A 60948-nucleotide genomic window follows, 5' to 3' on the forward strand; every position below is an offset into this window, starting at 1 on the left:
ACCAACCAAAACCCAGACTCTTTAGAGGACCAACTGGTGGTTACCAGAGGGGAGGTGGGTAGGGAGATGGGTGAAATAGGTGATGAGCTTGAGAGCACCCTTACCGCGATGAGCCTGGAGTAATGTATGGAATTGTTGAGTCACTATCTTGTACACCTGAAACTGATGTAACACCGTGTGTTACCTACATTGACATTGAAGAAAAGACTAATAAAAATGCTAAAAGAGTAAAAAAGAAGTGGCGCTTTAGGGCTGGGAGCGTGGGCTGCAAGACCTGGCCCTCATCCAGTGGCATAGTACAGGTGGGTATCTCTTCAAGTCTTGGGACGTGCAGCTGGAGCCGTGAGGGGACCCACGTCCTTTCCATGGTGTGCAGGGAACACCACCAGGGCCTTAACTCCTCAAGCAGCTCCCCGGCTGCTGTCTTGGGAGCAGCCCCACGGGTGTCCACAGATGGTCAGCCATGGTTAGCCTGCCCCAGCTCCGGATGGTCTCCCTCTTCTCTTCACCTTCCCAGCGGTGTCTCCACAGCCCTGGCCTGAGGGCCGCAGAGACCATGCCACGTGCATTCTTCTCTCGCCTCCACATCCACCATAAGGGAGGCACTACATGCGGAAAAAGATCTTTGCGCTTTGGCAGAGTTTAGGAAATCCTTTACGCTTCTCACGGGTGGAAAGAGGGTGCATGTGCTTTTTTTTTTTTTTTTTTTTGTGCATGTGCTTTTGTATCAATTTCTAAAGTATTTGATTTTTCAAAATATTTGGCTCAAAATTCTTCCATCCTCCTTGATTGAATTGTCTCGTGATTTTGATTCTTGGACTCAAGGAGCACCACCGGGAAAATGGAAACATTGTCCACTATTGTCCCCAGGCCTCCCAAACAACAGAGGCCTAGCTAACCTGGCTTTAGTGACCTTTACCTTCTCCCACTCCTGTTTTGGAGGTGGTGTTGATGTGGGGGAAAAGAAAAAAAGATCAAAATGAAGATATCCGTGAGACCAAAGAAAGGCAGCTGGGAACTTTGGGCTGGGTTGTCACCCCGAGGACCGGAGCAGCACAGGCTGCAGAAACGCCTTGCCTAATGTGACGGGGTCATACAGAAAGGACGTGATGCTTTCCAACCAGTTTTGTGGTTTAGCAATTGTCAAAAACCTCTGACATGACTGAGATAACATCTCTCATGTTTTAAAATAAAAACTGCAAGGAAAAGTCCCTATTATATAGATATTAGAGGTGAGCCTTCTATGCCAGTATCTTTTGGGGGATGGGGCAGCCTTGAGCTCCGGCGACTACCAGAAGCTGCCCAGAGCAGCTCTCCAAACCCAATTTCTGCTTGTCCTTCAGGCCAGAAGCAGAGCAGTGAGAAGCCAGGCCCCAGCTGTACCATTCGCTTTGCAGCATCAGAAGATGGAAACGTTGCTTGCGCCCCGGTGATTCCGCGGTACGCAATGCCAACCATCTGATATTTGTGCTAAGTGGGATTGCTGAGCGAAACATCCGGGGGGCAGCTTACCAACATGACAGGTGGCGGGAAGGGCTCTGGGCTCCAGCAAGTGGGCATCTGGACTCCCTAATATCCATCCAGGGAGGGAGATGCGAGCCCACATTCCTCCGAAGCCCGGGATTGCAGCCTTGGTTGCCGCCTCGCTCAACATCTGGTCAAGGCTGTGGGGCGGGCAGGCCACGTTGGTTGGTGGTGGTGACAGCTGTCGTTGACAGCCAATAACGAATCACCTTATTTGGAGAAGAGTATTTGCCTGCCCCCCCATCCCCCCACCCACATTACCTGGGTCTGAAAGGCTAGAATGTTCTCAGAGAAGGAACTTTTCTTGGCAAATGTTGGCTTCATAAAGGATGAAGTCATGACGAAAGAGAAGACCTTGCAAGGGCACGAGTCTCATTGTTTGCAGGGACAGCGCTGCTTCTCGAACCTTAAAATGCTCATTGGTTTCAAGCCGCAATTGTGCTTCTGCAGTGGGGCCTCTGATTCAGAATTTCCATCCCGCGTTCATAGGGTGGTGCTGGCCCCATGGACCCCTGTCCGAGGACTAAAGGCTTGTGTCCATGAGTCTTATGGGGACGCATAGATAAGAACCACCCGGAGGGAATTCTTCCCCTCTCTCCCCCACGAGGACTGCCATAGGGGGTGATGAGGGGCAGTGCATATTTTTAAAAAGGATTTTTGAGACCTAAGTCATATGCCATAAAATCCACCCATTTTGAGCGTACGTACAGTTCAATGGTTGTTAGTATTCATTGTGCAGCCTTCACCACAATCTGAGATTAAATCATGTTCCTCACCCTCTCCTCGTTCCTCTTCCATCATTCCCCACGCTCATCCCCCAGCTCTCGGCAACCACGAATCTATTCCCTATTTGTATAGATTTGCCTTTTCCAGGCCTTTCATGTGGGCAGAATCACCAATATGTGGTCTTTTGTGTCTGGCTTCTTTCACTTAGTGTAATATTTTTGAGATTCATTCATGTTGTAGCCTATGTGCCAGGACTTTGTTCCTTTTTATGGGCACATGTGCTTGTGAAAAGCTCAGTGTGATTTCGTGGCTTCCTGGTGGAGGACCACCCCATAGAAACTATCAGCTTGGAAAGCATCATCTTTTTTTTAATTTTCAAAATGAGGAAGCAGAGAGGCCGAATAATTCCTTTGTGCAATTAGTAATTGGACCCAGTGTCTTTTGACTTCAAACCCCAGGTCCTTTCCTTGATGCAATGTCCATGAACCCAGCAGATAACACATCTGAGGTCACCTCAGGCTGTAGTGTTCTCCCAGAGCTTGCTCGCCGGAAGGCAACCGGGATGCCTTTGCAACAGTCTTGGCAAAGGACAACATTCAGGGGAACATTTCCAGCTTCAAGAAGGTCTTGTAGAGCCTTTTGAGTTTTTATTGAAATCATTGGAGGAGACACATTACACGTCATGATACATAGCAAAATCATCCTTTTTGAGTGTCACATCCCCACATTGCACAGTACAGCAGCTGTCCCCTCCTGGGGTATCCCTCTTTCTTTGTGTTCTCTCTCTCTGTCTCTCTTTCGGGCTATTGGCTGGGTTTTTTTCTGCTTCCTCCACCAGGAAGGAGTTATTTTCTTTGTTGCTTAGTCCTTGCGCTTTAAAGCAGTCATTCTGGGCTGTTCTCTCCTTCTCTGTTTATACCTTTATCCGTTTCTCAGAATGGTGCTCTAAGGACTGGTGAGGTTGGAGAAGGCTATGGCAAGGTTGGAAATATATTTTTTTTAAGATTTATTTCCTTTTTTAAGAGAGAGAGAGGGAGCAAGTGTGCGTGAGCACACACAAACTGGGGGAGGGGCAGAGCGAGTGACTCCTGTGGACTCCGCTGAGTGTAGAGCCCCACACAGGGCTTGATCCCACAACCCACGAGACCATGACCTGAGCTGACACCAAGACACCAAGAGTCAGATGCTTAACTGAGCCCCCCCACCCCCAGGTGCCCCAGTTTGGAGTATTTTCTGTGCTGTGCTACAGGTGTTGGAGGTGGGTCATGTTCTGGGCTACCACGGCCTATCTTTGGAGGAGGCGTCCAAGGGCCCAGGCATCAGCCGCCTGGCTGATGTCCAGTCCAAAGAGGGATGAGAAGCCATCCTTCTTCTTAACCTCAGCTTCAGGCCAGAGTCTTCTTGGTAAAGGCCTCATGAAAAACAGCTTCCTCAAGAACTTTGACCCTTTTATCAGTCACTGGTCTTCCTCCCCCCCAGCCTCCTGGTTCCCCTCTAGCTCTGGACAAGCTGAATTGTGTTCAGAGCCTCTTGTAATTGAGGCCGTTACATGCTGGGCTCAGAGCAGAGCAACTTGGCAACTCAACAGCTTTAGCGTCCCTGCTCTCGACGTCGCCCGTGCCCCGGTGCCTCTCCCTGCCTTGAGCTGCCTTTGCTCATTGAAAAAGGAAGACCTGCCTGCTTGGGACCTCAGCATCTCGGACAGGCCTGCAAGGGCCCTCCGAGTTTATCTTCTCCAACACGCCCAATTGTCAGGTGGGGAAACTGAGAGCGTCAGGAGCCAAGTGTCTTGCAATCGTCAGGATGTTAGCTCCGAGTGTGTGTGTGTGGCCGTGTGAGAGTCAGAACAGAAGCAGCAGAAGACAGCAGATTCTATAGAAAGCAGAGAGCAGAAAAATATATCGCAAACTGGGAAAACAAGAGCATTTGAGTTGGAGGTAAATTCCCGAACCGTCTCTGTTGCCTCATCGTCTGGGGCAGAGGAGTGATGGGAATATTAATGTGCCATGCCGGCCTTTAGTTGCAGAGTGCGTGAGTTCTAAGGGGGAAAAAGATCCTGGAGAGCTTCTGGAAACCACGTGTCCAACACAGTTCTGGCACACAGCAGGCGCTCAATAAATATTTGTTGATTGATTCAAAGTAGAACAAGTAGGCATGTTCCACATGTAGCGGCAACCCTGCCAAGTATGTGCTGCTTTTTAAAATATATATATAATTTAATTTATTTTTTCTTCTCTCCCTACCCCCCGCCCCCGGTAAGTATGTGCTTTGTTTAACAGGCTGCAATTTCTGCATTTGGCTTGCAGGTGTCTGTGGGTACCAGCCCCGGGCATGAATGTCACCCTTTCTTCCCGTGTCCCTTGTACGGGTCTTTGAAGCTGCCCAGTAGTGAAGGGACCGTGTCCCTTCACCTGCAGCACATCCAGTTGAATTCGACTTCACAATCAAGACATTCTGAGTGCTCCCTCCTCATTCATCTTTCCTGCAGAGTGGGACTCAAAGGGGATAGAAGGGAGGGGCAGGGAACATTATGTCTTGTAGGTCCGATGTCTGACTTTTGTTTAATCACAACGTCTAGAGGTAACAGTGCGTAAAGCTTGCAGGACAGTATCTCATCCATTTTCTCACTTGGTTCCTTCGATAGCCCGGTCAGGGGCTCCTGGGAACGAAGGTCAGGCTGCCCACCCCAGGTCAGTGCCCGGCTTCCTGTCTGCTCTGAGGTCTTTCAGGCCCCGCCACCCAGTGCGGTTTCCCCGGCACCCTGATCGGTTCACCCCAGCACCTCTGACGGGGCCTTCCCAGGGTGCTTTTGGAGCAGGGCTCCCTTGGGCAGAGCTCCCCTTAGGGCTCGGGGCCCTGCAGCCATGGCTTCCCTCGGGAGATGTTCTGTGCTCAGAGACCGTGACTCACAAGCTACAGGAAGTTCTTGGCAAGCTCCCTGCACGCTGCAATAAAATTAATGGCTCAGAAGGTGTGTTTGGTGAAGAAGAAGGACACAAGCAATGACTGTACAGTTCCTGGCTGGAAAGCACCTGCTGGGACCTGGGGAGGTCGGGCCCTGGTTTGGCAGGACGGCTGCGGCCTCCATGGCATCAGGGGCCAAGCGGTCTGTGTGAGGGTCCCCGGGAGGCCTCCATTCCCTTGAGCTTGCCCCGCTCGATCTGGGTCAGGTTCTCTGGACCTTGACACATCTGTTGGGATTCTTGCTTCACCCCGCCCTCCTCAAAAGGCCACCCTCCTCATCAAGCCATCCTCGTTCCTCTGGCGCCTCGTCTCAGCTAGCACCGAGGAGGAAGGTAGCCGCCGATGCCAAGCCGCGCGTAGCCTGACGAAGGCCGTTCTATGAGGAGGCGATTGCCCCTTGTGCATGCAGGGGTCCAGTCATTTTTTTTCCAAACAGTGAATATTTATTAAGGTCCCACCATGTGCTAGATTCCTGGGATACGATGGCAAGCAGATAACACCTGCTCTTCACACGGATAGGGCTCCTCAGAGGGCCTGGTTCTAGGGCAGGACAGTTACATCGGCAGCAACAAGACGGCATGAAAGGGGAAGGACGGGGGCCTCAGAGCATGTGGCAGGACCCTCCAGTCGCTTACGGGTGCGGAGTCAGGGCTTCTTAATTCAGAAGGGAACTCTGATGGTGGAATGCCAGGCAGTGCGACAGACTCCCATGGGAGAGGCCAGTGCCACGGGCTCTGGGTCCCAGGCCCCGCCTCGGGCCTAACCAACCACATGGCTTCCGCAAGTCAGCTCACTTCTCGGCCTTGTTCTCCTTCTCAGCACAATCAGGACCCTGGTCTTGAGGGTATCTAAGGTCCCCTTGAATGCTGAAACATCCGGTGAGCCCCGGCTGCATCCGGTGTTTGTTTGGCACATCGATTCTTTTAAAATTTAATGTTCTACTGTATGTTAGTAAATTGAACACCAATAAAAAATAAATTAAAAAAATTTAATGTTCTAATTGAGTAATCGACAAATATAACCATATATTTAAAGTGTGTAACGTGGTGATTTTTACCCAGAGACGCTGTGGTTTGATTACTAGGTCAAGATGATTGACGACACATGCATCACCTTGCAAGTTAACCGCCCCCCCTTTCCTGTGGCGAGAATGCTCACGGTCTACTCTCAGCGACTACAAGGTACACAATCCCGTGGTATGAACTATAGTCCCCAAGCATCCGTCAGGTCCTCAGAACTTAGCCTTCTTAGGACTGGAAGTCTGTACCCCTTGGCCTCTGTCACACCATTTCCCTCTCTCTCCAGCTCCTGGCAACTGCCATTCTATTCTCTGTTTTAACGAAATTGGATTGTTTGTCTGTTTAAGGTTCCACATGTAGGTCACATCACGCATTATTGATTTCTCTGTCTGGCTTAGTTCACCGAGCCTCATGTCCTCCAAGGTCATCCGTGTTGTAGCAAATGACAGGAGTTCCTTCTTTTGTATGGCTGAATAATATTCCTCTGTCTGTGTGTGTGTGTGTGTGTGTGTATCACATTTTCTTTTTCTAGTCATCCATCGAAGGACATTTGGGTTGTTTCTATATCTTGGTGATTGTGAATAATGCTGCAGTGAATACAGGCATGAGGAGGCTGATTCTTTTTTTTTTTTTTTAAAGATTTTATTTATTTATGATAGTCACACAGAGAGAGAGAGAGGCAGAGACACAGGCAGAGGGAGAAGCAGGCTCCATGCAGGGAGCCCGATGTGGGATTCGATCCCGGGTCTCCAGGATCGCGCCCTGGGCCAAAGGCAGGCGCCAAACCGCGGCGCCACCCAGGGATCCCGAGGAGGCTGATTCTTAATCTTTTTGGATGACCAGATCCCCCAGAAAACTGTCGAGTTTCTCCCAATGCCACCCAACATTTTGCATATAAATTCAGGGGACTCCCATGGCGTTTGGCAACCCCTGGTGAATTTCCGATGGCTTGACGCCAGGGCAGTGGAAGGCAACGCATTTGACCGTGTTTGCGGAACACCGACACCTCCCTTAAAGCAGAGAGAGGGCTTTTCACTTTCAGAAAGTGACCCCCTGGAAAGTGTCTAATAGACTCCCTTCTGCTTCTGTGTTTGGGGAGCTGCTTTGCCTTCCAAGGCTCTTCTAATTCTCTGAGGAGTGGCGTAGAGGAGCTGTGCGAGCGTGGGCTTTGGTGTTACGCCATGGGGTGCAAAGCCTGCCTCTGCCACAAACTGGCTGAATCATTTGGGCAAAGTACTCAACTTCTCTGTGCTTCAGTATCCCCATTTGTAAGCTATTGAGGGTAATAGCACCACTTACTGATCTCACGGGGTTGTTGGGAGAATTAAGTAAGATGAAATCTGTGGCCTGGCCAATAATCAAAGCTCAATATACAAGAGCTCCATAACAAGAGTGGACATCAACATTAAAGCAACCGTGTGCGTTGCTTTTCTGTCTCCCAGACTGGGGGAAAGCTTCCGGAGGTTGGAGACCTGGAGAATGAATTTAAAACTGCTGCCTCATACCGACTATCAGCTGCAAGTATCGAAAGACCTAATAAAAAGCTGCCTCTGTGGTAAGGACATCTGGTATCTCACACAGGACGTCTGGAGTTGGTGACTTCAGGGCTGGTTCATGGAGCGCTTGAGGGGTTATCCATGAGCTGGTCCCTTCCATCTTCTCAAGGGTCCTTGGCCATTGGCTCATTCATGAAGTTGTCTCTTTTGAGTCAGAATATGGCTGCTGCTGCCTTAGGCATCACGTGTGGAGGGTCTCCTGCATGAAGAAGGGGCATTTCTTCCCATGGATCTCTTTTTTGGGAGAGGAAGCACCCTCCCCTGAAGCCCCCGACCCCTGCTTCCCCCAGCAGTCTTCTCCTCAGGACCCCTGGCCAGGACTGGGCCACGCGTCCGTGCTTTCTCTCCAAGGAAGGCCGTGTTGGTAGCTCCGGCGTGGCATGGCTGTGGGGTGGCCCATCTGTGCCACCTGCCTTACCAACGTTGGGGTGGCCTTGGCCCAGACTTCTCACATCAGCATACCAACCTCAGCCCTCCGTGTCTCTTCCATGACAAGCCCATGCTTCTTCTTGGACTAAAATATATTCCATCAATACCGCCCATTGAAATCGATGCTTTGGGAAGGTATCCAGCGTAGACTATGGCTTCCATGACAGTAGGTCCGTGTGGACCCCGGTGTGAAAAATCCAGGGAGAATAGGTTTTTGCGGCATTCACTGAAAGCTTTTTGAAAAATGGAGGGATTCCGACAGAAAACTGGGGACCCCCAGATTCTAGGTTCCGAGCTCCTTGGCTGGAGTGGTTGGTGGAAGGTGTGGAGCGGCGGCAGGGGCAGGACTTTACTGGGATGGAGAGAGCGATGGGCATGGCCAGTCCTTGGCTGGAACGTGATTTCCGGTGAACCCCCAGCCCCGGGCCTGCTCCTTGCCCCAGGTGAGGAGCGGAGGGAATTCCCTGCACAGCGTCTCTGGGAAAGGGCACTGTGTGCCCAGGGAGGCCTACCTGGCAGCCGTCCGGCAACGGAGTCGGCTGAGGGAGATTCCCAGGTCCCTGCCTGCTGTTGAGCCCTTATCTCGTCCCAGGCTGCGTCCCGAGCACTGAGCGCTCGTCGCGCACTTGGGCTTCACAGCAGCCGGTGACATGCTGGTGACGCTCCTTCCCCGCTGCAGGTGGGGAGCGTCTGAAGCAGCCCGGCCCGGGTCACTCAGCTGGTAAGGGGTGGCGCTAGGGCCGGGGACCCTGCGGCTGACTTGGGGGCCCTCTGACCCGCGGCGAGGGGTGTCCGTGTGAAGTGGGCCCCACGCCCTTCTCTCGCGGCCTCCTACCCTTTCCTCAGCTTCCCGCAGTGGCTCTGCGGCCTCCCCGGGGATGGTCAGCACGTGGCCCCTCCCGGTTCGCTCGTAGTTTGCTCGTGTGCACCCTTGTCCACACACACGCACACGCACACACGCGTGGGACTCTGGCTTCCCAGGGGAGCAGAGAGGCCCCGTCTGAGGCGTGGGGGCAGCGGGAGAGGCGTCGCGCCCGTCCCCGGCCCCGCGGCTTGGGTTGCGGCCCTGGGGCTGCAGGGGGGGGAGGAGGGCGCACAGGCCGGGCCCCTGCCCTTCCTTGTCGCCGCACCCGTTGCCGTTGGCTCTCAGTACTTGGCCTTGTAGGAGGACGGGGGTCGTCCGGGTGGGTGACAGGTGGACGGCTGTGGGACTCTGGCCGCGAGGTGCGCCCGGGACCTGCTGCGGCCCGAGGGCGGCCCGGGTGGCCACGGCTGGGAAGGCCCGTTTGTTCTCTGCTGACGGGGGCCGCGGCGCTGTGGACTCAGCCAGCTGTCGGGGGGTTACTGAATCCCGCGGGGCAGAGGACCCCCAAGTCAGACGCAGGGTCCCCCGAGGAGGACTCCGGCTCGCCAGCTCGTAGCCGGGCCACAGGTACGTGTGTCCCCCCCAGGGCCTGGCGTTCAGTCAGACGGGTTTGTTTTTCATTCCAGAGATTGCCTGGAAGTTGGCTTTTCAGGGGATAACATTTTTTTTTTTTTGACTTTGAATCAACTGATTTTTTTTTTTTTTTAATCAACTGATTCTTTTCAGACAATTCCTTCCTGTAGCCAGGACTTCAGGACGGGCCTCTCCTGAAAGTGCTGGACAGGAGTCGCGGAGAGGGCCAGGCCCGGGCGGGAGCCGGAGGGGGCGTGGGGTGCTGGGCCCGGCTGGCGGGTCTCGGGTGACAGGCCAGGCGCCCCGGCTCTGTCTTGGGTTTTTCCCCCCAGATGCACTTGGTTCGTGTGGTGGAGAGGGGCCACAGTGCCCCAGAATGTGCTATTTCTCCGTTTCCTTGGGCTGGAAAACCTTCCTGGCAGTGTTTCTGGGAGTGTGTAGAGGCATAATGTGGGGGGATGCTGAGGGGTCGCCCTCTGTCACCGAATAATCCTGTTGGGAAGACAAGACGGACACTTCCACAGCGACATGACGTGACTTAAGCAACAGAGTGAGGGTCACTTCCGGGGGGCGCCTGGGTGGTTGGGCGGCTGGGCCGGCCTTGGGCTCAGGGCGTGACCCCGGGGTCCTGGGATCCAGCCTGCTTCCCCCGCTGCCTGGGTCTCTGCCTCTCTCTGTGTCTCATGAACAAATGAATAAATTTTTTTTTTTTTAAAGGTCCTCTCGCTTGGTACCCAGGGACCGGAGGAGAAGCTGGTGACTGAGGGGCAGAGCAAGGGAGGGACGCGGCCAAGGAGACCGGGAGGGCGCACGCCCAAAGGGCCCCCAGCAGGCTGGGCTTTAAAGACCCGTGGAATTGGGCCCCGGGGACATCGGTGACGGTGACAGTGTGGGCCCCGGTGAGCTCTGCGGAGCACCGCGCTGCAGCCTAACAGGCAGGTGCTAACTTGACCTATGACCGCTCCATGGTGAATGCAGCTCTCTGTGTTTTATAGACGAGAAAACTGGTTTGGAGAAATCCAGAAACAGGGGCAACGTCGCCCCACCAGTAAGAGGGGTCCAGGGGCTTGAACCCCGTTGCGCCGGGCTGCGGAGCCTCTCCCTGTGGGCTACCGGGGCCTTGGCAGACACCTGTCGGCGGCTCCGCGCTTCTGGGGCCCACGTTCCAGCCACGTGCGCACAGCCGTGATGCTCCCCCTGGAACAAGGGGGGAGGGAAGGTCCGGGTCCCTAAGCGTTGGGTCCCCGTCCCGTCTGGGAGCCTCCCCGGGGCGTGTCCGCAGTGGCCGGCCTGCGGGAGATGGGGTGCAGGGACCGCCCCCGCCCCGCCCCCCACCTCCCCCCCCCCAGCTGCTGGCTGCGCGCTGAGCAGCTGCTCTTGTTTCAGGCCCCCCCCGCCCAGCTCCCCTGGGGGCCTCACGCCCTTCCTCCCTGGCCCTCCCGGGGGAGGCATCGGGGCGTCGGGAGGGTCAGTGCACAGGGGGGGCTCGCGCGTCCCGGGGGTGCTGGCTCCCCGCCGGCTTTGCAGGTGGCCCGAACCGCAGCTGGGGATGCGCGGCCGCGACCCGCCCCCCGACTCGGCGGGGGTTCACAGGCCCAGGCAGGTGTTCTAGGGCCCCGCGGGGACGGGACGGGGACGAGGGGGCGCGGCTCACCCGGGAGTGGGGTGACCACCTCCTCCGCCCTCCTTCCTGGTCGCTGGGCGCCTTCCCTGGCGTCCCTAACCCTGCGGGGCGCGTGCCTCCTGGCCCGGGGCTGCAGGTGCGCTGGGAACGGGGGGCGTGGCCAGGGGCGTGGCCGGGGCGTGGTCTGCGCTGGCCCCGCCCCCTGGCGCTCCGGGCGGACTGCGAGGCCTGAGCATCACTTCAGGAAATGCATGGAGAAAGGAAAGAACCAGTAACTAATTAATTAACTAACTAACTAATTAATTAATTTCAAGCTAAGGGGCTTCATTTATTTATTTACTACCCTTTTTTTCTCTTTCTCTTTTTTCCCCCATACATATAACTCTATTGGAGCTCGATTTGCCGACATAGAGCATAACACCCAGCGTTCATCCCATCCAGTGAGCCAGTAATTAGGTAAAAAAAAAAAATTATTAATCCTAATTAGGTTTTCAATTTTTTAAAATTTATTTTTAATTTTTTAATTTTTTAAAATTTTTTTAGGTTTTTTTTTTTTAATATTTTATTTATTTATTTAGGATAGTCACAGAGAGAGAGAGGCAGAGACACAGGCAGAGGGAGAAGCAGGCTCCATGCACCGGGAGCCCGACGTGGGATTCAATCCCGGGTCTCCAGGATCGCGCCCTGGGCCAAAGGCAGGCGCCAAACTGCTGCGCCACCCAGGGATCCCTTTTTTTAGGTTTTAAGCTGCTTTTGTCTTTAGAGGCTTTTGAAAAGAAAACTGATTTAGGTCCACTTCAATATCCACCTGTAAGAAAGGAAAATTTTGTTGTTGTTTAACTTGTCTTTTCTGTTATCCAAATGAAGACTATTTTTTTTTAATGTGTAGTTCTGTTTGTGTTATTTCAAATATCAAAAGAAAGATTCTTCCACTAAATTGGCTTTGTAATATGAAAATGTATTAGTACGAACGAATAAGATATGTACTATATATATAAAAAAACAAGAAATGAATGAAAAAAAAATGAACTGAGTATCAGTGCGTTTCGGTACCACCCGAGGGGTCTACACCAGGTGTATGATTAGAGTCCCGGGAAGGGGGTGGAGGGGCAGGAAAACAGGTGAAGAAACGGCTGCCTTGGATTTCATCGTCCTAATGGCCCATAACTCGTGGGATCGAGCCTTCGGGTTGGACATTGGGGTGATTTCCAGTTTTACACCCCCGGGAATAACAGTGTAAGGATGCTCCTGCGTGCAAGTCCTTGCACGTCCTTCTCTTGTTTTTAAATCTTTTTTTTTTTTTTTTAATTCATGAGAGACCCAGAGAGAGAGAGAGTGTGAGTGAGCCAGAGACACAGGCAGAGGGGGAAGCAGGCTCCATGCAGGGAGCCCGACGCGGGACTCTATCCTGGGACCCCCGGGTCATGGCCTGGGCCCAAGGCAGGCGCTAAATCGCTGAGCCACCCAGGGATCCCCATCCTTCTCTTGCTTTGGGGTAAACGCCCGCAAGCATGTATGTGGGGCCAACGGTCATGAGCACTCGAGGCTCCAAGACTTACCCTGGCCCTCCCCTTGGGCAGCCTGCAGTGTGCCCGGCGCCTCGTGCCCACATGCCTTGGCTGGTGTGGGCCCGTCCGACAGACTCTCCGTTGTTTTCATTATTGCAGAATTTCATTTCTTTGGTGAAAACTGACATCGGATATTACGTCTCGTTCTCATGTTCAGAGCTGTCTGTCCATGTCCGCACTCACTTCAGTGCTGTGTTGTTACCCACTTCTTTTTTTCCCCTCCCTGGTTATATGATCTTTCTTCCTATGTTGACATCCATCTGGCCTCTATTAGCAGGCATTTCTTCCACTTTCTCATACTTGTATTTGGCATTTTATACATCAGTGTCCATCGTGGTTTGTTGCTAATCACCTTCTGGACTGGTGGCACCAAAACATATGATGACCTTTTGCAGCCCACAGTTGGGGTGTCCGTCGCTACGTGCCATTCCTGGTGTTAAGAGTAACAAGGACTACGAATAATAAGCCCTCTGTTCGATAATGAGTTGGCCGTGCAGGATGTGTGCACGGCCGCTGTGCAGAGTCGTGCAAGTCGTGTCGTGCAAGTCGTGCAAGTCGTCCTAGGGTGCCAGGAGGCCCTCTTCCTCTCCTGGTGGGGGCCAGTCACACCTTTGGATACCTACTTTTAATTCTCAGGAAGACACTATGTTCTTCAGGGTTCTTCAAAGAAACAGATCCAGTAGAAGATAGATAGAGATGGTGCCCAGGTTACGATGGGTTACTTACAACTTTCAGACTTTGCAGGGGTGTGAAAGAGATATGCGTCCAGTAGAAGCCATACGTCACGCTTTAAATCTTGACCTTTTCCCCTGGCTGGTGATATGCCATGCGATACTCTCATGATGCTGGGTCGCAGCAGCGAGCCTCGTCTCCCAGTGAGACACAGGCAATCCTGCAGGTAAACAGCCAACACACTGATAGTCATTCTGGACCCATCTGCCCACTGTGTTTTTCACCCTCCGTAGGGTGAGATGACGTTTTCAATGACGTCTAGGAGATATTCAACACTTTATTATAAAACAGGCTTTGCGTGAGATGACTTTGCCCAACTGCAGGCTAATGTGAGTGTTCTGAGTGTGTTCAAGGTCCGCCAGGCTAAACTCTGATGTTCTGTAAGTTAAGTGTTTTATTTTTTTTAAATATTCTATTTATTTATTTATTCAGGTGGGGAGGCAGAGGGAGAGGGAGCAGCAGACTCCCTCCGTAGTGAAGAGTCTGATGGGGGCCTCGATCCCAGGACCCCGAGATCATGACCTGAGCTGAAGGCAGGTGCCTAACAAACTGAGCCACCCAGGCCCCCCAAGTTAAGTGTTTTTTTTTTCAAGTTAAGTATTTTAAATGCATTTTTGACTTACAACAATATTTTCAACTTGCAATGAGTTTATTGGAACATAACCCCCACTGTAAGTTGAGGAAGACATATATAAGATTTTTTTTTTAAAAAAAGATAAATTGGCTCATGCAACTACAGAGGCTAACAAGTCCAGCCTGCAAGGTGGGCCAACAGGCTGAATGTTGGACCCAAGGAATGTCCAACATTCTAGCTTGGAGATTGTCAGGCAGGAACAGCCAATGTTGCAGATGAAGTTAGATGAAGTCAGAAGGCAGTCAGCTGGAACATTATTACTCAGGGGAGGGTCGGGCTTTTGTTCTATTCAGGCCTTAGCCTGATTAGATGAGGCCCGTTCATATTATAGAGGGCAATCTGCTTTACTCTGCTGATTCACATGGGAATCTAATCAACTGTTAACGAGAATAAAATATGAATGTTAATCTCATCCAACAACACCTCTGAAGAAACACTCAGAATAATGTTTGACTAAATGTCTGGGTTCCCCATGGCCCAGTCACATTGATATATATAATGAACCATCACAGACATCCAGGGACCAGCAGTCCCTGATGATGCAAGAGGGTAAATTTGAGCCTTGACCTCTGAGTAAAGAACTTAATCCTGAAAATACTGATCTTTGAGAGCCTGGAAATGAAGTAATTTGGAGAAAGTTGTGCTAGAATGCGACACAGATTTGTTTGAGATGAAGTCTCAGCTGTTACAATGAAATAGCCTAAGCGAGGGGAGGAATATGATACAAATATTAAAACAAAGTAGAGTAGGGAAGCATTTTGCTCTCATCTTTACTTCAAAGTGATATGGCTGTTAACATACGGGTTTGTATCCACACTTTCCTCAGTAACTTGGATTGAGTGACTTTGAGTTTCTTCTCAAAGCTTGTTAAGGTTTCTTCTTACATTTCATCCTTACAATGGTCCTGTAGGGAAGACAGACAGACACTAGGATTCTTTACACCTGTTTGTCTCTCAAACTCCAGTTACCTGCTTTCCACCTTCAAGACTGTTGCCTCGGTGTAGTGGAGACTATACCTGTGCCATTACTTACTTTATTGTGATTATTGCCACTTTTTATTTAAATCCTTTTGATATATTTTAAAGCAGAACTTTGTATTACTTATTTGTTTTATTTTAAAAATATTTTATTTATTTATTTGACAGAGAAAGAGAGAGCGCTGGGCAGGGTGGACGGAGAAGCGGACTCCCCCTAGGAGCAGGGAGCCCCATGCGGGACTTGATCCCAGGACCTGAGATCGTGACCTGAGCCCAACTGAGCCACCCAGGTGCCCCTGTATTACTTATTTGTAAATGGAAAGCCAGTATGACCTGTCTTAGACAATAGGTACCCATGACAGTAAAGATAGTGAAGAATAGAACATTGAAAAGGTTTAGCTATTGTTATCTGCAGAAATCTCTGAGCTGGAGGCCTGCTCTTTATTAGTATTTGTTAAAAAAGGGAAATTAGCAAATAGTAGAGGCTTGTTTAAGGCTACGGCCAAAGGGGAACTTTCTCCTTGATAGAATCCGAAGGCTTGAAAGGGATCTGGAAAGAGATTTCCTCCTTCTCCCTCCGATTGAGTGTCATTTAATCATCGGAGTTTGAAGTGTAAGAGATGTTTTGTACCATTTGCCTTCCACATATTGGAGAATGCCGCCATCTGCGTAGCTCTGCTATCTGTATCTGTATAATCTAGAAAGAACTGTTTTTACTCATTTCTGTATTTCTGGGACTCAGTATGGTCAGCGAGCAACAGATAATGAGGGAAGGTAGGAAGGGAAGGAGGGAGGGAGAGAGGGAAGGAGGGAGGGAGAGAGGGAAGGAGGGAGGGAGAGAGGGAAGGAGGGAGGGAGAGAGGGAAGGAGGGAGATTCCCTGAGGATGCTCCGGGTGCCTGAATTAGGATCAGGATGTACATCAAGCCCCCGTGCGCTCTCCTGGATCCGTCAAACACTCGAGTTTACAGAGGCAGTCGTGAGGGTTGGTCCTGCTGGGCGTCTCTCCAGCTGTAGGTCTGGTTCTTTCCTCAACTGGCTCCTGGCACCAGCCAGGTTGTGCATCCACTGGCCGAGGACCGCCGACAGAGCCAGGGAGGATGAGCCCTCAAACAATCGCTTCTTTAAAAACCTCAGAATAATTAACAATGGAGAGGCTACTGCTGGGTTTCCTTGGGGGGGAAGGACAACAATCCTCCAAGGCTGTGCTTCTACTTGCCCGTCCTTGAAGGCCCACGTCCTTGTGCCAGAAGAATATTGCCGAGACTTGGGACCCAAATCAAGGTAATTAAAATAAAATCTCGGAATCTTCCTAGGGAACAAATGAAACTTTTCATAAGGGACTAATTGTGAGGCCATCTGTAGATACTTTGCAGAGCTGAGTAGCTGGTTCATATTAGCCGGGGCTATTTTCCCTTATTGCTTCCCTTGCGACAGACTGACTGTTTTCACTTAGGTGCCGCTCTGCCTGCTGCATTTTTCTTCTCTCCAGAAGCTACTGCTGATTCAGTTCATTAAGATCTTACGGGGAATGACTGCTAGGCCCTCTGCAGGGACATGAAATGTAACGTGACAGCCTTGCCCTCCGTGCCATGAGGGTAATAGCAGGTAGCCTGTGGGGTTCCAGGCCACGTGCTGAGCATCCGACACGCGTTATTTCAATTTCCTTCTCACAATGACCCCGGGAAGCAGTCGTCTTACTGGGGCCCCGTCACCCACGCGGAACCTGAGAACGGAGCTTGCCGTCGCTGGCCTGGGTCACACAGCCAGGACTCACACCTACATTTTTCTGGCCTCAGAGCTTGAGGTTTCAGCCACTGCCCTGTCCAGTGGACCCTTGAACAACACAGGTTTGAGTTCTGCGGGTCCACCTACACGCAGATTTTTTTGGATACAGTACAATATTGTAAAAGTATTTTCTGATGACTTTCCTTCTTCTTCTTCTAATTTTTTTTTAAAGATTTATTTATTTATTCAGAGAAAGAGAGAGAGGCAGAGACACAGGAAGAGGGAGAAGCACGCTCCATGCAGGGAGCCCAATGCAGGACTCGATCCCGGGTCTCCAGGATCACACCCCGGGCTGTAGGCGGCGCTAAACCACTGTACCACCTGGGCTGCCCTCCTTTTTAAAAAAAAAAAAAAAAAAAGATTTATTTATTCATTTGTGGGGGTGGAGGGGGAGAGGGAGAGGGAGAGAAAATCTCAAGTAGACTCCCTGCTGAGCGTGGAGCCCAGTGCAGGGCTCTATCTCACAACCTTGAGATCATGACCTGGGCTGAAATTGAGAGTTGGACGCTTAACCAACTGAGCCACCCAGGCGCCGCCACCTCCCCCGCCCTCACCTTATGACTTTCTTTATAACATTTTCTTTTCTCTAGCTCACTTTATTGTAAGATTACAGTATACAATACATATAACATAGAAAATCTGTGTTGACAACTTACGTTATCGGTAAGGCTTCGTGTCAATAGTAGGCTAGTAGTCGTTACCTCTTTGAGAAATTCAAAGTTATACTTGGATTTTCTGGGAAACCTGGGTGGTTCAGTCGATTCAGTGTCCAACTCTTGGTTTTGGCTCAGGTCATGGTCTTGGGGTTGTGGGACTGGGCCCCAAGATGCTTGGGTTGTCTTCAGCACAGAGTCTGCTTATCCCTCTCTCTCTCTGCTCCTCTCTCTCTCTCTTATAAATAAATACAATCTTAAAAAAAGTTATACTTGGATTTTTGACTATGCAGGGCCAGCTCCCCTCCCCGCCCCCAACTCCTGCATTGTTTAAGATCAACTGTATACTGTTTAGGGAGCTTAGGGATGCACATTTGGTGATAAAATGATCAGCAGCCAAGGAAATGATCATGTATCATCACAGGGAGGGTCGAGGTGGAGATGGTGAAAATGGGGGAGTTTCTGGGGTGGATGGCGAAGTCCTGTTTGTTGGGCCGAGTGATAATCAAATGAATGTGCTCATGGTAATTCATTAAGCTATACCGTGGTTTTGTGGGTTTTCTGTATCTTTCTTTTATAGTAAGCATGGGCCACTAGTAAGAGGTGTTTATGATATCATGATTCATGTAAATATAATTTCCTGTAGGACACTGACGTGCAACTGGAAAGAAACGTAGTCCTCCGTCACAAAAACCGAGTTTCACAAAGTAGACTGTTCCGAACACCAACATCATGTGGATGGTCTTTTCACTTTCAAGGTGACGCAAGATCGTGCTGCATTTCAGTTAGCTTCGTGTGTGGGTTGTGACTTTCTTACTTTTGTGCTCCCCCCCCACCCCCACCCTAGAATTTCCGTTTGTCTTTTTTCTCCTGTGGACAAAAGAAGCATATGCCTCCACATCGTCACCAAGACCCTCCGGCTGCCTCATCAGAATACTAACTTGCATTCGTGCCTTCTTGGAGGCTTATTCTCAGAGTTCTCTGATTTCTTATTTTAATTGGAACTGATTATTGCTGCACAACTGACAACTGTTATCCTGGGCCTTTTTTTTTCTTTCGTTTTTTTTTCTCTTTTTATTTTTTTTAATGGGTGCCTTATTTACTGGATCCCATGTTTTCCTTTTCTCTTGGATTCCTTTTTGCTGTTGTTGTTGTTGATTTGCTGGTTACTTTGAAGAGAATTTATTTTCCAAAAAGTTGGCATAAGAGGTCTTTTTTTTTTGAGTTCTTGAATGGGAAACAATGTCATTGTTTTTAACCTCATGTTTCACTGAGAGTTCGGCTACATATGGACTAGTAGGTTGAAAATAATATTTTCCTTAGAAATATTTGAGAACGACTTTCCAGCATCTATTGTTGCTGATGCACATGACACCAGTCTGGTTCTCATTCTTTTATAGTTAGCCTTCATTTTTTTTTTTTTTTTTTTTTTTTTTTGTCTCAGCTCAGGACAAAAGGATTGTCTCTTTGTCCTCAGGGTTCACAGTGATGTGCCCTTGTGTGGCCTTTTTTTTTTTTTTTTTTTTTGTCTTCTGTACTTGCTGAGCCATTGTAGTCTGACACCATATATCTTTCTTCAGCCCTGAGAAATTTTCTTCTGTTATTTATTTCCTCTTTTGCTCTCCTGTATTTGCACTATTTTCTCTTTCTGAGACTCATGTTGGGGATAATTCCTGCAGAGGTCCTCTATGTGATGCTTACCATTCTGCTTGTATTTTCCATTTCTTTGACTTAGGCTCTACATTCCAGGAGAGCTCTGTGACTTTTTCTTTGTAGCCTTTCTAGTAACTTAAAAATATTTAGTTATTTTTTATTGTTCCTTTTTTACAGAAGTCTGCTCGAAGGGTTTGTTTTTTTTTTTTTTAGATTTATTTATTTGAGAGACAGAGAAAGAGAGAGTGCATACGTGCAAGTGGCGAGGGGGAGAGGGAGAGAGAGAATCTCAAGCAGACTCTACGCTGAGTGTGGAGCCATCACAGCGCTCAATCTCACGACCCTGAGATCACAACCTGCTCCAAAACCAAGACGCTTAAGCAAACCAGATGCCCCTGCTCTAGGTTTTCTAGGCATAGTTGTCTTCAGTCGCTCTGTGTATACTGGTGAAAATTCGTTTTAGGTTGTCTTTTTGTCACTTCATTAGCTGTTTCTTTTGGGGTCAGGTATTGGATCATCTAGGGAGGTCCTCCTATTTTGTCTGTTGGCTTTTCTCTATTGTGTATGCCTGCCACTCCTTTGAATGGAAGGTGTCATTGGCAGCCTGGAACGAGTGTGTGTGGCCTGGAAACCTTGCTTACAGGGTAGGTGGGCAAGGAGACAAATGCTAACTGAGAAGGGCTTGACTCTGGGCTTATATTAGTCATGGTTCTTTGGATGCGAGGGAAACTTACAGGACAGATATGGAGTTATGAAGCCTAGGGTAACTGGAAAGAACTAGGATCAGGGGCAGGATAGGAGCCGGCACCCACAGGAACCAGAACGTTTCCAGAGATTTACCTCTAAGCAAAAACCAAGGTTTAGGACAGCTTTTTCTTCAGGGTAACAGAAAGAACTTGAACCATATGTAGTCTTTGAGTCACTCTATTAGAGAGATGACCTGATTGGCCTCATTTGGATCAGGTGTCCACCCTTGACCAAGAGAAGAAGGCACTTTGGTCCACGGTTTCCTGACTGACCGGACTACAGGCAATGCAAGATGCATGGTTCCCCAAAGCAACACCTGGGTTCTACAAGAAAGAGGAATAAACGCAGGACAGGCAACGGTTGGTGCCCATTGCAGGTTCTAGCATGTGCACCGGTAAGCTTGTTCCTCCCTAGAGAAACATTCACTCTCTTTATTAAGTGTGTCTTTTTTTTTTTCCAAGAAATAATTTCTCCGCTGACCGTTGTTGTCCAGATGTCAAGGTGGGAATGCGCCTTAGTCTGCAGGTGTTCCAGGGACAGACCTTCAGTGCAGCAGCCTGATCTACTTCCCACTCCTCCTTGAGCAGGTCTCGAACTCAGAGCCCCCGCCCCACCCTGCACGGCTCTGATCTTAGCTACGGCGTTCTCTGCTTTATATTCCTCTCTGCTTTCTCTGCCGGTACAACTTCATGGATTTTTCTCAGAAATCTATCAGATTTCTGACCTTCTACAGGCTTCCTTTAGGTGATCTATTCCCTTTTCTTCTTCTTTGTCACATCAGTGTGGTTGTAGGAAGAGGCGGCAAAGGCCTGTTCCGCCTGCCATCTTGTATCAGGAGTTTTGGTGGCTAGATTAATCCTTTGAATATTTCCGTGGAGGGTTGATTTTAAGGGCTCCCTTATTCTTGGCAAATAACCCACATCTGTTGGCCATCAGATGAGAAGCCCCTAGCTTTTTCTTTGCTCAAGAGGGAAAGAAGATTTACTATTTATGTAATGCTACGTTCAGATTTTATCAGCCGGCGCTCTGTTGATCCAGGTCCGGGGGCCCTGGCGTCCAGCTGTCCTCTACCGGCCGTGCTGACTTCATTGCCGACAAACGTCTTCCACGTTCATCCTCTCCCGTGACTTTTATGTTTGCTCGGATGCTGAATTTTAAGGAGAACTTCCTTCTCTCATCTCCCAAAAGACACAAAGGAGCATCTGTTAAACTCTCAAAGGCTGAGGTTCCCTCTCTTCTGAGTGGCATTTTCGTTTTAGGAAAGGGAGGGAACTCAGAATACATGTATTCTCAACATAGGAATGAGGCGACCTGAAATTGTAGCCCCGGCCTTGTCCCTTCCCCGTGTGTGACCTCCGGGAGTCTTCGAGCCTGAACGGCAACATCTGAAAAACGGGGCTAGGAGCACTGACAGTATTTGAAAAGCACTTCGTGAACTATCACATAAATGAAAGCTATTATTCGGGAGGCTCAGCACTGTGGAAGCAACACTTAAAATTGCCTTAAGCCCATGGCCTCTAGAAAAGCTGATTCTGGAACCCAAGGCAGATTTTAATGATTAGATCCACTCCGTGCTACAGGGAGTGTTGGCTCTAAGGTGCATTTATTTGTTCAATGAATATTCACTAAGCACCTTCGCTGGGTCCTTATAGGCATTCCAAGAGGAAGATCAGCTAAGTAACCTGTTTACATCTTTTTTTTGGAGCGAGCAACTGAGCGTGGAGGTGGTGGGGGGTGGGCAGAGGGAGAGGGAGGGAGAGAATCTGAAGCAGACCCCAGGCCCAGCGCAGAGCCCGACCTCACGACCCTGAGGTCAAGACCTGACCTGAAGTCAAGAGTCGGACGCTTAACCTACTGAACCACCCACGGGCCCCGACACGCTTGTATCTCATAGGTAGGTTTGTAGATCCTGCCTTCATCAGACAAAATGTGTAAAAATCTGGCTCCCCAAGGCGTTAGGTGATGCTTACTTACTTCACAAAATGTTTCCCTTTGTAACTGATTCCCCACAGTGAGTTCTCCTAGTGTTTTTATTTTATTTTATTTTATTTTATTTTATTTTATTTATTTTATTTTATTTTATTTTATTTATTTTATTTTATTTTTATTTTTATTTATTTATTTTCTCCTAGTGTATTTAAAACACGATTCTGTTTATGACAATCGTAAACACGATTCCAGGGGCCTCTTACGGGAAGAAGCGAGGTGCGTTTAGATCACGTAGGGCATTACGATTTCTTCTTCTCAGGGGACTGTTGCCTTGTTCTGCCTCCCAGACAACACTTGGAAAGGGCAGGAGATAACTACCGAAAACCGAAAACCGTGCCCCCTGGGCAGAAAGATTGTCAGGATACTGGTTCGGTTGCTGTCGCAGAGGCCAGAGCACCAGTGGCTTGGGGGAGACTGAAGTTTCTCTCGTAGACAGAGTAGTGGCCTCCCCCAGATATCTAGGTCCTAACCTCTGGCACATGTGAACGTTACCTTGCACGGAAAAAGGAATCTTGCAGCTGCGATTAAGGTTACAGACCTTGAGAGACCTGGGAGGTCATCCTAGAAGATCCAGGTGGGCTCTCCCAGGCAGACAAGCGCGATCAGAGGGAGGAAAAGAGCGGTGGTGAAAGAGGGTCAGAGAGGCGGCCCCAGAGAGTCTCAGCCGGCGCCGTTGCTGGCCTCGAAAATCGAGGAGGGGGCCACAGGCCAGGGCCAAGGGCCGGGGCGGCCTCGGCAGCTGTGAACGTCCAGGGGGAGCCAGGCCGGGCCGCACCGTGGCTTTAGCCCCGTGAGGCCCCTGCCCCGCTTCTGGGCCGTAGAACCTGGAAGTAATGGCCCGTACGTGCTGCCTGAAGCCACGTGCTCCGCGTCGACCGTTACAGCAGCAGGAGGGGACGAACTCGTGAGGATTGCGGCGCCTTGGAAACGGGGAGGTCGCTTCGGAGTTGAGCAGGGGCAGAGGCGGGAGCATCCGCAGGGCTTGACTGCCCTCGACGGACCGAGGGTAGGACTTGGGGTGTCCAAGTGTCCGCTGCCGGGGGCTCAGCAGAATCATCCAGAGAACTCCTGCGGCTTGTGAACAGGCTGCTAACAGGAATCGGACGCTCAGGGCCCCTCGGGCGAGGGCCCAGGAGACGCAGGCCGCGCTCTCGAAGCCCCACGAGCGTGGGCCCTGGGCCCGGGGCAGAGGCTGGGCCGCCGAGGCCCGCGATCCCGTGGGCAGCCGAGCTCGTGGAGGAGGAGCGTGGCTCTCCCGCCGAGGAGGTCGTCGTGCCGCGCCTGGAGCTGGGCCCACGTTCCTCCTGCAGAGTTTAGCCAAGTGCAAGGGGACGGGAGCTCCGTTGTTTGGAGAGAGCTCCCGGGGACAAGCTGAGGGTGTGGCTCCGGGACCTCTGGCTGCCACCTCGGACAGGCGCGAGGCTCAGGGTGTCGCCTGTCGCACAGAAGGCCGCTGAAGGGGACGGGCCTCGGCACCCGGGCGGGAGGCCGCAGACCTGGGACTGGGCAGCCCAGCCTGCGGCCCAGCGTCATGCCCAGGAGGAGTCCCTGTGGCCTGCACCGGAGACTCCCAGCGTTCTTGATCATTCTGTGCCCGTCGGCGCACCGTGGGCTCGGGCCGGAAGGGACAGAATGGAATGACACAAAGCTGTTGGGCCCCCGAATTCCAGAGCTGGGGAGCAGGCCCTAGAGCTCCCCGGGTGCCAGGGCGCCCGTCAGGCCTGCGAGAGCAGGTCAGGATGTGGGGCTCGTGAGGTGGAGCCCGGCGCGGGGCTCCGAGCTGGGCGTGGGGGCTGCCCGGGGTTCCCCCTCCTTGTCCCTCGGCCCTTCCCTCTCTCACTCTCTACAACGAAACAAGACTATGCAGCGGCCAACACGGGCCGAGGCGGGCACATCGTCGGGGAAGGGAGGGCACGGTCCGCGAGCCCCTTTCCTCCGCAGAGCTCGGGCGTGACGCGGGGCGGGCTGCAGGCACACCTGCTTCTTCAGGTAACGTGTTGCGGTCCCTTGTGCTTCCAGATGGCGTGCAACGGGGCGTCGGTTGTATTTACAGGCTGCTCAGGCAATCGTATGGACAACGGTCCGCGTTGTTTTGAAGGAACCAGAAGCTGGTATGGAGAACCAGCACGTTTTTTTCAAGGAGATGTCAAAGTGAGCCTCATCCAAGCTTAGTTATTTGAAGGACACACTTTTTTAAAAAAAATATTTTATTTATTTATTCATGAGAGACAGAGAGAGAGATAGGGGCAGAAACACAGGCAGAGGGGAAGCAGGCTCCATGCAAGGAGCCTGATGTGGGACTCGATCCTGGGTCCCCAGGATCACGCCCTGGGCTGAAGGCGGCACTAAGCTGCTGGGCCACTGGGGCTGCCCAGGACACACGTTTTTATGCCAATGGAAGTAGAAAGAAGGGAAATATATAACGGCATAAGAACAGAGTTAGCTTTTTTTTTTTTTTAATTCTATTTATTTATCCATGAGAGACACAGAGAGAGGCAGAGACACAAGCAGAGGGAGAAGCAGGCTCCATGCAGGGAGCCCGACACGGGACTCGATCCCGGGACCCCGGGGTCACGCCCTGGGCCGAAGGCAGATGCTCTACCACTGAGCCCCCCGGGTGCCCCTAGCTTTTTCATTCTACAAGAGTTACCTGGGAACTCTTTATTTAGGTCTGTGGTAGCTCCACTCGTTGAGTTTCTTACATTCACATATTTATAATATGTCTTTTTGTCCTGCGGTCCAGATGGTCCGGATAGCATGTGCTACTCTTAGATTTTGTTAACAAGAACTGATTCCATTTTGGATCCTAAGGGAAATCACATTGGGAATGTGTTGGGCTCCTTGGCAGAAGATGTTTTATACCAAATGGGGAGGGAGGGAACTGTGGCAAGGAAGGACTATCCAAACTGGATTTGGGTTCATTGCTAGGAACAGGCCTGTAGCTCTTGGATAAGTCCCCTCTCCTGACTTCTGAGCTGGAGCATTCTAGAATCCTTCCTCGGGGCTGGAGCGCGAGAGTAATTCTGGCCTCCTGATGGAAAGAGCGTAGGAAGCTGGATCTTGCTCTTGGGCTCCACAACCATTTTTTAAAAAAATATTTATGTATTTATTCATGAGAGACACAGAGAGAGGCAGAGACACAGGCAGAGGGAGAAGCAGGCTCCGTGCAGGGAGCCCGACGCGGGACTTGATCCCGGGACCCCGGGATCACGCCCCACCCGGGCTGCCCTCCACGACCATTTAAAATAGCATTTTACATTTCCGGGATGCAGCCGAGCCCCCGAAGGGAATCTGAATCTTGTGTGACACGAAGGAGCGATTGCTCTGCTGTGCTTGTCAAGGGGATGAACTCACCACCCCCTCGGCGAGTTCCCCGGGCAGGAGGCCTCATCGGGCGGCCTGCGAGTTTGTCTCCAGTCGTGGGCGAGGGGCCATCCCTTGGGAATCCTTTCTTCGCTATAGGGACCGCTCACCCGTGACTGGGTGCCTTAGGCCATAAAGGAGCCGGAGGCTGCGCTTGTATCTAGGAGATCAAAATATTTAGCATCTTTTGTGTAACATCATGTGTCCTTCCCTTAAATTCCCACCGGTTCCCAATGATATATTCTTTCCTCTTACTTCACGTCTGCGTGTTATATTTCTCCCCAGTTTATGGCAGGGATCGAGCCGTTGTAACATTTAATATTAATTAGCTCATATTTCTCGGCACAGGGCAGGAGAGAGAAAACACTGTGGGTCTGTACTTGTTTAGAGAAGCCGTTTACAGAGGATTTTACGAGAAGAATCGCGATCCTACCACCAAGATCATGAGGACTTAGTCACTGAGAAGTTATGTAGCAGTCTTAAATGATTTTGTGATGTGAGCGGAGTTTTTTTTTTTTTTTCTTCTTTGATCTATCAGCTACTCACCCCGTGTCACTTTGAGATTCTCAGAAGAAGGTATCTGAGGAGAATAAGGCTCATTAAGATACCGGTCGAGGGTACGCTAGCGCCCTGCCTGGAAGAGTAGTGATTTCATTAAATATGTTTGAAATGTCAAACTAGTTAGTGTCTGAAAATTTAAAATGCTCACAGAGATTCCCAAGGAGCTCATTTTACGTCCAGAGAGTGTTCGGAGACAGTGTTATGACTTCAGTGCTGGAAGTTTGTGACATTTTTTGAGGGAAACTGCTGGGCCCAGAGCTCTTTTCTGGGAACAACAGAAGCAGTTTTGGTTTCTTTTTTCTTTTTTTTTTTCTTTTTTAAGATTTTACTTATTTATTCATGAGACACACAGAGAGAGAGACAGAGACCCAGGCAGAGGGAGAAGCAGGCTCCATGCAGGGAGCCTGATATGGGACTCGATCCCGGGACTCCAGGATCACGCCCTGGGCTGAAGGTGGCCCAAACCACTGAGCCCCCCGGGCTGCCCGCAGTTTTGGTTTCTAATCTGTGGCTTGTAGCCCCACACCCTGGCCGCTCCGGTGGGCCCGGGGACTGATGGGCTGGTGAGGGGTTGGCGAGTGACCCAAGGGAGCCTCGCGTCAGCTGGGGTCCAATCCACTATCCTTTCCGGGAGAGCGAATCCCGTTCGCTCAGACAGATGGTGGCACTAACGTGGCACAGAAGCCAAGAGACGTGGACACAGGCAGTGAGTGGAGCCCCGAGAGGGGAGAAACGTCGGTCCCCGGGTCACTCTATGGAAGTGCCCGGGACGGGGGACAAGGGAAGCCTGTAGGGAGAGGTGACAGGACGGCCCGAGACTAGTAGACGCTCAGGGCCCCTTTCACGTGGGAGTGTCCTCCTCTCAGCCACCCGCCTGTGCTCCTCAGCACCCCCTTCCAGGCCTCGGGGGCACCAGGGCCGGCTCCCATCCAAGCCCGACCAACCCAATGGCCTGTCCTGGGCCTTGAGAATTGGGGCTCGGAGGTGTCTGTCTCCGCCTGTGGCTGGAACAAAGGGGCACAGAGCTACGGGGTGAGAAGACAAAGCTGGGACGTGCAAGGAAAGAGAGCCCCGGCGTAGGGAGGAGCCCATCGGGCCAGGCCCTGGGGAGGGAGTGAGGGGGGGGACGGCGTGGGGGTCTTGGCTCCTGCGGGCTTTCCACGTCCTGGATCGGGGCCTGCAGAGGGGGCCATGGGGCCCCGAGATCCTTGTCTTTTTTACCACGTGCCACCATTTTCCCCATCAAGGTAGTTGCAGTGTCTCAGTCTCCATGAGAACGGACAGCTGGTGTGGTGACCTGTGTGTTACCCGGCAGGGCAGCGGTCAGGTTGGTGTCTCGTGTCTCTTCCATGAGCTCCCGGCGAAGCATGTCCCATCCTCTGGCGACCTCGCTGGGCCCGTTAGCATCCTCGGGGGCCTGACACCATCACGGGGTGTGGGACTCACGGCGTTAGATCTTCAAACACCAAATACCAGTTTCTGTTTGGGGATATTTTTGCTAGTTACCCTTACTCCACAGGTGCTTGTTTTTTTTGGGGGGGGGGCAGGGACTGAGTGCAGTAGGAACGGGGGAGATCTCGGGTTCAGAGATTGCCCCGCAGAGGGGGCTCCCTATGATCCTGTTCTGACAGGGCCTGGGATTCTTGTTGAACAGAGACCTCAGTACCGAATGTGGGGTCGTCATTGTGACTCTACCGAGGACAAGGATCCTATTGCTTCCATTTGTGTGCCCTGGGGCCTCCCACTTGCCCCAATACCGGGTAGGCCCTTCGTCAAAATGTATTGAGTGAAGGCCTAGATAAATTATTTTTATCAATGGCAAGTTATGAAAAAACAGAACATAAAATCTGCAACCGAGCCACTTATTAAATTATGTAACCTGAGCACACAGATGAACAGATGCCTAATAAAATTCTGCAGGGTATTAATTAGGATGATGGTATCTTCCCCACGAGGTTTCTTAGCCCTCCAGCTGTGAATTCCCTCGAGTGCAAACAGAGATCAGAATTTGGGGTCTACGTGTCACTTGCAAGGAGCTTGCTTCTCTCTACCCCAGACCGTGCTTTCGTTTTGAAAGAAAAAAACCGCAAGCCCCGTTGCCACCAAGTCATGCATCATCACCCCTGCTGGATTCCCCAGGGGAGAAGGTTTCAGTGTCTTGGAGGCTTCTACTTATCTCACTCGCCAGAGGAACATTTATAGTTTTCATATACATTTTAATGGGTGGAAACATCCGTGGCCCATCCAGCCGTGATGGTCGCATTGGGCATAGAAGAGCGTCTGGCTGAGCGTGTACTGTATTTGCTGTTTATTGGACGCTCAGAAAAATAACATAACCAAGGACAAAGGTGCGTGGGGGGAGAGGAGAGGAGAGGGGAGCGAAGGAGGAGGGAGGGGGAGGAGGTGGGTGTGTGGGCAGGAAGCCCTTCCCTGTTCCAGTGGGTGGAGCTGTGTGTTGACCTGTCCCTCCTGGGTGCTGTGGGTGGTCCCCGTGGATCCCAGGCCTCCCTCCTTCCTCTGGGAGCACCGTCAATGGGCCCCACGAGCCTCTTAGCTCCATTTTATGGAGCTGCTCCCTCAACATTGTGGGCGCCTCTTGCCCCTCCTATGGGAAAGGGGGGATGTGCACCCACGTGCCGTGTGTGTCTTTCGTACCCATTGGCCTGCGAAGCTGACGGCGCTGGCGGCTTCCTGCTTGCTCCTGCACCTCGCGAGGCTTCTCTCTGCCTCGCATCACTTGAGCTCCTAGGGTGCACGAAACAGCGCGGGGCTTGTCCCTCCATAGCTCAGAATTTGCAGAGGACCCCCCCCCCTCCTTCCGGGCCCTATTGCTCATCCCTCCTGCACTTTCCATGTTCTCCAGCCACCCCAAATGACCTGTGGTCCCCCAAATGCCCGTCCTTCTGAGCCTTCGCTTCTGCTATTTAGTTGTGAACCTAGAATGCCTTCCGTTTCCATCCCCTGCTCACTGAGTGTTGTCTACAGGCACAGAGCACGCCCGTGAGCACAGACGCCCACCCGCCTGCCCATTTCCCTGCATACCTGAAAACTCAAGACTCGAAGTTTTCTCTGCGAGGTGGTCTCTGGCCCACTGGCCAGCATCCTGCCCCCGTGCTCTGTGACAGCGTCGGTCCTGTCCGTTTGCAAAGCCAGTAGTGGACGGGAGAGCTCTGGCTCTGAGGTCAGGTTGCTTGGCTGCCTATCATAGCTCCGTCGCTGGGCTGTGCGATCCTGGGCAAGCTACCCAATCTCTCTAGGCCTCAGTTTCCTGATTTGTAAAATGGGGATATGATTAATAATACCACATACGGATGTGAGGAGAATTAAGTGAGATGTTATATATAAATCATTTAGCAAAATCTTTGGCTTCACGAAGGGCAGCTATTAATACTATTAACTCATCAGGTTTGTTTGTTTTTTCTCCCCCAGCCACGTGCAGGGACTGTCTCTTACGCACCCTGCGTTCCTAGAGACTGGCATGTACTAGATCTTTCCAATCTGTTTGTGGAGTTCAATTGTCCCAATGGTTCCCAATAACTATTGGAGTACGTCCATGTTCCCTGGAGTCAGGAGCTGGGGTTCAAATCTTAATTTTACCAGTTTCTAGCTATGGGTCCTTGTGCAAATTAATTGAACTTTCTGTGTTTCCATTTCTTTGTCCGCAGAATGGTAACTAGGATTGTACCCCTCTCGTAGGGTAATTGGGAGGATGAAAAGAGATAATGCCACACGCACAGGGCCTGGAATACGGAAAGATCTCAATACATGTCGGTTGATATTATTCTCCTTAGTGTTACGAGCACTACTTCATTTAAAGGCTCCTCTTGAGTATCACTAACTTCAGGCTGATGAAGTCTTTCCCAGCCCCTCTAGCTGGAAGTGATCTCATTCCTTATTCAGACACCCAATGTAATCATTAAATGTCAACCACAAGCCAGGCACCAGGCTAGACACCAGCTGTGTCGAGGTAAATATATCAGAAGGATCTCCACCTCCGTGTAAGTTCAGGTTTGTGGGAGGGATAAACCTCAACTTGTTCTCGAAGTTCTGAACCCACTGAGCTACTGATTCGGGAGACAGACGGATGGAGACCAAGCTATCAGCTTTACGGCTCATTTTGCTGGATGGGAGAACATGATGTGGTCGGTCACATTTAGTTTTTCTACCACTTTCTTTGCGGAATGAAATGCATTTGTCTATCAAGTTAGTTTGGGCTGCAATGAACAGAAGATGTAACCAACGGTGACTTATTACCTGATACAAAAGTCTGGAGGAGGGTGACTCCAGGTTTCCTTCCCCTGCAGCTCGGTGGCATTGATAAAGACCCAGGCTCTTGCTTGTCATCATCCATGTGTTGCCTCGCTCCCGGCATCCACGTTACCGTCCGAAGACGGGAAGTCCAGCTCCATGTGTATTCCCAGCGGGAAGGGAGTCCGAGGTGGCCATGAGGACTTCCTGTTCATCAGTGAGGACATCCTTTCTCAAGAGCTTTCAGACAGACCTCCATCTACGTTGTATTGGCCAGGACAGGATCCCATGCCCAGTCCTCCGCACAGGGGGTGAGCTTTCCCTGCCCAGCTTAGGCCTCTTCGTTCTCTGATGCAGGGGACGCCCGCCTAGAGGGAGGAGGGGAGGAAGGACTGCTGGCCGGCCATCCCAGTGACTGCCACGCTGTGCACGCAGAGAGCAGCTGCTACGTCCCCTGCCGCGGCCTGTGTGCTGCTCACAGGACAGCAGGAGCAACAGGGGGGTGGGCAGCAGGCGGCCTGGCCCCAGGGAGCATGGAGTGGAGCCTGCCTCCAAGCTCAGTTTTCCCCTGATCGTACCGGTGAGGAAGGCCATCCCGTCTCCGCTGCAAGGAGTCCAGGGCAGACGCGCTTCCCAGGGCTGTTTTTCCCAAGGAGGAGGAGACTAAATCAGGCTGGTGTGCGGGAGCCCGGGCAGGCGAGCTGGGAGCGGGAGGGAAGCCTCTCCTGCAACAGAGCCCATGTGGTCTCCGCCTCTGTCCTTGGTGCTCGTCCCTCTGGGCCCCTCACCTCTGCATCAGATCACGCTCCTGCCTGCCTCTCCCGGGGTGTCCTGAGCTCCTTGACTGTGTGGCTGTGTGTGCTCGACTGTGTGGCCTGCACAACATCTCACATGCTCTTGCACATGGTCAGGGCCTGGCACACGGTTGTTGGGTTGCTCAGCCCCATTGCTGTGCATGGTGGCTCATTGCACTCCAGCCTGTTGACGGAGGCCTGGTCGGCCAGCGGGTCGCATGAGATGTCATAATTAGGGAATCTGAACTAACAGACCAGATGAGACGGTGGTGCCTGGTGGTCATCCATATGCCGTCATTCACCAGACACGTAGTGGGTCCTTACCAGGCCAGGTTTGCTCTCGGGAGCTGGGATACAGAGGTGGACCCCATACTCTCCTGCCTTTGGACAGCTCCCACCTGCATGAAGGTGATGCTTCTGTACCTGCTAATGTGGCATCGTGGCTTCGTTCACCTTCTTCAGGCTACCCCGGGGGAGGGAGTGGTGCCAGGGTCCGTCCTTAGGAGCTGTGGAGACTGTCCTCACGTAGGCCAGAGTGGTGGCTGAGACTCCGAAGGATTGAATCTGCCGGTCCCAAGCTGTGCACCCCTTTCCCTCATCCCAGTTGCCATATATGTTTAATGGAGGTAATAGCGGAATGCACTTTATAGAGCTGCCGTGAGGATTAAGTTAGAGGCTGCACGCCAGTGCCTGGCCCCTGTCGCATTGTGCCACCATTAGCATCACACCTCCAGCTAAGGAGCACGCTGGGTTAAAAATAATCCATGCTTATTTAGAGAACAAAGCATGTGTTTGTTAGTCAAAGATTTTTGTCAGATTTTTAAAATTGGTTGTGAAGGAATCTTTTAAAAAATAACAGTAACTTAGATGTACACGTTTTCATCAAATAGGGGCTTGCTTCATTAAAAAAAAAAAAATCTGGACGATATTCACTGCAGGGGTGAGTCAAATGCGTTCTACCCAAGCCAAAACATCTTGCTGGCTTTTAACTGCTGGAGAAACAATCCAATCGTTAAAGATACAGGGAATCAGGGAAATATGCAATTAGGGGGAAGAAAAAAGCAGGAAAATGGGAATGCTTAGTATACCCACGTGTGAAAGGTGTTGACTACGCATGTTCTCAGCCCGACTATTCATTCTTTTGGCCTTTTTAAGGATATCATTAAAGAATTCTTGTGTCTCCATAATTGGTTAAATCAAGGCCTTTGCCTTAGGCTGGTTTCGACTCCTCGGATTAAATAGTCTCATTGATTTTTCTGTTGCTGGAGAAGGGAACTCCGGGCGAAACATGCTGTTGGCTGGGAAACCAGATTACTTTGGACCACTCTCGGATGATCCCTTCACGGGTTTGGTAGTTGCTAGGGAAGGGAACACCCGACCTTATGCTCTTTGAGGATAGGAACTTGGTCTTATATAACTCTGTGTCCCTGGAGCTTGGCATATTGCTTGTAATAATAACTGCTCAATAAATATTTGTTTAACTCACACTGTTGAACAACAGTTCAGGTCAACGAAAAAATCCAGGTTGACAGTTTTTGTTTTGTTTTGTTTTGCTAAGCACTTTGATCTTGTAAGTAACTGTTTACTGGCTTGTTGTTGCTTTGAGAAGTCTACTGTCCATCCAACTGCAATTCCCCTCTTTCTCAGAGGTAATTTTTATTCTGAGGTTCGTGTGTTATTTTTCTCATCCATGCTCTTATACTTTTTTTTTTTAAGGTTTTATTTATTTATTCATGAGATACACACAGAGAGAGGCAGAGACACAGGCAGAGGGAGAAGCAGGCTCCTTGCGGGGAGCCCAACTCGGGACTCGATCCGGGGACCCCGGGGTCGCACCCTGAGCCGAAGGCACTTGCTCAACCACTGAGCTCCCCAGGTGTCCATGCTCTTATACTTCTACTAAATGTATTTAGCTATCATATATTAGTGTGGAGTTTTAAAAAATTATATAAATTAATACCCTGTAGATAAACTGCAGTTTGCTCTTTCAAATTACTGTCATGATCTTGATATTTATCCATGTTGATGCAAGTAGATCTGTGTCATTCTTTGCACTGCTGCGTAATATTTCACCGGTTGCTTTCACAAACAAGGGTTTGATGAGCGTCCCTGCGTCTGTCTCCTTGTATAGTATAGAAGATGCACAATTATGAGCGGAGTTGCTGGCTTACACAGAGGGTACTACGCATCCAACGTCCTGGATGTTGACGGTTGACCTCTGAAGGTGGCCATACCTACCTAAGCTCCCACCAGTAAGGCAAAAGAACCTCCCTTTACATTTTCGTCAGCGTTGGCATCGTCAGACTTCTGAATGGGAATGTGCTGGGCCCCTACTTTACACATCTTCTCCGGGATTATCATTCCCTTTTACAGATGAGAAGACTGAGGCTAAAGTAGGGAGTGCTCCGAGTATGAATGAATGAGGGAATGAATATGGCGATATTTTGTTTATTTTATTATTTCTCCCACCAGAACTTCAGCTCCATGAGTTATAAGTACCTCTTCCTAGCCCTTAGAACAGGCTCTGGCATCAGGGAGATGCTCAGCACTTACATATTGTTGAATGAATGAATGAATGAATGAATGAAGGAAGGAAGCTGGGCCGAGAACAGAGACCAGGAGCCTCCCCTTGGCTTGCGGAGATACACTCTGCACTTCCTCACTCACACTGCAGGGTCTTAGCAGGAGCCGTACGGCCTGCGGCTGAGCTAACAGTGGAGGAAGGGGGAAAGCTAAGAATTTTTCAATGGAAAATTGAATCTGCTCAGCAGGAGTCTGATGAGGCGCTGGGGCCAGCGAGGGAGGATGCAGCTGGAAGGAGTGTCCATCTGGATCCCACAGGCCTCTGGGTGTTGAGAGGTTATTCTTAGCCATCTTTTCTTCGGTCTTTATTTTCTCTTAATCAGGGCTCTCTTGATTTTGCAATTGGAGCCTTTTTTTTCCTCCTTCTGTAAAACTACGATTTTCCATATAGTAATTCTTTCCTTCTTTAGACTTCCCGGAGGGGGTGGGTGGTTCTTTTTGTGCTCAGACACTTTGCACATTGCCTCCCACCCAGCTCCTCCCGAGCGCTTTTGTGGCTGGTGGAGACCTATGATGTGAGCTGAGTATTTGACCCCGGCTCCCTGTTGGTTTCCAGAGAGCTGAACCATAGCATTCTCCTCCCTAATTATTTTTTCCCAGTAACATCAGTGTGAGTACATCCCCCGCCCTCCCTCCCGGTGCCTCGTGGGTCCTGCATTCTGCTGGATTAATTTAACTTGAGCCTTAAGAGGCAGCAAAGCCGAGGGCAGGTGGCCCAGCTCCAGTCTTTGGTTCCTGCGTCATAATCATAATCACTGGCATTGACATGGTGCTCTGGGGTTGACACAGCACTTCCACACTCAGTAGCTCTTCCGAACGACAGAGGTCAAGGCCTCTGGGGTCTGCTGACATGCCCAGCATCCCGTGCCTTAGAAGAAAAAAGGCCTGGGTTTGAACTTGCTTTTCTTTTCTTTTTTTTTTTCTTTATTGGCGTTCAACTTGCCAACATATAGCATATCACCCAGTGCTCACCCCGCCGGTGCCCCCCTCAGTGCCCGTCACCCACTCACCTCAACCTCCCGCCCACCTCCCTTTCCACCACCCCTTGTTCGTTTCCCAGAGTTAGATGTCTCTCATGTTTTGTCACCCTCACTGATATTTTCACTCATTTTCTAGCTTTTCTGCTGCTGAATCCCCTCCTTACCTTTTCTTACAGCTCCTACAGGGGTTACGAAGTCAGATCCCCTTAGGGCCAGGTACGTAATCAAATGAGAGAAGCTGGCTGGGGTAGAAAACGGTAGGGGCTAGTGAGGACTGTGGGAAATTGGAGAACATGCCTGGCCTAAAGGCGTTGAAACGCAATACATTTAAAAAGCAATTTAAAAATCCATTTATTTTATCACCTCCTCGGTGCCCAGTCTGTGATCCACCTTCTGTTAGTGGGAAAGGGAGAGCATATGGACGGTGTCACCTTTGCCACTGAGTAGCAAGACTTGGTGGCCTGGGTATGCACCCCTTGGTTGCAGTAGGTGTCCAGTGTCGATGAGGCAGTTTGTTATGTTAAAGGCCGAGTGATTCTCTTGCTATTAGGGTCGTGTTACCTACTGAGGATGCGCGGATCTTGGGTCTACCCGTCATCTCACCTCCCCTAGAGTTTTCAAGGGATGAGAGTCTGAGAAATATTAATGGTTGCACTGGTCCCTAGTCTCCAACCCACAGTCCTTGTCAAAGTTCTATCTCCTCCTTCTTTCCCACCTCTTTCCACCTGCTCTCATCCCTTCTTGAAATCATGGGACTCGGGGGCTCAGGTCTCTATTCTAAGAGGAAGAGTGACAGAGACAGAGAGGTTGCTGGGGCCTTAAATGAACCCCAAGTCCCCATTCTCATCCAGGGCATGGAACCCAGAGAAAGGAGAGGAAGAGGATGGCTCATGCCTTTAAGTAGAGAAAGCCTGCCCCTTGGTAAAATGTGGCCCAGTGAAGGTCAGGGGCTTTGGCCAATTAGATAAAAACTCCTCTTTCCGAGGGGAGTTAGGAGGAAGGTATGGCCTGAGGTGGCAGCATGGGAACGGCTGACGTGTCTCCCCTAGGACGGGTTAAGATCATGGCCCTGGAGGGTGGGCCCTGTGACCTTGGACAGATTGTTTCACCTCTTTCCTCATCCCCTTCACCCGTAAACCATGGGGACGTACAGTGGTGATGACGATGAAGATCTCCTTAGTTTGCTTTATGAAAAATTATTTTTGTTGATTCATTCATGTCCCCAAATAGTTTGTCTAGGACAGTCACTGTTAATAATCTGGGAGACGTGGAAGGCATGCGTATTCAGTAAATGTTAGTGAATTTTGAGCTCTGCCTTCCAGCGACACGGGTCTTCCTGTTAGCTGGGGCCCAAGGGAGCCCTCAAATGCTGCCAGAAGGACTATGGAGAGAATCATTCGTAGACTAAGAAGCTACAATATTCTGCCAATATTTTCCTCTTCGGAACTTGCCACTTGTCCAAATGCCCTGATTCTGCCTTTTTTTTTTTTTTTTTTTTCTTTCCCCGGTTCCACACCCTCAGATGGTCCCAGTGAGCTGGAATCCTGGACAAGGTAGCTGGGATTCTGTGGCTAAGCTCTGGCTCTCGAATGTGCTTTTTGTGAGGTATAAGTGTGATTTTTGTCCACATACTCCAACTTAACTGTCGTTCAGTTGAAACTTTTGCTGAGTAGTTGTTTTCCCAGCTAGGTTTTGTGGGAAGAGAATTTAAGAAGGCAGATTCATTCATTCATTCATTCATTAAAAGATTTTATTTATTCATGAGAGACACAGAGAGAGGCAGAGACACAGGGAGAGGGAGAAGCAGGCTCCCTGCGGGGAGCTCGATGTGGGACTCCAACTCCGGACCCCAGGGTCACACCCTGAGCCGAAGGCAGACGCTCCACCACTGGGTCCCCCAGGTGCCCCAAGAATTAGGTTCTTATCAAAGGCAGAAATAGCATTGAGAGGCTATATAAGATGCTTAATAGTTTCTCATTTATTCTTAGGTTTTAGCCACATAATGTTTCAGTGGAGACCAGTTGACCGAGTAGGAGGCTCAGCACGGAAAAAGCCTGGTAAATTCTGAAATGCAGATAATCCACAAATGACAGGTGTTGCAGCATGCAGTCGGCTATGTCTTAGATGATCTCTTTCCCTCCCCCAGGCAACCCCCGCCCTGCGCCCCCATACTAATCTCCTTTCTCTGCATCTGTGGCCATCCCCTCCTGCCTAAGCCCAGAAAAAGATTCAATGGTGATGAAGGGCACCATCCGGGAAATTATGATACCCGGTTCTAGTTCCAGCTCCAGTTACTACCAGCTGAGTGGTGGTCATCCCCCTGGGTTTCGAGTTCTTATGTATAAAGTAGGAGATTGAGGCCAAGCACCTGGGGTGGAATGAGCTCTAAATTTTCATGACTCTGTGGATCCCACCTTTGCCAGCTCGGGGCCTGGCAGGTCTCAGTAGCTGGTCACTTGGATAGTCCCCAGTGCGGATAACTGCATGCGGGATGACTGAGAATGGGCTGTAATCACAGCAGAGCCCAGCCACTCGGATGGATGTGGGCCTTTGGCTGCTTCCCGGAGCCGCCAGCCAACCCGGAGATGGAGCTGGCTGGAAAAGCGGATGGATGTGTTGGAAAAGGCCGGTGTCATCTCCAAACCCAGCGTCTGGGAAAGGCCCATGTCCCCAGAAAGAGGTCACCGAAACCCTTCAGCTGGTGGTGCAGTGCAAAGAGTCCGGCAAACCAGGCTTTGGATCCTGACTTTGCCACTTCCAGGAGCTGCGTGACCTTGGGCAAGCTCCCCGGCCCGGGCACTCTTCTCCACGGAATGGGGGAGGCTATAGCGGCTGCCCTGCAGGCCTGTGGCAGGATGGACCCCACCTCCCTGCCGAGTGGGCCTGGGTACTCCGAGGCCCGAGGTCCTCGGTGCTGGTAGTGGTTAATGTTTGCCCGGAGGGTGGAGGGTCGGGTGGGGGACAAGGCCCGGCCTGGCTCAGGGCTCAGGGCTCAGGGCTCAGGGCTCAGGGCTCAGGGCTCAGGCTCCTCCCCACGGCGGGACCGGGAGCTGCTGAGGGAGCACGGCATGGGGCATGGGGCCGGCCAGCAGCTTGCACCTCTGAGCCAGTGGGTTTTCGCAGCTGCTCTCCCACGTCCCGACCCCTCATCACCTCTGCGGCCCCTTCTCTGTGGGTCGTGCGGGAGACGGGAAACAGCGGTGTGGGGCTGTCCTGCCGCGTCCCCCAGGGACAGGGCGCGGGGGGGGGGGGGTGGTGAGTGGAGGGGGATGGGGAGGGGGAGGAGGGAGGAGGGGGCCTGGGGGGTCGGGGAGGGGGCCAGGGGAGGAGGGGGCTGGGGCTGGGTGCCGGGGTCGGGGAGGGGGCCGGGGGAGGAGGGGGCTGGGGCGGGGGGGGGGTGCTGGGGGCGGGGAGGGGCGCGCGGTGTTTCTCCATCCTCGCGCACCCACCTGGTAACAATGGGAGGAAACGAAATAAAGGAGCCCGGGATGAACCGTCGTTATTTTTCAAAAGGGAGAGGTTGGGGGGTCACATGACTGCGAGTAACCGTCTGGGCGGCGAGGCCGCGACTCGGGGTTCGCTGCAGAGACGCCCCTCCCGCGGGGGCGCTGACGTCACGGAAAAGCCCCGGCGCGGACCGGCCGCCGCGCTATAAACTGCGGCCCGCGGCGGCTGCGGCGGCGGCACGGACGGCGGGCACCCCGCGAGCGCCCCGCGAGCACCCCGGGACCACCCCGAGAGCACCCCGGGACCACCCCGAGGGCACCCCGGGAGCACCCCTAGAGCACCCCGGGAGCACCCCGCGAGCACCCCGGGACCACCCCGGGACCACCCCGCGAGCACCCCGCGAGCACCCCGGGAGCACTCCGCGAGCACCCCGGGACCACCCCGGGAGCACCCCGGGACCACCCTGAGAGCACCCCGGGACCACCCCGGGACCACCCCGGGACCACCCCGGGACCACCCCGCGCGCACTCCAAGAGCACCCTGACAGCACCCCAGGAGTACCGCGCGCGCACCCCGAGAGCACGCACCCCAGGAGCAACCCGAGAGTACCCCGAGAGTACCCCGCGCGCACCCCAGGAGCACCCCAGGAGCACCCCGCGCGCATCCCCGCGCACCCCGAGAGCACCCGGCGCGCACCCCAGGATCACCCCGAGAGCATCCCAGGGGCACCCCAGGAGCACCCCGCGCGCATCCCCGCGCACCCCAGGAGCACCCCGCGAGCACCCCGCGCTCGGCGACCCGGGACCGCAGCGCACCCACGCACTCGCGGACTCGGGGCGCCCCCCAGGCCCAGCCAAGTAAGCGGGCGCGTCGGGGCGGGGGTCCTGGGCCGCGGCGGGAGCGCGGGGAGCGGGGAGCGGGGAGCGGGGAGCGGGCGGGCACGCGCGGGCGTTCCCAGCGCAGAACTTTCTGAGTTGAGCCGGGAGCCCCGGGAACTTGGGTGCGCGCTGTGGCTCTGGGGGCGCGGAGCGGGGCAGCGGGTGGGGGGGCAGAGCCCAAGGTGCAGACGAGGCCCTTGGTCCCCAGGTTCGTGGGTTCAGGCCCGGACAGGGTCACCTCCGCCCGCAGGGGCCGCCCCAGGAGCGCCGGCGGGCCAACTGAGGCACGGCCCGAGCCCGAGCCGCTGGTCATCCCGGGTGGTGCGTCCCGGAGGGGAGGCGGGTGTGCGTTTCCCACGCTCCCCACGAGTGGCCTGCGGGGACCTCCGCAGAGGAAAACTTGTCCCCAAGTTGCTGGGGGCGTTGGCAGGTCCTTGCGCCGCCGATTCCCCTCGGGGGGGTGGAAATCTGAGCTGGATGTGAAAGTCCGCGAGTGGCCGTGGCTTAGTGAGAGTGGGGCCTCCTGTCTGCAGAGGTGGTGGGTCCCGGCGCAGCCGTCACCTCCCTGCCGCCCGCGGGCTGGGGGCTGGGGTTTAAGAGGCCGTGTCTGTGGGCAAGAGGGCAGAGCTGAGGCAGGAGCCTCAAACCGAAATCCTTTTATACTTTTTATTTTTTTTGCCCCCGGCACTAGCTCACTCAGCAGCTGCAGGGCGCCAGGGCAACTTTACTAAACATGGAAGTTCCAATGAGTGCTGGTCCCGGGCAGCCCGGGGTGATGTCATTGCCACGTGTCTCCCGCCCGGGCACAAAAGCCCTCTGGACGCGGGTGCAGCTAGGAGCCCTGTTTGGACCAGAGCCGCTAACGTGGCCGCCGTCCCCAGCTCCGTCCCCAGCTCCGTCCCCAGCTGCTCCGGCTTGTTGCTCGGCTGCCTGCCTGCGGGGTGCGCTTCCTGAGGACGCGGGTGATGCTAGTGGCTCTTGCTTCCTCTTGCAAATGAGCTGGTTACTAATCCTGTGTGTGTGTGTGTGTCCAGTGGAAAGCCTCTTGGATTTGGAGTTTCCTTGGGGTTCCTTGTATCAGGCTTCCTTGGGGCTCAGCCCACCTGCTCGGCTATCGGCTATCGCTGCTGGCTGACGGTATCCCCCCCCCCCCCAGCTGTGCTTACTAACGGGTACCTCTGGGCTCTTTGCTCTCCAGGACCCAGCGATGACTCTGAATAATGTCACCATGCGCCAGGGCCCCGTGGGCATGCAGCCGCAGCAGCAGCGCTGGAGCATCCCAGCGGACGGCAGGCACCTGATGGTCCAGAAAGAGCCCCCGCAGTACGGCCAGCACCACTGCCAGTCGGCCGCCCCGGAGGACCCCTGTCGCCGGAGCTGGTCCTCAGACTCCACGGACTCAGTCATCTCCTCCGAGTCGGGGAACACCTACTACCGGGTGGTGCTCATAGGGGAGCAGGGGGTGGGCAAGTCCACTCTGGCCAACATCTTTGCAGGCGTACATGACAGCATGGACAGCGACTGCGAGGTGCTGGGAGGTAGGTGGCCCAGCCCCAGTGGGCTTCTGTCCGCGGCGGTGGTCTGGCCTGGAAGAGCGAGGGGGCGGCCGTGTATCTGCAGAGCTGGGAGTGGCCGGGGTGCGTTCTTGGCGCTGGCTGGGGAAGCCGAGTCCCCAGAAAAGCCCTGGCATGGGTTCTCGGGATGAGAAGATGAAAATGCTCGTAGGTGGAACCCGGGCCAGAAAGGGAATTTCTTAGATTCCAGCGCCACAGGGACTAAGGGGTAGACGGAGTCAAGAGGGCAGAGCCAGCGCCTCAGGATCCCACCTCTGCCTTTTGCCAACTCTGACCTGGATTTTTCAGGAGCTCAGTGTAGACACAGTTTTTTTTCCGGGGTTATACATAAAACCAAACCGATTAGAAAGGCTGTTAAGATGGATTTATCAGTTTCCACCCTTATTAGAGTCTTCTGAGGGTGTAAGATAGTTTGACATCTGAAAGAGTACACGATTTTTAAAAAAACTTTTTAAAGTATAACATCGGTGATGCATATGTTTGTATAGAGTCTTGCAGGTTTTCAAGACACTTTTCCATGTCCAATCTCGCTTAAAATAGTGATTATTTAAGACTCACCTATTTCCCAGGCTGATTTGAGGTGACACAGTGACAAAATGCACGTGATCCTCAAATACCCCTAAAGCACAGCACTGTATTCTGCGAAGTAATAGGATCGTGATCATCGATGCTACTCATGCGATGACCTTCAGCCACGGCTCCCACCGGAGCGTACGTGACGAGGGCAGCTGCAGCTCCTTGTCTGCAGCTACAGAAATGAAGGGAGAACCTTCCAGCCCCGTGCGAGGGGTGGGGTCTATCTGTACTTCTTGTTGCGACTCACCGCTGAGCAGGGACTCCCAAGGTAGGCAGATGCCTTGGTGATGCGTGGGTGCGGGAGCCCCGCTCCTCACCTCCCTCCCTCCCATCGGCCCTTGTCACCAACAAATTTTTCCTGGTTCCCTCCGGCGTCAGGGAGTTCACTGCTTCACGTGACAGCTCTTGTAAGTGATGACTCATGGATAGGACATTGATTTGTCCCCTCACTTCTGGAATCTCAGGGCCTACAGCTAAATGAGCATCCAGGAGAAATAGGGTCAGAGGCGCGTTACCTGGTTCTCCATAAAGGCTGGTGGGTGACCGTCGATCCTGGAGCGAGGGAGGCAGGAATGGATTTCTGGGATGAGCGTCTGCCACAGGAGACGTGCTTTGTTGGGTACCTTACGTCTGCCAGTGTCTATCTGAGTGCTTGGAAGATTCCTGTACTCCGGTGGCCAACCGAGTCTCCCGGATGCCGGGGATCAGTAGCTAGGATTAGAACTCAAGGCTTTATGATCTTAGTTAGGTGTCGTTCTCACACTGCCGTCGGCAGGGAACCTGCTCGGTGCCAGGCACTGTGCTGAGTACTTCTCATAAGTCATTTTCTGATAATAGAAAAGTCGAACCGAATTCGTGTTACTGTCCCCATTGTACAGGCGAAGACAGGGAGGCTTGCGGCATCAGGTCCCTGTCCCGGGGTGGTAAAGCTGGTCCGTGGTGTCACAGACCTAGGGAATCACACCTGGGCGTGTGCATCCAGTGTACCCTGCAGGCCCCGAGGCTGGATCGGGCTGCCGCTAGCATCGGGTGCGTGCCCGGCTGTGTAGGCCCCGGGGCACCCTGTGACGCACGCGTGCGACGCCGAGGCCCCTTAGCAAGGAGTGAAGTGCCGGTGACTCATTCAGAGCGGGGTCAAATTAGTAAATCGCTTAAGAAGTAGCAGTCAAGTGTTTCGGGAGGCGGGCAGGAGGGAGAGGTCCCCCAGAGGCTTTCGTTTGTTTTTGTGGAGGGAGGTCTTGGAAAAGTTAGTGGGGGGCAGCCTTTCAAACATGTGTGCCCCCCCCCATCGCTGGGAGGCGAGTGGCTCTCGCTGGGAGGCGGTATCCCCGCAGGCACGGAGCGGAGCGTGGGAAGCCCGACTCACCCCTGGACCTGGAAGGCAGAGGCTTCTCTCTTTGGGAGAGCGCTTTGTGTCACGCGGGGAGGGCGAGGGGGACTCCTTTCCTTCTCCCCTCCAGCAGCGGATCTCTGGTGAGAAGCTTCTCAGGTGACCCGTCCTACGGAACGTGTCCCATTTGAGTGACTTCATTCGTCCTGTCTAGGATTGCATCTCTCTCTCTCTCTCTTTTTTTTAAGATTTTATTTATTTATTCGTGAGAATACACAGAAACGAGAGAGAGAGAGAGAGAGAGGCAGAGACACAGGCAGAGGGAGAAGCAGGCTCCAGGCAGGGAGCCCGATGCGGGACTCGATCCTGAGTCTCCAGGATCACGCCCTGGGCTGAAGGCCACGCTAAACTGCTGAGCCACCCGGGCTGCCCTAGGATTACACCTCTTATCCGTAGCCAGCTGTTGGAATCACTAGGGGCTTCATGTTTCCAAAGAAGAAGGTTTTCCAAGGCATGTCCCCCACATTGTTCCTTTTTCAGCATTAATCATTAAAAAAAAAAAAAAACCCAAACCAAAACCCCCTACACGGTACTCTCATCAGATTTTCTTCTAATAAAGATGGTGTGGTTACAGCTATCTTGCAATAATCTTATGACTCTCTTGGCACATTTGATGCCACTCATTCATCCTTCCTTCCTTCCTTCCTTCCTTCCTTCCTTCCTTCCTTCCTTCCATCCATCCATCCATCCTACCTTCCATCCATCCATCCATCCATCCTTCATCCTTCCTTCCTTCCTTCCTTCCTTCCTTCCTTCCTTCCATCCATCCATCCTTCCTTCCATCCATCCATCCTTCCATCCATCCATCCATCCATCCTTCCATCCATCCATCCTTCCTTCCATCCATCCATCCATCCATCCATCCATCCTTCCATCCATCCATCCATCCATCCATCCTTCCTTCCATCCATCCATCCTTCCATCCATCCATCCATCCATCCATCCATCCTTCCTTCCATCCATCCATCCTTCCATCCATCCATCCATCCATCCTTCCTTCCTTCCTTCCATCCATCCATCCATCCATCCATCCATCCATCCATCCTTCCATCCTTCCATCCATCCATCCATCCATCCATCCTTCCATCCTTCCTTCCTTCCATCCATCCATCCTTCCTTCCATCCTTCCTTCCTTCCTTCCTTCCTTCCACCCACCCACCCTTCCTTCCTTCCTTCCTTCCTTCCTTCCTTCCTTCCTTCCTTCATTCCTTCCATCCATCCATCCATCCATCCTCAATAGTTACTGAACGTACACCCTGGAGCTTGGTGAGTCACTGCGGAGACATGCAAGTCTGAGGGCTTCCCCTACAGATGCTCACACACCTACAGGGTGTGTAATGGAGATGGCTTTACAGCAATTCTACGCCAGGATAAGGTGTGACGAGCGTCTTGAAGGAGGTACGAGGACAGTGCTGGGGGAAACTGGAGGAGAAAGGATGACTTTTGGCTGTGGAGGTCAGCACAGGGGTCGCGGAAGGGGTGATCTGCGATGTGGACCCTGAGGCCAGCTGGGGTTCGGGAGTGCTGGAGAAGGCCCTGGACTGCAGCCCGTTGGGTGGATCTGAGGCCCAGCTTTGACACAGATGGGCCGAGTGCCGTTGCACAAGGCCCGGACCCTCCCCAGACGTGCTCATCAGTGAAACGGGGACAGTGCCTTTCCCAGGACGCTAGCGGCCGACAGGACGGGGCATACGTGATGCGTGTAGCATCGTGCCTGGACGTCCGTTCCAGCCGATTCCGAATCTACCCCTTCCTGTCCCTGGACGCAGGGTCCCAAACCGCCACTTCTGTTCCTTGTGGCCTCGTCCACCTGTGTCCTGCCCTTGCCGGGGGCCCCGTGACACGTGCGGAAGACACAGATGCCGCCAGCGGGGAGGACAGGGCTCATGGAGTGGCCGCCCCTTCGGAGTTCCTGGGGCTGCAAGGGCAGAGAGCGGAGGAGAGTTCCAGGGGGACGGGGGTACTGGGGCCTCACAGCTTTGGAGGGGGCACGGGAGCCTGTGGCAGCGAGAGAGGGCACCGTGCGAGTCCCACGGCCTTGGACGGGGGGGGGGGGCCCTCCTCCCACAGTGGGGGTCGACTGAATGGTTAAAGTGTGCCAGCCCAGGGAAGGCCGCTGGTGTCACCCCATCACGGAGGCTCCACCCCACCCCTCGGGATGATCTCTCGTGATGCACAGCGTGTGCCTGTGCCCCCCGCTGCCCCCCAAAAGCCCTGGAGAAATGAGGACTGGCCCAGACCCAGATACCAAAAACCCCCACAAGCCAATAGGCCTCAACCCTTTCTCCACACGCCTTAAACCCAGGACTCTTCTAGCATCCCATATTCTTTAATTTCCCTTCTCCTTACCCGATTAGCCCTTGAGAAGGCGACAAGGTGAGCGACAAGGGGAGAAAGAGAAAGGAGCCTGTTGGGTGCGGCAGGTGCTCCCAAGCTTGGCGCAGGGCCCGGAGCCCGGGCATGGGCGCGGGCAGGGAGACAGGGCCCAGATACGCTGTTTCAGGCTCTTGGATTTGCAGCGCGATGATTTTCAGGTGGAGCTGAGTCCAGGAATCTTCCAGAACAGTGGAGCACTCAGGTGTCTACTATTTAAGGTGTTGACCCTTAATCCACATTTTCTCTAGGATGTTCCCATATCTCCTGGACCAGGGAACAGTCTGAGCTTGCTCCCCCACCCCCCACCCCCACCCTGTGATTACCGTGTAGCGTGTTTCGCTTTGAACTGCAGGGGACGCACGGGAACCCTGGGGCCTGCTTGTGGGTGCCGTGTGGTGGGCTGAGGGCACACAAGGTGCTGCTCTGGCGTTTGTGAGCACGGGGAAGGCTTTTTTAGAGAAGAGGAAAGAAGTCCAAGGCAGCCACCAGGCCGCCAGCTCCCCCCCGCCCCCAGTGCGGCTCAGGCTGTATAAATAGGCCCATTGAGGCACGGGGCCTGCTCTGTGCTAAGCCGGCACGTCCCACCGCGGTCCCGCTCGGCTGCACGTGGTGGATGGGCTGCGCGTGACGGATCCGCTCACCTTCATCCAGTGTCCTAGATGAGCAAGTATTTAAACCAGGAGCGTTGCTTGCCGTAAACCCCTCACTATTCTAGAACAAGGAGCGCCCCAGTTTCCCCGAGGTGCTTTAAAGCGAGGGCGCGCGTAGAATAGGAATAATGGCACATGTGGCATCGGACCCTCTTTCTCCTTGACTCTCGCTTCGCCCAGCCTCCTCCGCCCGGACGAGCGATGACAACGGCTGACATTTGTGGCCTTTCCGCTTTGAGCCCAGGCTTAACACGTGTCCTTGTCACGCGGCCTTGAGGCACGAATGCTGTCGTCAGTCCCATTTCACAGATGCGGAAAACTGAGGCTCAGGGCACGTAAATGGTCCAGAACTGCGTAGTGCAGAAGGGATGGCATCCAGATCCTAGTTCAGGTTTGCTTGTGCTTGTATCCCCAGGGCTGCGGTCGGCGTTCGTTCATTCTCTCGATAAGTTATTTGCTGCTCACCTGCAGCTTGCTGGGCACTGCCCAGGGGTCGGGGGTAGAGTAGCAAGCAGCACTCATGCAGACCTCTGCCTTAACATTCCAGGGGTAAGAGGGACAGAAAGTAAGAAAATAAGTTAAATGGGACACCTGCGTGGCTCAGTGGTGGAGCGTCTGCCCTCAGCTCAGGGCGTGACTCCGGGGTCCCAGGATCGAGTCCTGCAGGGAGCCTGCTTCTCCCTCTGCCTGTGTCTCTGCCTTTCTCCCTCTGTGTCTCAGGAATAAATAAATAAAATCTCTATAAAAAATAAGTTAAATGGATTGCATGTTAGGTGCCTCGAAGTATGATGAACAAAAACAAAAAACTGGGAGGGAGCAAGAAATACTGGTGGGAGAGGCGTGGTGCGGTTCTAAGTAGATGGCGAGGGAGCTTCCCCTGGACGGGGGTAAGGGCACAAGCCTTCGGATGATCCAGGGGACAGATTTCAGGCAAAAAGAGCAGCAAGAAAAATGGTAAAAAAACAAACAAAAAAACCCATCATTATGAAAATCATAATTTTCAAATGATGAAATTCCAAACAGGGAGCCTCACTGTGAAAATAGAGTAGGGGACGGGCTGACTCATGCCGAGTTGATGGGACTCCCTCCTGCAGAAACCCCGTTCCCTCGCCCCCCACCTGGTCCCTCCGGGCGGGGGCTGCTCCGTCCTCGTTCGTTCGCTGCCCCTTCCCCTCCACCTACACTGGGTCTGGGCTGCAGGGCGGGGAGGAAGGTCTCGGGGGTCGTACTGAAGATGGGGAGAGAAGCCTGCTTAGTCCCAGGGAACCGTAATTTATTTTAAGGACGTGCCCGTGAGCCAAAAGAGCGATAGTCCCGGGATTTTTCCCTCGCTCGTCTCCCAACAGGAGCGATGCCTCGGGATCGCCTAGGGCTCCCGAAATTGCCAGTGAGTGTCCAGCAATCAGCCTCCCCCACCCGAGAGGTACAGGGGGTGTTTCCAGGGAAGGCTTAGGAGTGGGGCTTACAGACCCACCGGGTGGCGAGCGTGTTCCCTCCCGCAGCATCGTCCGCGGAGTCGGAGTCAGAAGCTCAGAGACCGTGTCCCCGTGGATGGTTTTCCCGGAGCAAAGGTCTAGGAAGGACGAGGACTTGGGGAGGCTCGGAAGACGTCGGTGTTCTGCTCGGGAAACGCTGGAGGAAGGGACGGACGTGGAGTGTGGCGGGAGGGGTTAGAGATAGCAGCCGGCCCCCCGCGGCTGTGTGCCTGGTTGCCGCGTGGAAAGCGTTGCCGACTTCCCTGACTCCCGCACCACTGTCCTTTCTTTTCTAGAAGACACCTATGAGCGCACGCTGATTGTTGATGGGGAAAGCGCGACAATTATACTCCTGGACATGTGGGAAAACAAGGTACGCGGAGCCCGTCTCTGGCAGTGGGTGCCTCGCGGGCCTGCCTTCCAGTGGGCCGTCTGGGGCAGGGGCAGGGGTGGGCCTGGGGCCTGTCCTTTTCCGTGTTCTAGCTGAGGTGGGCCCATTTGCTTCATTAGATGCTTCTTTCCCCCCCCGAAGTAGGAGCCTGTTCTAAGGAAGAGGCCACTCGCGGACGGGCTCTGAATAATAAGCAAGTTGCCGCGATTTGCCTTTAGTTCTATTTAAAATGAGACAAAAGCATTATGTCCACTTTAGGGAAAGTGCCAAGTATGGAGGATAATTTAAAACTACATAAAACCAGGTTATATGAAGTTGACATTCTTTTTTTTAAAAGATTTTATTTATTTATTTGAAAGAGACACAGAGAGAGAGAGAGAGAGAACAGAGGGAGGAGAGGGAATCCCAAGCAGACTCTGTGCTGAGCGTGGAGCCGACGCAGGGCTCGATCTCACGACCTTGATGTCATGACTTGAGCTGGAACCAAGAGCCAGATGCCACCCAGGCGCCCCCGGCATTGACATCCTTAACACCAGTCTCCAACATTTGCCTTTTTAAAAGATTCTGGGCTTCCGAGCACGTAGGCTCGACCTTGTGTTTACGGAGAGTCCTCCTATTCTCACCGAAGGATCCTAAATTTCATCAGCTGGGAAAGGGACAGGGAGTTTCTGGAAGTCAGAAAAAAAGCTCATTTTTGGTCGGTTAGATAGAAATTGGAGATGTGGTTTGGCCAAGTCGTCGTATTAATAATTCACCAACCCAAGCTGTATGTGGGAGGAGTGGACGGTAACAACTTTAGGAGGCGCGTATTGTTTCTCTGCGAAGGACACCTCACTCGCCAGGCCAACCCGAGCTCAGGGAGGGTCTTCTCGTTGTACCAGGGGGAGAACGAATGGCTCCAGGACCACTGCATGCAAGTCGGGGACGCCTACCTGATTGTCTACTCCATCACGGACCGAGCCAGCTTCGAGAAGGCATCTGAGCTGCGGATCCAGCTCCGCAGGGCCCGGCAGGCAGAGGACATCCCTATAATTTTGGTGGGCAACAAAAGTGACCTGGTTCGGTGCCGGGAAGTGTCTGTGTCAGGTAAGCGGAGCGGCGCCAGGACCGGGGCACAGTCTCGGGGTCGCCTGGCTTTCCTCCAGATGGGTGCCCTTTTCTCTTCTTTCATGAAGCCGGAGCCAGGGAAATGCCCCGTGGAGCGTCGTGGGGGAGGCTCCAGCGTTCCCCGCAGATCCTCTCTGTGCCGATGGCTGCGCCCTCGTCCTTCTGGCCCATGTGCCGCATTCCCCTGTCCCCGCCCTGGAATTCCGTTAGGGAAAAGAGCATGCTCGGCTCAGGGGAAGGGGGGGATTTACTAGCACTCCCCAACCTTTTCTCCTTGTCCTTTTCTCTAGGGAACTCTTTGGAGTTCAGGGAAAGAAACGTAAGATGGGAACTCTGATTGGGGGCAACTGTGAGAGTTTCAGTGAGAATAAGAATTCTACTCTGGTTGCCTCTGGTTCCTGGGGCCCCTGGGAACACCCTCCTTCCTGTCCCCTACCTTTTCCTTCCTAGATTTCCGTGAAGGCACCAACCTGATGGGGTCACACAGACATTTCCATGCATAGTTCAGGGATATCGCCTCTTTCCTTGGGTCCCTTGAGATGTTATTGGCCTAATACAGATCTGGTTCCTGGTACGATGGTAAAAAAATTAAATACTGCATTGTCGGGCCCCACTCAGGAGAAACGAAATCTGATAAGGACGTACCATATACAGCTAGCTTGGGGATGTCTCACTCTTAGGGGATGACTGTCTACAGCAGTCATTTTTTTTTCTAACCAAAACGTGGATACAAGGTCAGGGAACACGACCGAGTGTTCAAAATTGAGGCTCTTCCGGAAAAGCCGGTCCATGCGGTTTGCTGGTGACCGTGTCGTACATTGGTGAAATCATCAAAAGTTTTTCGAAGTACCTCATTGAAGCTTTAAAATTGTTTTTTGAGAGAGAAAAGGCAAAAAGTAGGATTCTTGTTCAATTCAGGAAACTGAGTCAGGTGAAAGACTTCCGAATCTGAGCTTGAGGACGAAGCAGGTCTGGATTCAGACTTAACAGGCTGTGGGAACTCCCTCGCATTTTGATTGATTGATTTTTGGAGATTGTATTTATTTAGTCATGAAAGGCAGAGACACAGGCAGAGGGAGAAGCAGGCGGGGAGCCTGATGCGGGACTCGATCCCAGGACCTGGGGATCACACCCTGAGCCAAAGGCAGGCAGACGCTCAACCGCTGAGCCACCTGGGCATCCGTCCCTCATGTTTTATTTTTTATTTTTTAATATTTTATTTATTTATTCATGAGCGGCACAGATAGAGGCAGAGACACAGGCAGAGGGAGAGCAGGCTCCCTGCAGGGAGCCCGAGGTGGGACTTGATCCCAGGACCCCGGGGTCACCTCCCGAGCCAAAGGCAGGTGCTCCACCGCTGGGCCACCCGGGCGCCCGTCCCTCATGTTTTTAAGAGATCCCCCTCACCCCAGTTTCTTCATCTGTCTGAAAGGGAGAATGGAGTTTTCGGGGTTGTTTTGAACCTGGGCATACGGTTCGTGCAGTGTTCAGCCCGGCGGCGCGGGCAGCGCCGTAACTGCAGGCTGTGGTTTTCCCGTTGGAGTTAAGGTCACGTCTCTGCTGGAGGGGCCCTCCTCCCGGGAGCCTGAGGCGGGCCAGGTGCCCAGCCCGGCTCCCCTGCTTCCAGGAAGCTCCCCGCCACCCCGCCCGTGCACCCCTGGGGGACCCGCGTCGCCGCGGCCTGCGGCCCGGTGGCGCCGAGCGGCTCTGACTGTCCCGCCCTCCTTCCCCCGCAGAGGGCAGAGCGTGCGCCGTGGTGTTCGACTGCAAGTTCATCGAGACGTCGGCGGCCGTCCAGCACAACGTGAAGGAGCTGTTCGAGGGCATCGTGCGGCAGGTGCGCCTGCGGCGGGACAGCAAGGAGAAGAACGAGCGGCGGCTGGCCTACCAGAAGAGGCGGGAGAGCATCCCCAGGAAGGCCAGGCGCTTCTGGGGCAAGATCGTGGCCAAAAACAACAAGAATATGGCCTTTAAGCTCAAGTCCAAGTCCTGCCATGACCTCTCTGTGCTCTAGGCCCCCGGGGTCACCCAGATGTCCCCTGACGGACATCGTTGAGCGCCATCGGGACCGATAATCTATATTAGATTGCATCCTTCGGTACTATTACGTGCGGCTTCCCCCACTGTAGCTGGGAATTCACGTGTTAGCCTCACGGGCAGCCAAGGGCATGGCAGACCACAGGTCTTTGTAAAAATCAGTATTTATTTGCAGGAAAAGCCTGACCTTGCTACTGGAACACCCGAGACTCCTGAGAGGGTGTGTTCGGTGTTCACACGTGTTTCCTCTCTCCTCCGGATAGTAGAGGATGGAAGGAAGCCTGCACCAGAACGCTCAGAACGAGGACTTTTCATTATTAAAATTTGTCCCGGTGTTCCAGGAGAGGAAGCTGAGGCCAGGGGGCCATAAACAAATATAGGAAAGCCGTCAAAGGATTAATCCGCGGGCGGGAAAATGAATCTCTCTGTACCGTATACTCATGGAGCTAGGCTTGTAGAACCGGGCTCCTCATAATCGTGACTATTATTGCTCCATCAAGCTGTGAAAAGAAATGATGGACCTTGCTGGAAACTAAAGCTTAGCAAAGGATTTTTGTGCAATGCCCACAGTTGGGGGTCCAGAAATTTATAGCATTGGAACTGATACCGATACCGCTTACGGGATCAAAAATCCTATCTTCGCTTCTGTGTCTTACAGTGTTTTGTTTGGGGCAAAATTATTTAAATCACATTCTACGTAGTCGAACCGCCTCTCATGTTTCATGGTTTTTAAAGTCTTGGGGCCATCATGAATATATTTTTCAAATCTGAATTGTTGATAACCCGGAGTGCGAAATGCCAAATTTTGAAATATGATCAAAAGTCTGAGTTTTTATAAAACACGAAAGGCGAATACTTCCAGTGCTTCGGGTTGACCCTTGTATGCCACAGCTCTGCTCTATTTATTGTTATTTTGCAAAATAATAATCATTTTAACATTTGATAAAGCATATTTATGAACATATTTCTTAATAGGAAAAATGTCCATTTTATTACCATTTTCTATCTTTTTCAGAATATGCGAGTTTTTACCTATATGTCTTATAATAAAAAGAAATAAAATCTTTGGGAAAAAAGGCATTCTTAAAATGTTTTTCCTCCCCAAATAAGCCGATTATGATGCTTTCCGTATAGCTTCTAGGGAAGCCGTCTGTCCTCCCTGATCCAACCATCCTATGTCGGACATACGCAAGCGCACCCTATGGAAACATACCTGTTATTTTATATTTTATATTTATTTCTTCTTTTCGTCGGTGGTGGCCCCGTTGTTGTTTGTTTCAAAGACTACCCCTGACACCTCTCCTCTGGAGCCATGGGTCACAGTAACACAAGGTTATTTTTGGCTAATACAGTTGGGAAGTATTTGGGGTCCTCTAAATGCTAAGTTACGGTAAAAGCCAGATTGATCTTTTGGTTTGGCAAATTCCTGACTGAGCAGATGGGCCTTTGCTCCCCGAAGGCTCATGGTCTTAAGCTTGACTAAAGCATTAGAGGAAATTATAAAGGATTAGGGGGGAAAAAAAGGAACCTGGTGATTTTCAGTCTGAGATCTAGCCAGGCAAGGAGAACGTGGTTAGCGCTTTGCCCTCCCTGCGTTTCTGAGTCTGTAATGAGACACGCAGCCGTGGCACCTGCGACACCGCCTAACGTAACAGCTTTAGGTAACTCAGTTCTGCAGGCCCGTTCTCCTCCTTTTTTCCGAATTGAGCGTGGAGGTACCCATCTCTGTGCACCCCGCCTCCTTGGATCGCTCCAGGGAACGGTACAGGGAGGTGATATTATCAAGAGTGAACCTTCAGGTTTCACAGGTGACATCAGGGCCATTTAACGTCAGCGGGTCTTTAGAGCAAAGGCGAAACCTCTGTGACCATCGGTGTTCTCATCTGCAAAGTGGGCTTGCCGACAATGCCTCTCTGGTAGGATGGTGAGATGAGCACCTTCTGATCAGCCGCACGTGAAGGGCTCAAGACGTGTCCGTTTTCATTGCCCTACGCCTTCCATGGTGTGAATCGTTTCCTGTGTCTGCCTTCCCCCAAGTGGAACTGAAGAACTCCTTAAAGGCAGGGCCTGCTGCATTTCCCTTTTTTCCCTCTGCTCTTCAGCGCCGTCCCTTGTGAGTGTTGGGCTTTTATAGTGTTTCTTCTTGAATAGACCTCCCGACGGCCCCATGGAGTGCGCAGGCCATTTTATAGCAAACAAGGTCAGGGGGATAAGCGGCTTGGCCCAGTTCAGATCTGAAGTGTCTGAGCTACAAGTGGTGTCCAGATGGGACTTGGAGTCCTTGCATCTTCCTGTATCCCAAACTGTTTCCCGGAGACACAGCTCTTTCCATCCCCAGGTACCACCACACACACCACACGTGATCCCCCCTCCACGTCACCCCCCACCTACACACATACCCCACCGTATACACATACCGCACATCCCGTACCCCACTGCACACCTCGCACCCCACTCATTCCACACATACCACACACGCTCTCGTCACACACCCCTCCACACAGCACACACGTACGTGTGAGCATACAGCAAACACAGCATGTATATCCCACACCACGTGCACTGCATCCCACCCACACACCAGCACACACACACCCTGTACATATGCGTTCTTTACACTATTGTCTGTCCTCCCCGATCCGACCATCCTGCTCGCGTATGTTGGACCTTCCCAGCCAAGGGACCAAGAGCTGCCAAGACTCTCTAGCTTAAGGGCCCCCGTTTGGGATCATCACACTGGGGCTCCCTCAGTTTGAGCCGGGGCAGGACAGTGTGGGGTGTGTTCTGCTCCAAGAGGCTTTCTGGTTAGGAGCTACCACTCTGGAGTCAGACAGACTTGGGTTTCACTCTGGTTTCATCACTTAGATGTGTGGCTGGGAGGAACCTCCTGGCCTTAGTTTTCCATGTGTGGCATGAGAATGCCGGGCTCACAGGGTTGTGGTGAGGATGGTGGAGACCTGCAGAGGTTATCCTCCCACGAGAACTCCGAGGCCTTCTACTCTAATGCAACGTCTACCCCTTCATTCCCTCATGCGCCCTTCAGTGTTATTGGGCACCCAGGACCTGCTGGGTGCTGGGAATGTAATGACTGAGACCCTATCCTGGTTCCCAAGAGCCCTGAAAATAGTGCAGTTGCATGTCCCAAGAAGCCGAAGATGGTGGCATTGACAGTAGGAAGGAACCAAAATAACCACGGGAGGAATATACCTGGAAGGGACTGGACGTGCTGCCATTAGATGAGATCAAATGAAGGAAAAAATTATTAAAATGATTGGATTTGATGTGGAAAAGTAAATTGGGCTATTTTTTAAAAATTCCATTTTGAGGAAGTGGGAACATTGGGGATACGTTGGTCTTTAAACATCCTACAGTTTTGCTCCTTAATACGTGAGCTCTTCAATAAAGGGAGAGGCAGATGGTTATGAGTTCACTTGGCTAAATTTATGGACTCTTGCTGTGCAAGGGGCTGCAGAGAATACACGTTACGAGAAGGAGGTTGTGCCTCTAAGAAGCTTGTGATAGGTTAGTGGGAAGTGGGCACCGTGGTGAACGAGGACAAATGCACAAAAACCTAGAATAGACTGTAAAGATCAGAAGGCCCAGCAGAGATGTGTAAGGGAAGGCAGTTGGAGCTGGGGTGGGAGAAAGAATTGCTTGCTTGACCGGTGCAAGCATGAATGTCTGCTTGGAGGAAGTGGCATTGAGCTTGATCTCGAAGGCTCTTCAAGATTTCCACAGGTAAGATTGGTTGAAGAAGAGAGAAAGGGAGAGGTTGGTCTATGTCAAGAAAATAGCACGTACGTAGCATGAGCAAGGGCAGAGAGGCAGGAAAGTGAAAAATCTGTTTAGAAAAATGAGAGAGCAGCTCTATTTTTAACTCTTTGAGGAACCTCCCACAGTTTTCCAGAGGGGCTGCACCAGGTCACATTCCCACCAACAGTGCAGAGGGTTCCCCTTTCTCCACATCCTCTCCAACAGTTGTGGTTTCCTGCCTTGTTAATTTTCCCCATTCTCACTGGTGTGAGGTGGTATCTCATTGTGGTTTTGATTTGTATTTCCCTGATGGCCAGTGATGCAGAGCATGTTCTCATGTGCGTGTTGGCCATGTCTATGTCTTCCTCTGTGAGATTTCTGTTCATGCCTTTTGCCCATTTCATGATTGGATTGTTTGTTTGCTGTTGAGTTTAATAAGTTCTTTATAGATCTTGGAAACTAGCCCTTTATCTGATATGTCATTTGCAAGTATCTTCTCCCATCTGTAGGTTGTCTTTGAGTTTTGTTGACTGTATCCTTTGCTGTGCAGAAGCTTCTTATCTTGATGAAGTCCCAATAGTTCATTTTTGCTTTTGTTTCTTTTGCCTTCGTGGATGTATCTTGCAAGAAGTTACTGTGGCCGAGTTCAAAAAGGGTGTTGCCTGTGTTCTCCTCTAGGATTTTGATGGAATCTTGTCTCACATTTAGATCTTTCATCCATTTTGAGTTGATCTTTGTGTCTGGTGCAAGAGAGTGGTCTAGTTTCATTCTTCTGCATGTGGATGTCCAATGTTCCCAGCACCATTTATTGAAGAGACTGTCTTCCTTCCAGTGGATAGTCTTTCCCCCTTTATCGAATATTAGTTGACCATAAAGTTGAGGGTCCACTTCTGGGTTCTCTATTCCGTTCCATTGATCTATGTGTCTGTTTTTGTGCCATGTGGATGGAACTGGAGGGTATTATGCTGAGTGAAATAAGTCAATTGGAGAAGGACAAACATTATATGTTCTCATTCATTTGGGGAATATAAATAATAGTGAAAGGGAATATAAGGGAAGGGAGAAGAAATAGGTAGGAAATATCAGAAAGGGAGACAGAACATGAGAGACTCCTAACTGGAAAATGAACTAGGGGTGGTGGAAGGGGAGGAGGGCGGGGGGCGGGGGTGACTGGGTGACGGGCACTGAGGGGGGCACTTGACGGGATGAGCACTGGGTGTTATTCTGTATGCTGGCAAATTGAACACCAATAAAAAATAAATTTATTATTAAAAAAAAAAGAAAAATGAGAGAAATTCACTATGGCCAGGAGTGTTCTAGAAGGTGGATAAGTGATGTCATTAGTTAAGGATCTCAAGATGAAATCATTCTGGAGTCCAGGTGGGCCCTAAATCCAATGAGTACACAAAGGAGAGAGAGACAGAGATCGAGACCAAGACCCGGACGCAGAAGAGACAGACAGGGAAGAAGCCCCCGTGAAGATGGGACCGACACAGGAGGGATGCAGCCACAAGGCGACAAATACCGGGGAATGCCCGGGACCTCCAGGAGCCGGAAAGGGAAGGAGGGACTCTCCCCTAACGTCTTCCCAGTGACTACGGCCCTGCCAACACCGGCGTTTTAGGTTTCTAGCCCCCAGAGCTGCAAGAGGATACGTTTCCGTGGTTTTGAAGCCACCAAGTTTGTGATAAGCTCAGGGGCCCTAGGAAACCCGGGCCTTCGGGTTATTTAGGGCAACTTACTTGGCATCTCTAAGCCTCAATTTCTTCATCTGAAAAACAAGGATAATACCCATCTCTAAGGATTAGTGTGAGGATTAAGTATAAAGCGCTTCATTTATCGCCTGGGGGAGGTGGGAGGTGAGCAATCTGCCGGGGAACTCGGCCACGCTGGCCCAGTCGGTCGGTTTCCAGGCCGAGAGGTTCCGCTTGGTTTGGAGGCGAGGCTGGCGCTTGAATGTTTCCATCAAGGATGGGACAAGGCCACGTGGCCGTGCGGGGACAGCCCGGGAGCCGGAGGCCTGAGATGCCGTGCGGAGGCCAGCGAGGAGGCCCTGGGACGCCTGGCCTGGGCCCCGGGGTGCGTGCAGGCACAGGGAGGGCGTCATGCATGGGGAGGGGCAGCCCCCCAGTCCGTGGGGCACAGTCATGCATGGGGAGGGGTGGCCCCCTAGTCCGTGGGGCACAGTCGTGCATGGGGAGGGGCGCCCCCCAGTCTGTGGGGCACAGTCGTGCATGGGGAGGGGCGGCCCCCCAGTCCGTGGGGCACAGTCGTGCATGGGGAAGGACGGCCCCCCAGTCCACGGGGCACAGTCATGCATGGGGAGGGGCGGCCCCCCAGTCCATGGGGCACAGCCCCCCAAGGCAGCAGGGGCGACGCGGCGCACAGCAGAAGCAGGTGCACACCAAGAGGTGAGGCGGGCAAGGTCCCACTGCACCTAAGGGCTCGGCCTCGGCCCTGGCGACTGCCTGGGGACAGCCCGGAGCAGGAGGCTGTGACCATGGGTCCGCGTCCAGGTCAACTTCTGGGGACGTGAGGACGCCCCGCGGCACACCTGCCTTCGTCGCGCGGCGGCTGGGGAGAAGGGTGTGCAAGGACGGGCTGGGCATGCAGGTGACCGGGCTGGGCTGTGCACCCGAGGATCGCGCGTGGGGGCGCCGGCGGGGCACAGAGGGATGTCGCACGTCCCCTAGACTGTGGCCCTGGTGCGCGTGTCAGGGTGGGCGCCACGTGGAGCGCCGGCGTGGCCCGGCTTCAGTGTGGAGGGAAGGCAGCGTGCGAGCGGCCGTGCTTCCAGCCGCGGGGATCCGCTCAAACAGGGCGAAGCAAAAGCTGGTGTGCGGCGTCCTTCACCCCTGACGTAGAGCAGCTAAGCCCCGGCGCTCAGCTTTGAGAACAACAGCAACGGAGGGGGGCCCAGGAGGCGCCCCGCATCCTCCTACCACCCCGAGGCCCTCGGGCAGCTGTTTGCCCCAGGAACCAGGCTGCCTCGCGGGGACACCGAAAGTTTTGGAAGGAACTCTCTCTAAGGTGTTTGCGGTCCTAGGTGCACGCGCGCGCACACACACACACACACGCTGACAAACACGCAGACGGGTGTTCACACACACGCATCCACATTTGCAGCCCCGCGTACAGGCGGGGAGAAGATCCGCCCCGGCAGCTGCGGGCACTGCCGGCCTCCCGGGAGGGCTGGCAGGGTCCTTGCCAGGCGCACCAAGCACGCAGGTAGGGCACGTGTGCAAGAATCGGGGCGCGGGCAGGCCACGGGCTGCTGGGGATTCAGCGCAAGCCCCCGGCCGGCTTTTAGTTGGCTAAGAACACGCCACCATCCGATGTACCTGAAAGCAGTAATTTCTCTCTTTTTTGTAAACATCAGGCTGCGCAGGCCAAGGGGCCGCAGTGGAAATCCTACTAAAAAGACCCGGAGGAAGTCGCCCTGCGGTTCATCTATTTGATGAGAAGCCGGAGCCGGTGGCTTAGGACACAGCGGTGCGAGGTGCTGGGGGATCGGCGGGGTGACTGCGCACAGAGGCACCGAGCGGGGGCAGGAGAGGGTGGGGAAGGGCCCCCCGCACCCCCCCCGGGTCTTCTGGATGAGCCCGGCCCCCCCCCACCAGGCACGGAGAGCGGCGAAGGAGCGGCCCGGGACCTGCCTTCTGCTCCGGGGAGGTGGGGGGCGCCCCGATATAGGTAGTGACCCCGGGGCACCTGCCCTCAGCCCAAGGGGGGGCCTGATAGTAGGTAGTGACCCTGGGGTACCTGCCCTCAGCCCCGGGGGGCCTGATATAGGTAGTGACCCCCGGGCACCTTCCCCAGCCCTGGGGGCCCCTGATATAGGTAGTGACCCCTGGGCACCTGCCCTCAGCCCCGGGAGGATGGGGGTCCCGATACTAGGTTGTGGGCCTGGGAACCTTCCCTCAGCCCCAATACTAGGTAGTGACCCCTGGACACCTTCCCTCATCCCTGGGGGGCCCGATATAGGTCATGGGCCCGGGACCTTCCCTTGCCCTGGGGGGCCCCGATACTGTCGCCATCAGTGATGGGTCGCCTGAGTCCTGGCCGGGAGGATGGTTGATGGGGAGGGCAGTGTCCCACAGTCCGACTGTCAAGGCTGACATTTGTCGCGGGGAGCAGGGTGCCAGGTGCAGAATCAGGCCTCCAGAGCAGTGGAAATAGGGTTTGGCCCATGTCCTGGGCCTGGGGGGCCACGGGGGCCGCCGGGGCAGCCGGCAGGTGCAGGCGGCAGGGGAGCAGGCCCGGGCCGGGCAGGGGGGATGCAGGGCTCAGGCCGCGCTGCCCTCCCGTGCACTCGGGCTCAGGCTGCTTTGGGAGGGGTCGGAGGGAGGCGGCGGGTGGGAGCGACCCCCGCGCCCTGGAGGTACAGGCTTACGGCTCGCCCGCGGTGCCGAGGCAGAGGGGCCTTCAAAATCCCCGCGCGTGAAATGAGAAACGCGGTTCCAGCCGCACAGGACAAAGTGCTAAGCAGCAGAAGGGAGGCTTCATCCTGAGGAACATCCAAGTCCCTACAGGGTTTAAAGGGTCGGGCACGCAGGCGGCGGTGCCGGGCCTGTCTGCCCATCAGGCCCGACCGCCACGTCGGAGGGGGTTACGGGGTGGCCGGCGCGGGCAAGGGCCCTGAGTAGCGGGTCTCAGCGCCCCCCGTGCCCCCGCCACCTCTGGGAGTCCAGCAAGCAGACCCTCGCCCACCCGGCTGCCCGACCGCCACCTCCCGGAGGGTGTAAAGCCGTTGAAAGACCCCAGCCGTTGGGGAAGTGCCAACGCGCTCTCCTGGCAGCGAGGGAGGGAACCGTTAATTCGATTTCCTTGATCGTGTCTTTGAGACTCTCTGTGCAGACAACGGACAACGAGACACGCTATTTTGGGTGTCGAAGATGAGGACGCTTGACTCTTAAAAAATCGGGTTGATCGTGACCTTGGGCCCTGCCCTGCCTCCATCCCGCAGATGAATGCGACCTGAGGGGTTCACACGCAGGTGCCTCGGGCGGTGCGGGGCACGTGGGAGGAAGTGCCCAAATCCCTGGTGCCGGGCGGGGAGGTGGGGACGGTGGGTGCAGCCGGGTGCACGGGCGGCTGGAGACGTGGGACCGTGGGGCCGAGGAAGGGGTTGGCTCTGGAGCCCAGTGGCTGAGGTCTAAATCCGGGCTCCCCTAATTCCCAGCTGGGTAACCTGGACAAGTGATCCCGTCTTCTGTAAGCTCAGGTTTCTCATCTGAATGAAGAAATCGAATAAATGAATTAAAACATGGGATCCCTGGGTGGTGCAGCAGTTTGGCGCCTGCCTTTGGCCCAGGGCGCGATCCTGGAGACCCGGGATCGAATTTCACGACGGGCTCCCGGTGCATGGAGCCTGCTTCTCCCTCTGCCTGTGTCTCTGCCTCTCTCTCTCTCTGTGACTATCATAAATAAATAAAAAAAATTTAAAAAAAATAAAACATTATCTCCCTATTATTATTTTTTTTATAAGAAACGGGAAAATGCACACAAAGCCCCGTCACCGGCTCGTGATGAAAGCCCCAAAGCGTTCAGCTAAGGTTCATTTTCTGTACTCGAACCAAAGGCCAGGAGCTTTCAGAGCTTAGCTTTGAGGGGGCCGGAGCCAGGGAGGGTCCTCCTCACCCGCGGTCTTTCCCGGGGGCAGGCCCGACTCAGCCCGCCTGCGCTGGCCCACGGGCGGCCCACACTCGCCGCCGGGGTTGCACGCAGGGGCTGAGAACAGGCTAAACAGTTCAAAAACCTTTTTCAAGTTTTTTTTTTTTTTTTTTTTTTAAGTTTTGAGGTTGCTAAGCAACCTGCGTTCCGTCCCTAAACAGTCTGTGAAGTGGGGTGGCCGTGTGAGCAGGGTGGGGGTGCACCTCTTGCGGCCTCTCCGGTTTCTGACCTTCCATGACCTTCCACGTGGGGAGAGGGCTCTGGGAGCAGCGGAGTGTGCCCCCCCTCCGCCCCTGGGTGGCTGGCCCACTGTCCCCCCTGCACCGGGGGAGAGCCTGACCCCCACGCCCCATGGGGCCTCATCCTCGAAGGCCCAGCCACGGCCCCAAGGGCCCCAAGTGTGTTCTGTGGGACCCTTGCCTTGTGGGTTTTCACGGGCCGGTGGAAGGGGAGGTCAGCCCAGGGCCAGATGCGTCCAGGGCAGGGCTCCTTCACTGTGATAAAACATCCGTACGCCGAACTGGCCATTGGGACCGTTTGTGGGTGCAGTTCAGCGGCCTTGCAGATGCGGCTGAGGTTGTGCAACCATCAGGCCACCACCTCCAGAGCCTTCCATCCACGTTGTGCAATACCCTGCCGGGACCCCTCCCGCCCTGTGGGTCACCTTTTCACGTGGCTTCCGGGGTTGTCTGCTGCATGAACATTTTTAGTTCTTTTTTTTTTTTTTTCATTTTTAGTTCTGATGAAGTCTCTCTCTCTCTCTCTCTCTCTCTTTTATTTTTTTTCTTCTTTGCTTGTACTTTTGGGTTTGTGGCTAAGAAAGAAACCATGGCTGGATCCCAATGCTCTGGAAATGTTTTCTTCTAGAATGTTGCACTTTTCACTTTTACGTTCAGGCCTCGGGTCTATTTCATTTTTGTCCCTGGTGTAAGGTGAGGGTCCAGCTTCACGTTCCTGCGTAGGGAAGACAGGTGTCTCGCCTCATCTAGAGTTCCTCGGCGGCAAGCCACGGAAAGTGAGCTGGGCTACTAAGTGGGACACGTCCAGCTAGTTGGTAGGAGTCGGGGGGAAA

At 53.2% G+C, this 60948-nt stretch overlaps 2 protein-coding genes and 1 long non-coding RNA gene across 8 annotated transcripts; 2 read left to right on the forward strand and 1 right to left on the reverse strand.

The window, feature by feature from the left end:
• The first annotated feature begins 1341 nt into the window (after positions 1–1341).
• On the forward strand, positions 1342–8167 carry LOC140619926 (uncharacterized). Its single transcript, XR_012019689.1, has 3 exons — positions 1342–1440; positions 6299–6395; positions 7676–8167. It is a non-coding gene; the product is annotated as an uncharacterized lncRNA (long non-coding RNA).
• A 28337-nt stretch (positions 8168–36504) lies between these two features.
• Positions 36505–39554, reverse strand: LOC140620099 (uncharacterized). Of its 4 annotated transcripts, none has more exons than XR_012019836.1 (3): positions 37703–37802; positions 36964–37144; positions 36505–36613 (listed from the first exon to the last, which is right to left on the reverse strand). XR_012019836.1 is itself a non-coding variant. In XM_072803895.1 (3 exons), exon 1 carries the CDS (start codon positions 39185–39187, stop codon positions 38078–38080), a length of 1110 nt encoding a protein of 369 aa, XP_072659996.1. In that variant the 5' UTR covers positions 39188–39554; the 3' UTR covers positions 36505–36613; positions 36964–37144; positions 37999–38077. The 4 variants fall into 4 exon arrangements, 2 of the variants coding, with proteins under 2 accessions (XP_072659996.1, XP_072659997.1); XR_012019837.1 differs by having other exon boundaries at positions 37649–37787; XM_072803895.1 differs by lacking the exon at positions 37703–37802 and adding an exon at positions 37999–39554.
• GEM (GTP binding protein overexpressed in skeletal muscle) lies at positions 38209–59612 on the forward strand. 3 transcript variants are annotated; one of them, XM_072803899.1, is made up of 6 exons: positions 38209–38853; positions 40073–40412; positions 47212–47288; positions 48188–48392; positions 57583–57702; positions 59061–59612. In XM_072803899.1, the coding sequence occupies exons 2-5, from the start codon at positions 40082–40084 to the stop codon at positions 57684–57686; spliced, it is 717 nt and encodes a 238-aa protein (XP_072660000.1). In that variant the 5' UTR covers positions 38209–38853; positions 40073–40081; the 3' UTR covers positions 57687–57702; positions 59061–59612. The 3 variants fall into 3 exon arrangements, with proteins under 3 accessions (XP_072660000.1, XP_072659998.1, XP_072659999.1); XM_072803897.1 differs by lacking the exons at positions 57583–57702; positions 59061–59612 and adding an exon at positions 50150–51530 and having other exon boundaries at positions 38211–38853; XM_072803898.1 differs by lacking the exons at positions 38209–38853; positions 57583–57702; positions 59061–59612 and adding exons at positions 39660–39815; positions 50150–51530.
• Positions 59613–60948: the final 1336 nt, after the last annotated feature.

The sequence above is a fragment of the Canis lupus genome, chromosome 28, assembly GCF_048164855.1.
Source record: "Canis lupus baileyi chromosome 28, mCanLup2.hap1, whole genome shotgun sequence".
NCBI classification, from domain to species: Eukaryota; Metazoa; Chordata; class Mammalia; order Carnivora; family Canidae; genus Canis; species Canis lupus.

Coding starts and splice junctions, on each gene's coding strand:
- LOC140620099 (XM_072803895.1), bottom strand. CDS start 39,187: ATGACCAGCGGCTCGGGCTCGGGCCGTGCCTCAGTTGGCCCGCCGGCG.
- GEM (XM_072803897.1), top strand. CDS start 40,082: ATGACTCTGAATAATGTCACCATGCGCCAGGGCCCCGTGGGCATGCAG. Junction 47,289..48,187: donor TGGACATGTGGGAAAACAAG/GTACGCGGAGCC, acceptor TCGTTGTACCAG/GGGGAGAACGAATGGCTCCA. Junction 48,393..50,149: donor CCGGGAAGTGTCTGTGTCAG/GTAAGCGGAGCG, acceptor CTTCCCCCGCAG/AGGGCAGAGCGTGCGCCGTG.